The 72,089-nt window shown below is 46.1% G+C and overlaps 4 protein-coding genes across 4 annotated transcripts; all 4 read right to left on the bottom strand.

Annotated features, from left to right (window-relative positions):
* Positions 1 to 7,446: 7,446 nt before the first annotated feature.
* Positions 7,447 to 9,355, bottom strand: LOC145653871 (heat shock 70 kDa protein-like). The gene has a single exon (XM_081708483.1). The coding sequence runs from the start codon at positions 9,353 to 9,355 to the stop codon at positions 7,589 to 7,591; it is 1,767 nt and encodes a 588-aa protein (XP_081564609.1). The 3' UTR covers positions 7,447 to 7,588.
* Positions 9,356 to 23,401: 14,046 nt separating this feature from the next.
* On the bottom strand, positions 23,402 to 39,670 carry LOC145653870 (heat shock 70 kDa protein-like). Its single transcript, XM_081708480.1, has 2 exons — positions 39,647 to 39,670; positions 23,402 to 25,208 (listed from the first exon to the last, which is right to left on the bottom strand). The coding sequence occupies exons 1-2, from the start codon at positions 39,668 to 39,670 to the stop codon at positions 23,544 to 23,546; spliced, it is 1,689 nt and encodes a 562-aa protein (XP_081564606.1). The 3' UTR covers positions 23,402 to 23,543.
* A 716-nt stretch (positions 39,671 to 40,386) lies between these two features.
* LOC145653868 (heat shock 70 kDa protein-like) lies at positions 40,387 to 42,295 on the bottom strand. Its single transcript, XM_081708478.1, has one exon. The coding sequence runs from the start codon at positions 42,293 to 42,295 to the stop codon at positions 40,529 to 40,531; it is 1,767 nt and encodes a 588-aa protein (XP_081564604.1). The 3' UTR covers positions 40,387 to 40,528.
* Positions 42,296 to 58,539: 16,244 nt separating this feature from the next.
* LOC145653867 (heat shock 70 kDa protein-like) lies at positions 58,540 to 60,448 on the bottom strand. Its single transcript, XM_081708472.1, has one exon. The coding sequence runs from the start codon at positions 60,446 to 60,448 to the stop codon at positions 58,682 to 58,684; it is 1,767 nt and encodes a 588-aa protein (XP_081564598.1). The 3' UTR covers positions 58,540 to 58,681.
* Positions 60,449 to 72,089: the final 11,641 nt, after the last annotated feature.

The raw sequence follows: 72,089 nt of genomic DNA, 5'->3' as shown, positions 1-72,089 counted from the left end.
GAAGGCGGGTGAGGCAGGCAGGCATGCATGCATGCATGGAGGGAGGGAGGGAGGCTGGGGAGGCAAGCAGGCAGGCAGGCAGGAAGTAAGTAAGGAAGGCCGAGGAGGCAGGGCAAGAGGGAGGGACGCAAGCAAGCAGGGATGGAGTGAGGGAGGCTAGGGACGAAGAGAGGCCAGCAGCGAGAGAGGGAGGGAGGCTGGGGACGCAAGCAGGCAGGCAAGAAGGCAAGCAGGTAGGGAGGGAGTGAGAGAGGCTGGGGCGGGAGTGAGGCAGGCAGGCAGACAGGGTGGGAGGGAAGGCTGGGGTGGTAGGAAGAGAGGGAGGCTGGGGATACATGCAGCCAGAGAAGCAACATGTAACCTATACTCCAGCGGATGGCTGGGAATACATGCGGCCAGACAATTGGAATGGAAACCCAGACTCCAGGGAGAGGCTGTGGATACATACAGCCAGAGGATTGGAATGGAGACCCAGACTCCAGGGAGACCCTGGTGAGCATGCGGCTGGATGAGCAGCATGGAGACGCAGACTCCAGATGGAGGCTGGGGATACATATGGCCAGAGGATATGAATGGAGACCCAGACTCCTGGTGGAGGCTGGGGACATGCGGAGCTGGAGGATTTCAATAGAGACCCAGACTCCAGGGAGACAGTGTCGATACATGCGGCTGGACAAGCAGCATGGAGACCCAGACTCCGGATGGAGGCTGGGGATACATACAGCCAGAGGATTTGAATGGAGACCCAGACTCCTGGTGGAGGCTGGGGACACCTGGAGCTGGAAGATTTGAATAGAGACCCAGACTCCAGGGAGACAGTGTCAATACATGTGACTGGACAAGTAGCATGGAGACCCAGACTCCGCGCGGAGGTTCATGATACATGCTGTTCATTTGGCCACATCTAACCCCAGTCTACCTCCCTTCCTCTTTCCCCACCCTCCCTCCCTCACTGCCTGCCTGCCTTCTCCTTCACTCCCCAGCTCCCCTCCCTCCTTGCCTATCTGTCTGAATACCTGCCTCCCCATCCTTCCTCCCTCCATCCCTCCCTTCTTTCCTGTCTGCCTGCCTCCTTAGACTCCCTCCCTCATTTTCTGCCTGCCTCCCTCCCTGTCTGCCTGCCTGGCACATTGATGTGTTCGCCCTTGCCGCACGCTCACTCCCCGTTGTTGTGCAGCAAACATGAGACGGAGCTTTCAGCTTGGGGCTGACGATAAGTTTTGAAGCTGGCTGGAGCAACAGTCTGTCCATCTTCGTCTAATATGGATGAAAGTAAAGGATGTTTGACCCACTGTCAGAAAAGCATTGCTAAAAACAAGTGTTTATCTCGGCGTCGTATAATTGTGATGGATTGGACAATTTGGAACTGGTTCCCGATTCCCGTCACTTTGCTTCATGATTGAAAACGTTGATTGTGTGTTGAAAACAGATGGGGTTTTTTATATAAGTGGCTGTGAATAGATTTGCTTTTGCTATTAAAGTGTGTTCTTCCTAACATCATACCTTCTCAGATTCACTATTAATTTGAGTTGTCTCTTGTTTATAGTCTCAGACTGCTACTTATGTATCTTACACAAAATTGAATGTTTCCCATTGCAAAGCCAAGACTATTCTGACATATTAAAGGAAGCGTTATTAAAATGACTTCATTCTGGTTACCATGGTATTAAGACTGGAACGCTTTGAGAATACCAACTCCGGACAGATAAACAGAAAACCTATAGTAGAGATGATGCATAAAATGACTGCTTGATGAAAATAGATATTTACTCTCATGTGCAGGAGAAGCTGCCGCATCTCTCGCCTCCTTCAGTGTCTGCTGCTCCTCCCTCGTCTTCCTCGGCCACTTTCCCGGCGTCCCCTCATCCGCTGCCTTGTGGTGTCCCAGGTGGAAAAGGAATACTCACACTGCGATGTGGGGGGTTGGTGCCGATGTCTACTCTATACGTAAAAGGATGGATTCTGTTTCAACGAAAATCCGTGTCAGTTTAAAACCAGGGTAACATGGTAAACCACAAAGTTAGTTTTCAGCTCATGAGGCACAGCTTTGGAAATACCCGAGACAAATGCCAATAATTACCAATATCTGAGCTGCGTGATTTTATCCCCAACACTTCTTAAAATTGTATTAAGAAAATATAAGTATTTCCTTACAAGCTTGATTTCGCGTCAATTGTAACATATAATTCGATGAAGAAGTTGTTTTGGTCTATAAATCTAATCGCATTATCTTCTTAATGACAATCGGAACACGTTCGCGCTAATATTTTGTTGACACAATGACGAAATAATACACGCTTGTTTCACCAAGACCAGTCGCGATGCACGCGCCCATTTAACAGGCGTAATAATGACCGTTGCTAAGCAACCTGCGCTGCTACGTAGCAAAATTGCTACTCGTACTCACTGTGGCAAGATAGTTCGCTGTTTCCTACTAGATTACCAAGTATAGAGCAAAACAAAACCCACCGACAGTGAAATACATAAATCAATCGAATTACATAGTTCATATAAACCACACTGACCTCTAAACAAAGCAGTGTAACAACAACGGTTACCTCGGTTACCAATTTGCTCCTAAGTCTCTGAATCAGGCCTGCGTTGTTATAGCTAGACATCAGAAGAACTGCAACGATGTCTGCATCGCAGCCACCCTGCTATCGCAACGTTTAAAACTGTTCCCAAAGACGCTGCCTATGAAATCTGAACATACACCTGTTCCCGTCTAGGCGTAAATTTTACGGACGGTCCTGTGGAAAATTTAGCTTGTGACCGGTGGATAAAACCTTACACTAGCAGTTAGCCAGTCGAAAAGATCAGATACGATCAGAACGGAGTCGGGCGGTTTGCCTTTATCGTGTGCTGTGTTGCTTTACGCCCTGTAATCTCCACCTCGCTGGGTGAACGGCTTATCCGTAAATAAGGTCAAGTAGCATACCGTCTATCCACAGATAAGAATTAATGGAAGAAATTAATTAGCTAACAGTATCTATGTAAATGTATGTATACACACCAACGGTGAAAGTTCCTGCCTCAAATCGGACACGTTTCAAAGCTTTAAAACTTGTCTCGTGAAATGACCGTATTTATACCTTTTTGTAGCCACATAGTGATGTCACAACGATGTGACGTCATAATGGACCGTGCCATTAGGCCTAGCGCTTTATTAGTAGGACTCTACTAATTTCAGAAGAAAATCAGTTAATTTCACTGACCTGTTTTATCAAAAATATTTCACGAATTTTAGGATACAAATTAATTTGCTACATTTCACGGAATGTATTAAATAACACTTCACAAGCTTCATGGTAGGATAGTCACTTAGTCTCACTAGGCCTGCCATCCTAAGATAATTGCCTTTGTCTGAGTGGTAAGCACTGAACATCAGGAGACGTTGTTGGGCTTCATTCCTTCTCACTGAGAATTCGTGGATAGGCAGCCCCGTACTGACTTTAGTTTAGCCTGGAACCGTAAATAACTTCCAAAACATAACAGCGATGTTTGTAAAGCAACGTTTTTTAAAACCAGAATCAGGAATGTTCATGAAAAAGAAACCCACATCAGCAATCAAAAGGAGAAATAGTGCAGGTCATTTCCCAGTTACTTTTGTTTTCTTTTACTCTGCTCTGTAGGCTTCAGCATAAATCCTTAGGAGGCCTCTTTGACAGGCCTCTAGGCGCCTCAGTCAAAGGCCTCTAGAGGACTCAGTCCTTGGTTCAAGGATGAACAGCCCGGCCAAGTGTTTGCTACCTGCTATTGTTGTTCTTGTGCCTTGGACTGTACTCGTGTTTTTTCACTTTTGACTCATACATTTGCCCCTTTTTCCTCTGCGTTCATTCTGGTTTTGACCCTGTTTTTGCCTTTGGACCTTGATTTTTGGCCGTACCCTGTTTTGTGCTCCTTTTGTTAAAACCCCTTACCTGCATATGGATCCTTCTCACCACTCTGAGCCTCATTTATTACATTAATATAAGCTGCTTGCTTTCATTTTAGTTGCTTTGTTTGATTTGCTAAGAACATGATGCTCAGATATCACCTCACATCACTTCTCTGTATGTTTTCTTAGACCTATTTAATTTCTGGCTTTTTTTGAACTATTTGTTTAGCATTGTCATTGTAGTGTTGAGTCTCCCAATACATGTAGGCTATCTTACTAATACTAAGTTCCTCACTGCACCTAACACTTTCCTAATGATGATGAGACTAGAAAGAACTGAAATGGTCTTAGAATCATTAAGTCACATAGCCTATGTTTTGCTGTATACTAAAACATTTCTACTGACAATGAAGTATAATAGTTATTGTAACAGATCTTAGTGTAATAGTGTAACATTGGGTGCTAAGAGTTGTTTGTTGTTTGCATTATTCAAACAACTTGGCACACAAACATCTGGTGCATGCAAATGTCACCAACTGCTAGATGATTCCAGAAAGCACTAGAGAACAGTCTAATATACTGAGTGCTGTTCAAGAATCTGGAATGGCCGATGAACAGTTAATGGTTATAAAATGTTATAAACCCACTGATGAACAATTAATACTTATAAAATGTTATAAACCCACTGATGAACAATTAATGGTTATACATGTTATGTGTTCTGCAGATCAACAAAAAATGTCAAATGCTAATCAGAAATGCCTAGCACAACAAATTTCTATTATGAGAGAGACCAAAAGAGCATGTGGGCTCCCAGGAGACATAGTTCCTGTCTGAAAAGAGAATGAAGCCAATCTTCATGGACCCGGGGCCAGCTCTTTAAAGGGAAGTCATCACCCCCCTTTTCCACAGTCTGCACCTGTGGACACAAACCCATGGGCACCCATGTGCTGGTACATGTAACAGCAAATGAAATCTAGAAATAACAACAAAATGTCTTACCCAAAAGAAGCCCCCAATGAAATATTTTTTGTTTAGGCATGCAGAATGTTCAGTGTAACCTATACCTGGTTTCTCTGACATAGGTTCCTTTTCCATCTTTTGTATGGTAAAGCATCAGTATCTCATCACTATTCACTGATCAAGCTCATCACTGCTGTCCTCCTCTTCATCTTCATCGGTGCCACCCCAACAGTCTCTCCTACTCAGAGCTCAAAGTAGGCCGGTACTCACTGGTACGCAGGACCGGCACGTCTACATTTTATTATTTGGCTTTTTTTTCTTTTTTTTGCGTAACAGCACTTCTCTAGCTGATGCTCATGTGTTCCTGTTCTCTCTACAATTCTATTACAGGACAAGTAACATTAATGCTGGACAAGAAACGGAACCTTAATGCTAGTCTACGTGATGTTAATGAGAAATAATGATGTTGGCTTGGCTCCAAAAGGGCACATACAGTCAGGCACTGACACAACAGAGCTTCAACCAGAACTAGTATTAAATATATGCGGGGACCTGGCCACCACCCTGGGCCAGCCAACCCACCCAGGCTCAGGCAAGGACCCAACCCAAACAAGGCCATTACTTTTTGGCTGTCTCTTCTTTTGTGTATCTCCACAGACTGCACACCAGTGTTGTTTATCTACAGTTCCCATATCATCCCAGCCATTCAACAGATGATGCAATTGCTCCAACTCTTCCTCTGACCCTTATCCATCTGAACAAAAAGACACATACGTTAGAATGCTGTTCTGACTGGGAAATCCCCATCAGTCTGGATCAGGATCAATGTCTCCAGCACCACTACACTGAACACTGTTACCCGTAGTGTTGTGTGCTCAGTCCACTGTTGTTCACTTTGCTGACCCAAAACTGCAGCGATGCACAGCTTGAACCACGTCATCAAGTTCACTGATGACAAGACTGTGGGGGGGTCTCATCAGCGGGATGATGAGTCAGCATACAGAGAGGAAGTGCAGTGGCAAAGTCAAGAAACTGTCTCTGAATGTGGAAAAAACTAAAGAGATGGTGGATGACTTTAGGAAAGTACATGGTGATCAATCTCCAGTCAATATCAATATCCAGTCAATATCAATATCAGCTCCTTTGTGGAAATCATCACAAGCACCAAGTTCATTGGTGTCCACCTAGCAGAGAACCTCACCTGGACCCTCAAAACCAGCTCCATAGCCAAGAAAACCCAGCAGTAATTCCTACTTCTAGCTCATCCCCCTACCACTATCCTCACCATGTTCTACAATAGAGCGCATCCTGAGCAGCTGCTTCACTACCTGGTTTGGGAATTGCTCTGTCTCAGATGGCAAAACCCCGAGGAGAATAGAATGAACAGCCGAAAAGGTCCTCAGGGTCTCTCTCCCCACGGTCCTGGAAGAACATTATTTATATTTGTATGTTTATAGCTACTAAGACAATAAAAAGCGTCTTGACCTCTCTTTTGACCTCTTGATCTTTGTTTACCAGACTAGATCTTAAGTTATGGGCCACCCATTGTATTTCTTCTGTAACCAGGCCCCACCTTTGATCTTTATGCCCTTCTGAAGATCTGTCATTTTGCTGACTTCGAGTTGGCTTTATCTTGGTTTGAAGTTTCCGATTTCAAGGGGCACAGAGGAAGTGGCCTGTTGCTTGTATACTGTATCCTAGGATCTTGAGCATAACTATAGCAGTGGTATATACCAGTTTGTTGGTTTCAGTTATACAGGTTGTTGGTATTGTGCTTATTGCTGCATTTACATCTGCAAGCATACTGTCTGATGGTAGCTTACCACCAAGTTAGGTGAGCCTCAAGCAGTGGATGACAGTAGTTACCTTGGTCATGATCATCATCTGCATGGCCACAGTTGGACCACACAATGTCCACATTACAGTTTGGCTCTGGTGGATTCCAGGTGCAGTCTGCACTTTCTGTCTCAGATGCAATACGTGTTCTGTTTGGGCATCTTTACATTATTATTATACTTTACATACAAAATATAACAGAATCCAGTATTATTTATTATCTTTTATATACGGTGAATATAAAGTTTTTCCTTCTTTTTATATTGTATATTGTACAGCAGAAACCACACATACACATGCACCCCTGTAACTATAGTGATTAGTAAATCATGCCTTCTAGCACTGATGAAACAAAAAAGGGGTCAATTATGAAAAAAAAAAAAGGTATATAATTTAATGTGATGTGAGCTTCACATATAGTGCTGCTGAGTATTTGTAGGACTAACACACCATTTCAGTTTAATTACATTTATTTAATTAGATTTCAGGAGCTCAAAAAGCTAAAAATGTTTTTTATGTTTCCTTAGTTTTTCTTCTTAATATATTTATTTTCATAAGAAAGATTACATTATGGACTGTCAAGACCACAAATTTAAGCCATTTTGTCCAGATCATTTTATTAACAATAAATATCAAAATATATTTAGATGAATATTTACAACACCGTAATATTTACCTTTTTGTAAAATGTTTCACTGGAAAAACATTGTAATGACAAATCTCACATATTGATAGTGTTACAAGGTTCTAAACGTTATTAATGCACTAGCAATGACAAAAGATGCTATTGTCCACATCAGCTAATTCTCCACATGCTGTGAAGCACAACTGAACAATACAGGCAACAACATTTTCTTCAGGAGAAACTAATTCAAAAAGAGCACTCTGAGTCCATACAAGAAGTTCACGTCCCTAATCGACCTCTTCAATAGTGGGCCCCTGGGTGCCGGCCCCTGAGCGGGCACGGGCCTGAGCTCCACAGCTTCCAGCTGGCATCCCTCCATGGTACAGTTTGGCGATGATGGGGTTGCACACCTTCTCCAGCTCCTTCAACTGATGTACGTACTCCTCCTTTACAACCAGCTGGTTGTTCTCCAGCCACATGATGGCTTGGTTGCACCTCTCAATGACTTTCTTCTTGTCATCCTCACTGATGTTGTTCTTCAAGTTCTCATCTTCCACACTGTTCTTCATGTTAAAGGCATAGGACTCCAGAGTGTTCTTAGCAGCAATCTTCTCTCTCTGCAGGTCATCCTCTGCCTTATGTTTGTCTGCAACCTGCACCATCCTCTCAATCTCCTCCTTGCTCAGCCTGCCCTTATCGTTGGTGATGGTGATCTTGTTCACTTTGCCAGTGCTTTTGTCCACTGCCGACACATTCAAAATGCCATTGGCGTCAATGTCAAAGGTCACCTCAATCTGAGGGACTCCTCGAGGTGCAGGTGGGAGGCCCGTCAGCTGAAACTTCCCCAGCAGGTTGTTGTCTTTTGTCATGGCTCTTTCACCTTCGTAAACCTGGATCAGAACACCGGGCTGGTTGTCTGCATATGTGCTGAAGATCTGGGTCTGCTTGGTGGGGATGGTGGTGTTGCCATTGATGAGAGCGGTCATGACTCCACCTGCGGTCTCCATGCCCAGAGACAGCGGGGCCACATTCAGCAGCAACAGGTCCTGGACATTTCCAGATGTGTCGCCCATTAAGATGGCAGCCTGAACTGCGGCACCGGAAGCCACTGCCTCATCTGGATTGATGCTTTTGTTCAACTCTTTGCCGTTGAAGAAAGGCTGCAAAAGTTTCTGGATTTTGGGGATTCTCGTAGCACCTCCAACCAAGACAATGTCATGGATCTGGGATTTGTCCATTTTGGCATCTCTAAGGGCTTTCTCCACAGGATTCAGTGTTCCCCTAAACAGGTCAGAGCACAGCTCCTCAAAACGTGCTCTGGTAACAGAAGTGTAGAAGTCAATGCCCTCATACAGGGAGTCGATCTCGATGCTTGCCTGAGAGCTGGAGGACAGGGTTCTCTTGGCCCTCTCACAGGCTGTGCGCAATCTCCTCAGTGCACGCTTGTTCTGGCTGATGTCCTTCTTGCACTTCCTCTTAAACTCCTCCACAAAATGGTTGACCAGGCAGTTGTCAAAGTCCTCCCCACCCAGGTGTGTGTCTCCTGCTGTTGCTTTCACCTCAAAGATGCCATCTTCAATAGTCAGGATGGACACATCGAACGTACCCCCTCCTAAGTCAAAGATCAGCACATTGCGCTCTCCCTGCTTGCCTTTGTCCAGGCCGTAGGCGATCGCTGCAGCTGTGGGCTCATTGATTATCCTTAGGACGTTCAGCCCAGCAATCGCACCAGCAAATTTGGTTGCTTGCCTCTGAGAGTCATTGAAGTAGGCAGGTACAGTAATAACAGCGTTGGTTACCTTCTGACCCAGGTAGGCCTCTGCAGTTTCCTTCATTTTCACCAGGACCATGGAGGAGATCTCTTCAGGGTAAAAGGACTTCTTCTCTCCTTTGTACTCAACTTGCCCTGTTAAAGCCGTTGGTTTACTCCTCCTCGCTCGTGCGTTAGTTACCTGTCCGTGAACGCTGTGTCTTCCACGAGCTGCCGCTCGCGCTTTATATTCAAGCAGGTAACGCCCCCGTTCACCTCGCGACAGTTCTAGAGGTTTCTCCATTGCGCGAGCTCACCAACCGCGAGTCAGCCAGCGACGCCGCCAGTCCAACTGTAGACTACTGATGTCTCTGAGACCGAATTAGTCCGTAGAAATGAAACAAAGATCCAGGATGGTCTGAAAGGGGACAATACCAACAAATAACCAAACAAGTTGGAAAATGGGACATAAATGGGAAAGCGGAACCACATAGGCTATGTAAATGACTATAAATAAATGTTTTACTTTATCATAAAATTACTTCAGTCATTCCGGGCCAACGTAACGTTTCCTATTTCCCCACATTTAAGGACTGCTGTATATGTTATATTGTTCAATAAATCTGTATACAAAAGGTATTCATTAAACGTGTTTTTACTTAGATTAGTTTCAGTAGGACATTCGAGTAAAAGCAACAGAAAAAACGTGGTCCGTCCAGAACTTTCCCCCGCTGTGGTCTTGCGTCAGTGGTGGGCGTGGCCGCATCAGCTTGCTTTATTCTAATTGGTCTGATTCGCACGAGCGTTGGAGAAACAAAGAGAAATGTCAGGAAGTGAAGGGAGAGCGGTGTGGCCGGGAAGTTCATAAAATCAGAGGATTAATAAAACTGCGAGAGGGAACATGTGGATGCAGTGATCGAATACTCTGGGTCATTAGAGAGGGAAACACATTCACATGGCAAGCAGGAGACAAAACCAAAACAAAGACACGTGGCCATGGCAACGCGAAGGGTTGGTCTTCAGCCCGCCCTTCGCCATGGCCTGCCACTCCCTACGCTGAAGATGGAAATCACTGGACTGTATAAATTCTTATTGATAAATATTTATTATTCAGTACAGACACTACCTGAGATTTTCAGATCATTCCAAGGGGTTCCTACTTTTGCTAGGCCACATGCGCTTGAATACCTGACATACGGAACTGTTATGAGTTGCTCATAACAGAAAGAGGAAGAATGAAAAGCAATTTTGCTTTTTGATTTTAAAGAAGCGAAACTATCCCTTAGCTTATTTTGACTCAGTAATATGCCATAATTACATATGTGAATTCGTCAAAGACTAATTATTTGGGTTTCTATGTGCTTATATAGTTGATATGCTCTGTACTTGTGAGGTAGACGGTGGGCAGTTTATCTCGTATGCTGATCCCGCTCTCGTTTTGGAACGGGAACAAGGCCCCTGAACGTCACTAACTTTGTGGACCTGGTGAGGAAAACAAATACTAATTGTGACTTTTTTCATTCCCAATTTTTGGGGAAAAAAGACCTAAAACACTGGCATACACCTACATGATCTTACCTGACCTCACTAACGAAACCTTTTCTCCTAAGGGGATTTGGCACGAAATGACCCAAAGTTACCTGCCTCAGATGTTGAAGGCTGCTCATTGTCCTCCTCGGGACTGCTTAGATATACATCTTCCGTCTCATGGAGCATGCCAGCATCTTACATATCTATGGCGTTAACCTTTACTGAATTCCTCAAAGAAATCAGAATTTCACATTAAGTAGCTTAGCTATTTCTTACCTATAACTAGGTTAGCTAGTTAGCAGTAGCTAGATATCAACACCGTCAGACGTGTCAGTTATCGGTTTTACAGCATTTGTCATGAACATATCAGAGAGTGTTGATGCTGATCCTGATACCGTTAGTGAGGGTAAGTAGCTAACATTAGCTATGTTTGGTAAGTTGATGTTTAGCCAAACAGTAGCAAGCTAGCTAACTGAACTGTCTGGTACGTGTCATGAGATTGATGATGTGTCCTTAGGTAGCAGATCTTGACACCGGTTGAGGAATCAAAGCCGATTTTGTTTAGTGTGTTCCACTAGTCAGATAACTAGCTAGCTAACTAAATGGATGAGGAAAGCAGTAATTTGTGTGAGGGCGTGTTGTTGGTTATGTGAACATTACTGATTATATTTGTGTAAACTCAACCCTTTACCTCTCTCTCTCTCTCTGTGTGTGTGTGTGTGTGTGGGCTACTGGGACTGTGTAATAACTTTGCCTACGTGGTTATGCTGAGTGCTGCCCAAGACATTTTAAAACAACAGGAATCTCAGAACACAACAGTGCGTGCAAATTATAGGTCTGTATATGCTTGTCTGCCTGTATTACAGTGTGCCTAGTTGCCTGCAGAAAAATGATCTTGTCACACAATTACAATAAATAATTTAATTTGCCAGAATAAAATTAATAAATGGCATCTAAAATTTCTCATACTGAATGCCTACCTCAGTGTGGCTATCTGTACAGGAAATGCACTGAAGCACTTTTGTAAGCTGTTCTGGAAAAGAGCCATCTGATAAATGCCATAAATGCTGATGAAGTTGCCTGGTAGCAGAGGGTACATGCTGAGTTGGCTGAGTGTGTTGCCCTGTGTATTTTGTAGACTCCAGCACCAGGTCTGCAGCAAACAAAGAGTGGAAACAGCAGCAACTCGAGTCGCTATGACTGCAACCCTGTGTCAACTGCAGTAAGTCTCTCGCATGCACAGAAACGAATGATGCATCCTGTATGTGTCCCATACCCTGATAGTTTTATCAACACACTGTCATTACATGTGCTAGTTATTTTCTTTTTTTGAACTGTGCCATGATGCAAGTTAATTGGCTTATTGTAAAGATGTGTTGGTATGCTTACAGACCTATTATTGTGTCTGTTCTGTCATATGCTATAATTCTTCTCTCTGTCTTCAGGCGGTCCTTCTGGCTGACATCATACCCACTCTACTAATCAAGCTAACAGCACTGTGTTTCTTACAAAAATGGTTTATGGGTACTGGCTACAAATATGTAGTATGAAAGGTCACAGTTTGAATTAGGAACACAAGTCTGACTGCCTAACATCAGTACCAGGGTGTAGATTTTCAGGGCCAAAAATGGGCCAAAAAAGATTTAACTAACTCTGAAAAGTCAAAAATTGCAAAAAGTGTTTCAGAGGGATGTAGCACTCTTAAAATTGCTAAGCTGTTGGGGCGTGATCACAGAACCCTCAAAGGTTTTGTTGCAAATAGTCAACAGGGTCGCAAGAAACGTGTTGAGAAAAAAAGACGGAAATTAACTGCCAAAGATTTGAGAAGAATCAAAAGTGCAGCGACCAGGAACCAATTATCCTCCAGTGCTGTCATATTCCAGAACTGCAACCTATCTGGAGTGCCCAGAAGTACAAGGTGTTCAGTACTCAGAGATATGGCCAAAGTAAGGAAGGCTGAAACCTGACCACCACTGAACAAGACATATAAGGTGAAATGTTCTTGTCATCACTGACAACCAGTTCTTGTCATCACTGACACATTTAAGAAGGCTAAATTAAAAGTCGTGGTGTTGTTCCAAATGCATAACTGCTTCCATACAGCAGAAACCACACATGCACATGCACCCCTGTAACTAGTCATTAGTAAATCATGACTCTTGTAGCACTGAAGAAGCATAAAGGCGGTCAATTAATTAAAAAAACAAACAAACAAACAAAAAAAAACATATATTTAATATGACGTGAGCTTCACATATACTGCTGCTGAGTATATGTGAAGAGAGGCAGGATTGGCGGGTGGGGATTGCCGGGTGGGGCTTGTCATAAATGATTTTGAGCTGTTTCATTCTAAATAGTTTAGAAGAGTGCAGATCTGCAAACTCCATCAGTTTGGGCATCTGAAAATTACATGGACCATAAATATTTTTTATATTGTAAATCTGTGTAGTTTTATCCATCTTGCAACTTTTATTTCACTGTTTATATTGTACTCAATTTGATCAGGTTTTATGTTCTATGATTTTATTATCCACTGCATTACCATTATGTTTGTACTGTTTTTTATCTTGTGTGTACTATTTTGTTCTGAAGTTTTGAAAAGCCCTATACAACTAAAGTTTACTTATTATTATTATTATTAGTAGTAGTAGTAGTACTAGTAGTAGTAGTAGTACAATCAAACGGTTTAGTTTAATGGTTTAGTTGGCTTTATTGAAGCTTCATGTTTTAATTCAGGCCACATGATCATAGTGATCTGAGTGTAGTCCTCTTCCTCCTCTTCATCTGTGATGGGCACAGTGATGCCAATCTGTCCATCCTCATCTAATATGGATGAAAGTAGAGGATGGTTGCACAGTGTCCATTTTCATTTAGTCAAAGAAATAACCTGATAAGCCTGCCTGCATGGCATTAATGTTACTCTAATGCAGCATATTTACCTGGGGAACAGGACATCCTGCGTGACTGAGCTCAGCGATGGCAGGCTTGGGAGTTCCGCATGCAGGCAGGCAAGGAGGGAGAGAGGCTGGGGAGACAGGCAGGCAGGCAAGGAGGAAGGCTGGGGAGGCAGACAGACAGGCATGCAGGGAAAGAGGGAGGGAGGTAGGAATGGAGGGAGGAAGGCTGCAGAGGCAGGCAGGCATGCAAGCGGGGAGGGAGGGAGGGAGGGAGGGAAGCTGGGGAGGCAGGTAGGCAGGAACTGAGGGAGGCCGAGGAGGCACAGAGGGAGGCTAAAGAGGCATACAGGCAAGCAAGCAGGGGGGGGGAGTGAGGGAGGAAGGGAGGCCATCAGGGAGAGAGGGAGGGAAGCTGGGGAGGGAGGAAGGCTGGGAGGCAAGCATGTAGGGAGGGAGTGAGAGAGGCTGGGGTGGGAGTGCGGCAGGCAGGGAGGCCAGCAGGGAGAGAGGGAGGGAGACTGGGAAGCTGGCAGGGATAGAGGGAGGAAGGCTAGGGAGGCAGGGGAGGAAGGGAGGCCAGCAGGCAGGCAAGAAGGCAAGCAGGTAGGGAGGGAGTGAGAGAGGCTGGGGTGGGAGTGCGGCAGGCAGGCAGACAGGGTGGGAGGGAAGGCTGGGGTGGTAGGAAGAGAAGGATGCTGGGGATACATGCAGCCAGACAAGCAACATGTGACCCGTACTCCAGGGGAAGGCTGGGAATACATGCGGCTGGACAATTAGAATGGAGACCCAGACTCCGGGTGGAGGCCGGGTATAACCAGAGCTGGACGATTTGAATAGAGACCCAGACTCCAGGGAGAGACTGGGGATACATGCAGCTGGACAAGCAGCATGGAGTCCCAGACTCTGGGTGGAGGCTGGGGATACATACGGCCAGAAGGTTTGAATGGAGACCCAGACTCCAAGGAGACCCTGGGGATGCATGCGGCTGGATGAGCAGCATGGAGACCCATATTCCAGATGGAGGCTGGGGATACATACAGCCAGAGGATTTGAATTGAGACCCAGACTCCTGGTGGAGGCTGGGGACACCCGGAGCTGGAAGATTTGAATAGAGACCCAGACTCCAGGGAGACAGTGTCAATACATGCAACTGGACAAGCAGCATGGAGACTCAGACTCCGGATGGAGCCTGGGGATACATACGGCCAGAGTATTTGAATAGACACACAGACTCTGGGGAGACTCTGTGGATACATGTGGCTGGACGAGCAGCATGGAGACCCAGACTCCGCGCGGAGGTTCATGATACATGCTGTTCATTTGGCCAAATCTAACCCCAGTCTTCCTCCCTTGCTCTTTCCCTACCCTCCCTCCCTCACTGCCTGCCTTTCTCCTTCACTCCCCAGCTCCCCTCCCTCCTTGCCTATCTGTCTGCATGCCTGCCTCCCCATACTTCCTCCCTCCCTCCCTTCCTGTCTCCTGCCTCCTTCCCTCCCTTTCTTTCTCTCTGCCTGCCTCCCTCCCTGCCTGCCTGACACAGTGAAGCATTCACCCTTGCCACGCTCACTCTCCATCGTTACGCAGAAAACATGAGACGAAGCTTTCAGCTGGGGGCTGACGATGAGTCTTGAAGCTGGCTGGAGCAACAGTCTGTCCATCCTTGTCTAAAATGGATGAAAGTAGAGGATGTTTGCACAATGTTTATTTTCATTTAGTCAGAGAAATAACTTGATAAGCCTGCCTACATTGTGTTAATGTTACTCTAATGCAGCATATTTACCTGGGGAACGGGACGTCCTGCGTGACTGAGCTCAGCGATGGCAGGCTTGGGAGGTCCGCATGCAGGCAGGCAAGGAGGGAGAGAGGCTGGGGAGGCAGGTAGGGATAGAGGGAGTGGGGCTGGGGAGGCAGACAGATAGGCAGGCAGGGAAAGAGGGAGGAAAGTTGGAATGGAGGGAGGAAGGCTGCAGAGGCAGGCAGGCATGCAAGCAGGCAGGTAGGCTGGAACTGAGGGAGGCCGAGGAGGCAGAGAGGGAGGCTAAAGAGGCATACAGGCAAGCAAGCAGGGGAGGAGTGAGGGAGGCAGGGGAGGAAGGGAGGCCATCAGAGAGAGAAGGAGGGAGGCTGGGGAGGCAAACAGGTAGGGAGGGAGGGAGAGAGGCTGGGGTGGGAGTGCGGCAAGCAGGGAGGACAGTAGGGAGAGAGGGAGGGAGGCTGAGGAGGGAGCAAGGGAGGCTGGGAAGCTGGCAGGGAAAGAGGGAGGAAGGCTGGGGAGGAAAGCAGGCAAGTAGGCAGGAACTGAGGGAGGCCGAGGAGGCAGAGAGGGAGGCTGGAGAGGCATACAGGCAAGCAAGCAGGGAGGGAGTGAGGGAGGCAGGGGAGGAAGGGAGGCCATCAGGGAGAGAAGGAGGGAGGCTGGGGAGGCAAGCAGGTAGGGAGGGAGTTAGAGAGGCTGGGGTGGGAGTGCGGCAAGCAGGGAGGCCAGTAGGGAGAGACGGAGGGAGGCTGAGGAGGGAGGGAGGGAGGCTGGGAAGCTGGCGTGGAAAGAGGGAGGAAGGCTGGGGAGGCAAGCAGGCAGGTAGGCAGGAACTGAGGGAGGCCGAGGAGGCAGAGAGGGAGGCTGGAGAGACATACAGGCAAGCAAGCAGGGAGGGAGTGAGGGAGGCAGGGGAGGAAGGGAGGCCAGCAGGCAGGCAAGAAGGCAAGCAGCTAGGGAGGGAGTGAGAGAGGCTGGGGTGGGAGTGCGGCAGGCAGGCAGACAGGGTGGGAGGGAAGGCTGGGGTGGTAGGAAGAGAAGGATGCTGGGGATACATGCAGCCAGACAAGCAACATGTGACCCGTACTCCAGGGGAAGGCTGGGAATACATGCGGCTGGACAATTAGAATGGAGACCCAGACTCCAGGGAGAGGCTGTGGATACATACAGCCAGAGGATTGGAATGGAGACCCAGACTCCAGGGAGACCCTGGTGAGCATGCGGCTGGATGAGCAGCATGGAGACGCAGACTCCAGATGGAGGCTGGGGATACATATGGCCAGAGGATATGAATGGAGACCCAGACTCCTGGTGGAGGCTGGGGACATGCGGAGCTGGAGGATTTCAATAGAGACCCAGACTCCAGGGAGACAGTGTCGATACATGCGGCTGGACAAGCAGCATGGAGACCCAGACTCCGGATGGAGGCTGGGGATACATACAGCCAGAGGATTTGAATGGAGACCCAGACTCCTGGTGGAGGCTGGGGACACCTGGAGCTGGAAGATTTGAATAGAGACCCAGACTCCAGGGAGACAGTGTCAATACATGTGACTGGACAAGTAGCATGGAGACCCAGACTCCGCGCGGAGGTTCATGATACATGCTGTTCATTTGGCCACATCTAACCCCAGTCTACCTCCCTTCCTCTTTCCCCACCCTCCCTCCCTCACTGCCTGCCTGCCTTTCTCCTTCACTCCCCAGCTCCCCTCCCTCCTTGCCTATCTGTCTGAATACCTGCCTCCCCATCCTTCCTCCCTCCATCCCTCCCTTCTTTCCTGTCTGCCTGCCTCCTTAGACTCCCTCCCTCATTTTCTGCCTGCCTCCCTCCCTGTCTGCCTGCCTGGCACATTGATGTGTTCGCCCTTGCCGCACGCTCACTCCCCGTTGTTGTGCAGCAAACATGAGACGGAGCTTTCAGCTTGGGGCTGACGATAAGTTTTGAAGCTGGCTGGAGCAACAGTCTGTCCATCTTCGTCTAATATGGATGAAAGTAAAGGATGTTTGACCCACTGTCAGAAAAGCATTGCTAAAAACAAGTGTTTATCTCGGCGTCGTATAATTGTGATGGATTGGACAATTTGGAACTGGTTCCCGATTCCCGTCACTTTGCTTCATGATTGAAAACGTTGATTGTGTGTTGAAAACAGATGGGGTTTTTTATATAAGTGGCTGTGAATAGATTTGCTTTTGCTATTAAAGTGTGTTCTTCCTAACATCATACCTTCTCAGATTCACTATTAATTTGAGTTGTCTCTTGTTTATAGTCTCAGACTGCTACTTATGTATCTTACACAAAATTGAATGTTTCCCATTGCAAAGCCAAGACTATTCTGACATATTAAAGGAAGCGTTATTAAAATGACTTCATTCTGGTTACCATGGTATTAAGACTGGAACGCTTTGAGAATACCAACTCCGGACAGATAAACAGAAAACCTATAGTAGAGATGATGCATAAAATGACTGCTTGATGAAAATAGATATTTACTCTCATGTGCAGGAGAAGCTGCCGCATCTCTCGCCTCCTTCAGTGTCTGCTGCTCCTCCCTCGTCTTCCTCGGCCACTTTCCCGGCGTCCCCTCATCCGCTGCCTTGTGGTGTCCCAGGTGGAAAAGGAATACTCACACTGCGATGTGGGGGGTTGGTGCCGATGTCTACTCTATACGTAAAAGGATGGATTCTGTTTCAACGAAAATCCGTGTCAGTTTAAAACCAGGGTAACATGGTAAACCACAAAGTTAGTTTTCAGCTCATGAGGCACAGCTTTGGAAATACCCGAGACAAATGCCAATAATTACCAATATCTGAGCTGCGTGATTTTATCCCCAACACTTCTTAAAATTGTATTAAGAAAATATAAGTATTTCCTTACAAGCTTGATTTCGCGTCAATTGTAACATATAATTCGATGAAGAAGTTGTTTTGGTCTATAAATCTAATCGCATTATCTTCTTAATGACAATCGGAACACGTTCGCGCTAATATTTTGTTGACACAATGACGAAATAATACACGCTTGTTTCACCAAGACCAGTCGCGATGCACGCGCCCATTTAACAGGCGTAATAATGACCGTTGCTAAGCAACCTGCGCTGCTACGTAGCAAAATTGCTACTCGTACTCACTGTGGCAAGATAGTTCGCTGTTTCCTACTAGATTACCAAGTATAGAGCAAAACAAAACCCACCGACAGTGAAATACATAAATCAATCGAATTACATAGTTCATATAAACCACACTGACCTCTAAACAAAGCAGTGTAACAACAACGGTTACCTCGGTTACCAATTTGCTCCTAAGTCTCTGAATCAGGCCTGCGTTGTTATAGCTAGACATCAGAAGAACTGCAACGATGTCTGCATCGCAGCCACCCTGCTATCGCAACGTTTAAAACTGTTCCCAAAGACGCTGCCTATGAAATCTGAACATACACCTGTTCCCGTCTAGGCGTAAATTTTACGGCCGGTCCTGTGGAAAATTTAGCTTGTGACCGGTGGATAAAACCTTACACTAGCAGTTAGCCAGTCGAAAAGATCAGATACGATCAGAACGGAGTCGGGCGGTTTGCCTTTATCGTGTGCTGTGTTGCTTTACGCCCTGTAATCTCCACCTCGCTGGGTGAACGGCTTATCCGTAAATAAGGTCAAGTAGCATACCGTCTATCCACAGATAAGAATTAATGGAAGAAATTAATTAGCTAACAGTATCTATGTAAATGTATGTATACACACCAACGGTGAAAGTTCCTGCCTCAAATCGGACACGTTTCAAAGCTTTAAAACTTGTCTCGTGAAATGACCGTATTTATACCTTTTTGTAGCCACATAGTGATGTCACAACGATGTGACGTCATAATGGACCGTGCCATTAGGCCTAGCGCTTTATTAGTAGGACTCTACTAATTTCAGAAGAAAATCAGTTAATTTCACTGACCTGTTTTATCAAAAATATTTCACGAATTTTAGGATACAAATTAATTTGCTACATTTCACGGAATGTATTAAATAACACTTCACAAGCTTCATGGTAGGATAGTCACTTAGTCTCACTAGGCCTGCCATCCTAAGATAATTGCCTTTGTCTGAGTGGTAAGCACTGAACATCAGGAGACGTTGTTGGGCTTCATTCCTTCTCACTGAGAATTCGTGGATAGGCAGCCCCGTACTGACTTTAGTTTAGCCTGGAACCGTAAATAACTTCCAAAACATAACAGCGATGTTTGTAAAGCAACGTTTTTTAAAACCAGAATCAGGAATGTTCATGAAAAAGAAACCCACATCAGCAATCAAAAGGAGAAATAGTGCAGGTCATTTCCCAGTTACTTTTGTTTTCTTTTACTCTGCTCTGTAGGCTTCAGCATAAATCCTTAGGAGGCCTCTTTGACAGGCCTCTAGGCGCCTCAGTCAAAGGCCTCTAGAGGACTCAGTCCTTGGTTCAAGGATGAACAGCCCGGCCAAGTGTTTGCTACCTGCTATTGTTGTTCTTGTGCCTTGGACTGTACTCGTGTTTTTTCACTTTTGACTCATACATTTGCCCCTTTTTCCTCTGCGTTCATTCTGGTTTTGACCCTGTTTTTGCCTTTGGACCTTGATTTTTGGCCGTACCCTGTTTTGTGCTCCTTTTGTTAAAACCCCTTACCTGCATATGGATCCTTCTCACCACTCTGAGCCTCATTTATTACATTAATATAAGCTGCTTGCTTTCATTTTAGTTGCTTTGTTTGATTTGCTAAGAACATGATGCTCAGATATCACCTCACATCACTTCTCTGTATGTTTTCTTAGACCTATTTAATTTCTGGCTTTTTTTGAACTATTTGTTTAGCATTGTCATTGTAGTGTTGAGTCTCCCAATACATGTAGGCTATCTTACTAATACTAAGTTCCTCACTGCACCTAACACTTTCCTAATGATGATGAGACTAGAAAGAACTGAAATGGTCTTAGAATCATTAAGTCACATAGCCTATGTTTTGCTGTATACTAAAACATTTCTACTGACAATGAAGTATAATAGTTATTGTAACAGATCTTAGTGTAATAGTGTAACATTGGGTGCTAAGAGTTGTTTGTTGTTTGCATTATTCAAACAACTTGGCACACAAACATCTGGTGCATGCAAATGTCACCAACTGCTAGATGATTCCAGAAAGCACTAGAGAACAGTCTAATATACTGAGTGCTGTTCAAGAATCTGGAATGGCCGATGAACAGTTAATGGTTATAAAATGTTATAAACCCACTGATGAACAATTAATACTTATAAAATGTTATAAACCCACTGATGAACAATTAATGGTTATACATGTTATGTGTTCTGCAGATCAACAAAAAATGTCAAATGCTAATCAGAAATGCCTAGCACAACAAATTTCTATTATGAGAGAGACCAAAAGAGCATGTGGGCTCCCAGGAGACATAGTTCCTGTCTGAAAAGAGAATGAAGCCAATCTTCATGGACCCGGGGCCAGCTCTTTAAAGGGAAGTCATCACCCCCCTTTTCCACAGTCTGCACCTGTGGACACAAACCCATGGGCACCCATGTGCTGGTACATGTAACAGCAAATGAAATCTAGAAATAACAACAAAATGTCTTACCCAAAAGAAGCCCCCAATGAAATATTTTTTGTTTAGGCATGCAGAATGTTCAGTGTAACCTATACCTGGTTTCTCTGACATAGGTTCCTTTTCCATCTTTTGTATGGTAAAGCATCAGTATCTCATCACTATTCACTGATCAAGCTCATCACTGCTGTCCTCCTCTTCATCTTCATCGGTGCCACCCCAACAGTCTCTCCTACTCAGAGCTCAAAGTAGGCCGGTACTCACTGGTACGCAGGACCGGCACGTCTACATTTTATTATTTGGCTTTTTTTTCTTTTTTTTGCGTAACAGCACTTCTCTAGCTGATGCTCATGTGTTCCTGTTCTCTCTACAATTCTATTACAGGACAAGTAACATTAATGCTGGACAAGAAACGGAACCTTAATGCTAGTCTACGTGATGTTAATGAGAAATAATGATGTTGGCTTGGCTCCAAAAGGGCACATACAGTCAGGCACTGACACAACAGAGCTTCAACCAGAACTAGTATTAAATATATGCGGGGACCTGGCCACCACCCTGGGCCAGCCAACCCACCCAGGCTCAGGCAAGGACCCAACCCAAACAAGGCCATTACTTTTTGGCTGTCTCTTCTTTTGTGTATCTCCACAGACTGCACACCAGTGTTGTTTATCTACAGTTCCCATATCATCCCAGCCATTCAACAGATGATGCAATTGCTCCAACTCTTCCTCTGACCCTTATCCATCTGAACAAAAAGACACATACGTTAGAATGCTGTTCTGACTGGGAAATCCCCATCAGTCTGGATCAGGATCAATGTCTCCAGCACCACTACACTGAACACTGTTACCCATAGTGTTGTGTGCTCAGTCCACTGTTGTTCACTTTGCTGACCCAAAACTGCAGAGATGCACAGCTTGAACCACGTCATCAAGTTCACTGATGACAGGCCTGTGGGGGGTCTCATCAGCGGGATGATGAGTCAGCATACAGAGAGGAAGTGCAGTGGCAAAGTCAAGAAACTGTCTCTGAATGTGGAAAAAACTAAAGAGATGGTGGATGACTTTAGGAAAGTACATGGTGATCAATCTCCAGTCAATATCAATATCCAGTCAATATCAATATCAGCTCCTTTGTGGAAATCATCACAAGCACCAAGTTCATTGGTGTCCACCTAGCAGAGAACCTCACCTGGACCCTCAAAACCAGCTCCATAGCCAAGAAAACCCAGCAGTAATTCCTACTTCTAGCTCATCCCCCTACCACTATCCTCACCATGTTCTACAATAGAGCGCATCCTGAGCAGCTGCTTCACTACCTGGTTTGGGAATTGCTCTGTCTCAGATGGCAAAACCCCGAGGAGAATAGAATGAACAGCCGAAAAGGTCCTCAGGGTCTCTCTCCCCACGGTCCTGGAAGAACATTATTTATATTTGTATGTTTATAGCTACTAAGACAATAAAAAGCGTCTTGACCTCTCTTTTGACCTCTTGATCTTTGTTTACCAGACTAGATCTTAAGTTATGGGCCACCCATTGTATTTCTTCTGTAACCAGGCCCCACCTTTGATCTTTATGCCCTTCTGAAGATCTGTCATTTTGCTGACTTCGAGTTGGCTTTATCTTGGTTTGAAGTTTCCGATTTCAAGGGGCACAGAGGAAGTGGCCTGTTGCTTGTATACTGTATCCTAGGATCTTGAGCATAACTATAGCAGTGGTATATACCAGTTTGTTGGTTTCAGTTATACAGGTTGTTGGTATTGTGCTTATTGCTGCATTTACATCTGCAAGCATACTGTCTGATGGTAGCTTACCACCAAGTTAGGTGAGCCTCAAGCAGTGGATGACAGTAGTTACCTTCTTCATGATCATCATCTGCATGGCCACAGTTGGACCACACAATGTCCACATTACAGTTTGGCTCTGGTGGATTCCAGGTGCAGTCTGCACTTTCTGTCTCAGATGCAATACGTGTTCTGTTTGGGCATCTTTACATTATTATTATACTTTACATACAAAATATAACAGAATCCAGTATTATTTATTATCTTTTATATACGGTGAATATAAAGTTTTTCCTTCTTTTTATATTGTATATTGTACAGCAGAAACCACACATACACATGCACCCCTGTAACTATAGTGATTAGTAAATCATGCCTTCTAGCACTGATGAAACATAAAAGGGGTCAATTATGAAAAAAAAAAAAAGGTATATAATTTAATGTGATGTGAGCTTCACATATAGTGCTGCTGAGTATTTGTAGGACTAACACACCATTTCAGTTTAATTACATTTATTTAATTAGATTTCAGGAGCTCAAAAAGCTAAAAATGTTTTTTATGTTTCCTTAGTTTTTCTTCTTAATATATTTATTTTCATAAGAAAGATTACATTATGGACTGTCAAGACCACAAATTTAAGCCATTTTGTCCAGATCATTTTATTAACAATAAATATCAAAATATATTTAGATGAATATTTACAACACCGTAATATTTACCTTTTTGTAAAATGTTTCACTGGAAAAACATTGTAATGACAAATCTCACATATTGATAGTGTTACAAGGTTCTAAACGTTATTAATGCACTAGCAATGACAAAAGATGCTATTGTCCACATCAGCTAATTCTCCACATGCTGTGAAGCACAACTGAACAATACAGGCAACAACATTTTCTTCAGGAGAAACTAATTCAAAAAGAGCACTCTGAGTCCATACAAGAAGTTCACGTCCCTAATCGACCTCTTCAATAGTGGGCCCCTGGGTGCCGGCCCCTGAGCGGGCACGGGCCTGAGCTCCACAGCTTCCAGCTGGCATCCCTCCATGGTACAGTTTGGCGATGATGGGGTTGCACACCTTCTCCAGCTCCTTCAACTGATGTACGTACTCCTCCTTTTCAGCCAGCTGGTTGTTCTCCAGCCACATGATGGCTTGGTTGCACCTCTCAATGACTTTCTTCTTGTCATCCTCACTGATGTTGTTCTTCAAGTTCTCATCTTCCACACTGTTCTTCATGTTAAAGGCATAGGACTCCAGAGTGTTCTTAGCAGCAATCTTCTCTCTCTGCAGGTCATCCTCTGCCTTATGTTTGTCTGCAACCTGCACCATCCTCTCAATCTCCTCCTTGCTCAGCCTGCCCTTATCGTTGGTGATGGTGATCTTGTTCACTTTGCCAGTGCTTTTGTCCACTGCCGACACATTCAAAATGCCATTGGCGTCAATGTCAAAGGTCACCTCAATCTGAGGGACTCCTCGAGGTGCAGGTGGGAGGCCCGTCAGCTGAAACTTCCCCAGCAGGTTGTTGTCTTTTGTCATGGCTCTTTCACCTTCGTAAACCTGGATCAGAACACCGGGCTGGTTGTCTGCATATGTGCTGAAGATCTGGGTCTGCTTGGTGGGGATGGTGGTGTTGCCATTGATGAGAGCGGTCATGACTCCACCTGCGGTCTCCATGCCCAGAGACAGCGGGGCCACATTCAGCAGCAACAGGTCCTGGACATTTCCAGATGTGTCGCCCATTAAGATGGCAGCCTGAACTGCGGCACCGGAAGCCACTGCCTCATCTGGATTGATGCTTTTGTTCAACTCTTTGCCGTTGAAGAAAGGCTGCAAAAGTTTCTGGATTTTGGGGATTCTCGTAGCACCTCCAACCAAGACAATGTCATGGATCTGGGATTTGTCCATTTTGGCATCTCTAAGGGCTTTCTCCACAGGATTCAGTGTTCCCCTGAACAGGTCAGAGCACAGCTCCTCAAAACGTGCTCTGGTAACAGAAGTGTAGAAGTCAATGCCCTCATACAGGGAGTCGATCTCGATGCTTGCCTGAGAGCTGGAGGACAGGGTTCTCTTGGCCCTCTCACAGGCTGTGCGCAATCTCCTCAGTGCACGCTTGTTCTGGCTGATGTCCTTCTTGCACTTCCTCTTAAACTCCTCCACAAAATGGTTGACCAGGCAGTTGTCAAAGTCCTCCCCACCCAGGTGTGTGTCTCCTGCTGTTGCTTTCACCTCAAAGATGCCATCTTCAATAGTCAGGATGGACACATCGAACGTACCCCCTCCTAAGTCAAAGATCAGCACATTGCGCTCTCCCTGCTTGCCTTTGTCCAGGCCGTAGGCGATCGCTGCAGCTGTGGGCTCATTGATTATCCTTAGGACGTTCAGCCCAGCAATCGCACCAGCAAATTTGGTTGCTTGCCTCTGAGAGTCATTGAAGTAGGCAGGTACAGTAATAACAGCGTTGGTTACCTTCTGACCCAGGTAGGCCTCTGCAGTTTCCTTCATTTTCACCAGGACCATGGAGGAGATCTCTTCAGGGTAAAAGGACTTCTTCTCTCCTTTGTACTCAACTTGCCCTGATAAAGCCGTTGGTTTACTCCTCCTCGCTCGTGCGTTAGTTACCTGTCCGTGAACGCTGTGTCTTCCACGAGCTGCCGCTCGCGCTTTATATTCAAGCAGGTAACGCCCCCCTTCACCTCACGACAGTTCTAGAGGTTTCTCCATTGCGCGAGCTCACCAACCGCGAGTCAGCCAGCGACGCCGCCAGTCCAACTGTAGACTACTGATGTCTCTGAGACCGAATTAGTCCGTAGAAATGAAACAAAGATCCAGGATGGTCTGAAAGGGGACAATACCAACAAATAACCAAACAAGTTGGAAAATGGGACATAAATGGGAAAGCGGAACCACATAGGCTATGTAAATGACTATAAATAAATGTTTTACTTTATCATAAAATTACTTCAGTCATTCCGGGCCAACGTAACGTTTCCTATTTCCCCACATTTAAGGACTGCTGTATATGTTATATTGTTCAATAAATCTGTATACAAAAGGTATTCATTAAACGTGTTTTTACTTAGATTAGTTTCAGTAGGACATTCGAGTAAAAGCAACAGAAAAAACGTGGTCCGTCCAGAACTTTCCCCCGCTGTGGTCTTGCGTCAGTGGTGGGCGTGGCCGCATCAGCTTGCTTTATTCTAATTGGTCTGATTCGCACGAGCGTTGGAGAAACAACGAGAAATGTCAGGAAGTGAAGGGAGAGCGGTGTGGCCGGGAAGTTCATAAAATCAGAGGATTAATAAAACTGCGAGAGGGAACATGTGGATGCAGTGATCGAATACTCTGGGTCATTAGAGAGGGAAACACATTCACATGGCAAGCAGGAGACAAAACCAAAACAAAGACACGTGGCCATGGCAACGCGAAGGGTTGGTCTTCAGCCCGCCCTTCGCCATGGCCTGCCACTCCCTACGCTGAAGATGGAAATCACTGGACTGTATAAATTCTTATTGATAAATATTTATTATTCAGTACAGACACTACCTGAGATTTTCAGATCATTCCAAGGGGTTCCTACTTTTGCTAGGCCACATGCGCTTGAATACCTGACATACGGAACTGTTATGAGTTGCTCATAACAGAAAGAGGAAGAATGAAAAGCAATTTTGCTTTTTGATTTTAAAGAAGCGAAACTATCCCTTAGCTTATTTTGACTCAGTAATATGCCATAATTACATATGTGAATTCGTCAAAGACGAATTATTTGGGTTTCTATGTGCTTATATAGTTGATATGCTCTGTATTTGTGAGGTAGACGGTGGGCAGTTTATCTCGTATGCTGATCCCGCTCTCGTTTTGGAACGGGAACAAGGCCCCTGAACGTCACTAACTTTGTGGACCTGGTGAGGAAAACAAATACTAATTGTGACTTTTTTCATTCCCAATTTTTGGGGAAAAAAGACCTAAAACACTGGCATACACCTACATGATCTTACCTGACCTCACTAACGAAACCTTTTCTCCTAAGGGGATTTGGCACGAAATGACCCAAAGTTACCTGCCTCAGATGTTGAAGGCTGCTCATTGTCCTCCTCGGGACTGCTTAGATATACATCTTCCGTCTCATGGAGCATGCCAGCATCTTACATATCTATGGCGTTAACCTTTACTGAATTCCTCAAAGAAATCAGAATTTCACATTAAGTAGCTTAGCTATTTCTTACCTATAACTAGGTTAGCTAGTTAGCAGTAGCTAGATATCAACACCGTCAGACGTGTCAGTTATCGGTTTTACAGCATTTGTCATGAACATATCAGAGAGTGTTGATGCTGATCCTGATACCGTTAGTGAGGGTAAGTAGCTAACATTAGCTATGTTTGGTAAGTTGATGTTTAGCCAAACAGTAGCAAGCTAGCTAACTGAACTGTCTGGTACGTGTCATGAGATTGATGATGTGTCCTTAGGTAGGGGGGGGGGGGGGGGGGGGGCTACTGGGACTGTGTAATAACTTTGCCTACGTGGTTATGCTGAGTGCTGCCCAAGACATTTTAAAACAACAGGAATCTCAGAACACAACAGTGCGTGCAAATTATAGGTCTGTATATGCTTGTCTGCCTGTATTACAGTGTGCCTAGTTGCCTGCAGAAAAATGATCTTGTCACACAATTACAATAAATAATTTAATTTGCCAGAATAAAATTAATAAATGGCATCTAAAATTTCTCATACTGAATGCCTACCTCAGTGTGGCTATCTGTACAGGAAATGCACTGAAGCACTTTTGTAAGCTGTTCTGGAAAAGAGCCATCTGATAAATGCCATAAATGCTGATGAAGTTGCCTGGTAGCAGAGGGTACATGCTGAGTTGGCTGAGTGTGTTGCCCTGTGTATTTTGTAGACTCCAGCACCAGGTCTGCAGCAAACAAAGAGTGGAAACAGCAGCAACTCGAGTCGCTATGACTGCAACCCTGTGTCAACTGCAGTAAGTCTCTCGCATGCACAGAAACGAATGATGCATCCTGTATGTGTCCCATACCCTGATAGTTTTATCAACACACTGTCATTACATGTGCTAGTTATTTTCTTTTTTTGAACTGTGCCATGATGCAAGTTAATTGGCTTATTGTAAAGATGTGTTGGTATGCTTACAGACCTATTATTGTGTCTGTTCTGTCATATGCTATAATTCTTCTCTCTGTCTTCAGGCGGTCCTTCTGGCTGACATCATACCCACTCTACTAATCAAGCTAACAGCACTGTGTTTCTTACAAAAATGGTTTATGGGTACTGGCTACAAATATGTAGTATGAAAGGTCACAGTTTGAATTAGGAACACAAGTCTGACTGCCTAACATCAGTACCAGGGTGTAGATTTTCAGGGCCAAAAATGGGCCAAAAAAGATTTAACTAACTCTGAAAAGTCAAAAATTGCAAAAAGTGTTTCAGAGGGATGTAGCACTCTTAAAATTGCTAAGCTGTTGGGGCGTGATCACAGAACCCTCAAAGGTTTTGTTGCAAATAGTCAACAGGGTCGCAAGAAACGTGTTGAGAAAAAAAGACGGAAATTAACTGCCAAAGATTTGAGAAGAATCAAAAGTGCAGCGACCAGGAACCAATTATCCTCCAGTGCTGTCATATTCCAGAACTGCAACCTATCTGGAGTGCCCAGAAGTACAAGGTGTTCAGTACTCAGAGATATGGCCAAAGTAAGGAAGGCTGAAACCTGACCACCACTGAACAAGACATATAAGGTGAAATGTTCTTGTCATCACTGACAACCAGTTCTTGTCATCACTGACACATTTAAGAAGGCTAAATTAAAAGTCGTGGTGTTGTTCCAAATGCATAACTGCTTCCATACAGCAGAAACCACACATGCACATGCACCCCTGTAACTAGTCATTAGTAAATCATGACTCTTGTAGCACTGAAGAAGCATAAAGGCGGTCAATTAATTAAAAAAACAAACGAACAAAAAAAAAAACCATATATTTAATATGACGTGAGCTTCACATATACTGCTGCTGAGTATATGTGAAGAGAGGCAGGATTGGCGGGTGGGGATTGCCGGGTGGGGCTTGTCATAAATGATTTTGAGCTGTTTCATTCTAAATAGTTTAGAAGAGTGCAGATCTGCAAACTCCATCACAGTTTGGGCATCTGAAAATTACATGGACCATAAATATTTTTTATATTGTAAATCTGTGTAGTTTTATCCATCTTGCAACTTTTATTTCACTGTTTATATTGTACACTCAATTTGATCAGGTTTTATGTTCTATGATTTTATTATCCAGTGCATTACCATTATGTTTGTACTGTTTTTTATCTTGTGTGTACTATTTTGTTCTGAAGTTTTGAAAAGCCCTATACAACTAAAGTTTACTTATTATTATTATTATTAATAGTAGTAGTAGTACTAGTAGTAGTAGTAGTACAATCAAACGGTTTAGTTTAATGGTTTAGTTGGCTTTATTGAAGCTTCATGTTTTAATTCAGGCCACATGATCATAGTGATCTGAGTGTAGTCCTCTTCCTCCTCTTCATCTGTGATGGGCACAGTGATGCCAATCTGTCCATCCTCATCTAATATGGATGAAAGTAGAGGATGGTTGCACAGCGTCCATTTTCATTTAGTCAAAGAAATAACCTGATAAGCCTGCCTGCATGGCATTAATGTTACTCTAATGCAGCATATTTACCTGGGGAACAGGACATCCTGCGTGACTGAGCTCAGCGATGGCAGGCTTGGGAGTTCCGCATGCAGGCAGGCAAGGAGGGAGAGAGGCTGGGGAGACAGGCAGGCAGGCAAGGAGGAAGGCTGGGGAGGCAGACAGACAGGCATGCAGGGAAAGAGGGAGGGAGGTAGGAATGGAGGGAGGAAGGCTGCAGAGGCAGGCAGGCATGCAAGCGGGGAGGGAGGGAGGGAGGGAGGGAAGCTGGGGAGGCAGGTAGGCAGGAACTGAGGGAGGCCGAGGAGGCACAGAGGGAGGCTAAAGAGGCATACAGGCAAGCAAGCAGGGGGGGGAGTGAGGGAGGCAGGGGAGGAAGGGAGGCCATCAGGGAGAGAGGGAGGGAAGCTGGGGAGGGAGGAAGGCTGGGAGGCAAGCATGTAGGGAGGGAGTGAGAGAGGCTGGGGTGGGAGTGCGGCAGGCAGGGAGGCCAGCAGGGAGAGAGGGAGGGAGACTGGGAAGCTGGCAGGGATAGAGGGAGGAAGGCTAGGGAGGCAGGGGAGGAAGGGAGGCCAGCAGGCAGGCAAGAAGGCAAGCAGGTAGGGAGGGAGTGAGAGAGGCTGGGGTGGGAGTGCGGCAGGCAGGCAGACAGGGTGGGAGGGAAGGCTGGGGTGGTAGGAAGAGAAGGATGCTGGGGATACATGCAGCCAGACAAGCAACATGTGACCCGTACTCCAGGGGAAGGCTGGGAATACATGCGGCTGGACAATTAGAATGGAGACCCAGACTCCGGGTGGAGGCCGGGTATAACCAGAGCTGGACGATTTGAATAGAGACCCAGACTCCAGGGAGAGACTGGGGATACATGCAGCTGGACAAGCAGCATGGAGTCCCAGACTCTGGGTGGAGGCTGGGGATACATACGGCCAGAATGTTTGAATGGAGACCCAGACTCCAAGGAGACCCTGGGGATGCATGCGGCTGGATGAGCAGCATGGAGACCCAGATTCCAGATGGAGGCTGGGGATACATACAGCCAGAGGATTTGAATTGAGACCCAGACTCCTGGTGGAGGCTGGGGACACCCGGAGCTGGAAGATTTGAATAGAGACCCAGACTCCAGGGAGACAGTGTCAATACATGCGACTGGACAAGCAGCATGGAGACACCGACTCCGCATGGAGCCTGGGGATACATACGGCCAGAGTATTTGAATAGACACACAGACTCTGGGGAGACTCTGTGGATACATGTGGCTGGACGAGCAGCATGGAGACCCAGACTCCGCGCGGAGGTTCATGATACATGCTGTTCATTTGGCCAAATCTAACCCCAGTCTTCCTCCCTTGCTCTTTCCCTACCCTCCCTCCCTCACTGCCTGCCTTTCTCCTTCACTCCCCAGCTCCCCTCCCTCCTTGCCTATCTGTCTGCATGCCTGCCTCCCCATACTTCCTCCCTCCCTCCCTTCCTGTCTCCTGCCTCCTTCCCTCCCTTTCTTTCTCTCTGCCTGCCTCCCTCCCTGCCTGCCTGACACAGTGAAGCATTCACCCTTGCCACGCTCACTCTCCATCGTTACGCAGAAAACATGAGACGAAGCTTTCAGCTGGGGGCTGACGATGAGTCTTGAAGCTGGCTGGAGCAACAGTCTGTCCATCCTTGTCTAAAATGGATGAAAGTAGAGGATGTTTGCACAATGTTTATTTTCATTTAGTCAGAGAAATAACTTGATAAGCCTGCCTACATTGTGTTAATGTTACTCTAATGCAGCATATTTACCTGGGGAACGGGACATCCTGCGTGACTGAGCTCAGCGATGGCAGGCTTGGGAGGTCCGCATGCAGGCAGGCAAGGAGGGAGAGAGGCTGGGGAGGCAGGTAGGGATAGAGGGAGTGGGGCTGGGGAGGCAGACAGATAGGCAGGCAGGGAAAGAGGGAGGAAAGTTGGAATGGAGGGAGGAAGGCTGCAGAGGCAGGCAGGCATGCAAGCAGGCAGGTAGGCTGGAACTGAGGGAGGCCGAGGAGGCAGAGAGGGAGGCTAAAGAGGCATACAGTCAAGCAAGCAGGGGAGGAGTGAGGGAGGCAGGGGAGGAAGGGAGGCCATCAGAGAGAGAAGGAGGGAGGCTGGGGAGGCAAACAGGTAGGGAGGGAGGGAGAGAGGCTGGGGTGGGAGTGCGGCAAGCAGGGAGGACAGTAGGGAGAGAGGGAGGGAGGCTGAGGAGGGAGCAAGGGAGGCTGGGAAGCTGGCAGGGAAAGAGGGAGGAAGGCTGGGGAGGAAAGCAGGCAAGTAGGCAGGAACTGAGGGAGGCCGAGGAGGCAGAGAGGGAGGCTGGAGAGGCATACAGGCAAGCAAGCAGGGAGGGAGTGAGGGAGGCAGGGGAGGAAGGGAGGCCATCAGGGAGAGAAGGAGGGAGGCTGGGGAGGCAAGCAGGTAGGGAGGGAGTTAGAGAGGCTGGGGTGGGAGTGCGGCAGGCAGGCAGACAGGGTGGGAGGGAAGGCTGGGGTGGCAGGAAGAGAAGGATGCTGGGGATACATGCAGCCAGACAAGCAACATGTGACCCGTACTCCAGGGGAAGGCAGGGAATACATGCGGCTGGACAATTAGAATGGAGACCCAGACTCCGGGTGGAGGCCGGGTATAACCAGAGCTGGACGATTTGAATAGAGACCCAGACTCCAGGGAGAGACTGGGGATACATGCAGCTGGACAAGCAGCATGGAGTCCCAGACTCTGGGTGGAGGCTGGGGATACATACGGCCAGAATGTTTGAATGGAGACCCAGACTCCAAGGAGACCCTGGGGATGCATGCGGCTGGATGAGCAGCATGGAGACCCAGATTCCAGATGGAGGCTGGGGATATATACAGCCAGAGGATTTGAATTGAGACCCAGACTCCTGGTGGAGGCTGGGGACACCCGGAGCTGGAAGATTTGAATAGAGACCCAGACTCCAGGGAGACAGTGTCAATACATGCAACTGGACAAGCAGCATGGAGACTCAGACTCCGGATGGAGCCTGGGGATACATACGGCCAGAGTATTTGAATAGACACCCAGACTCTGGGGAGCCTATGTGGATACATGCGGCCAGACGAGCAGCATGGAGACCCAGACTCCGCGCGGAGGTTCATGATACATGCTGTTCAGCTGGCCACATCTAACCCCAGTCTACCTCCCTTCCTCTTTCCCCACCCTCCCTCCCTCACTGCCTGCCTGCCTTTCTCCTTCACTCCCCAGCTCCCCTCCCTCCTTGCCTATCTGTCTGCATGCCTGCCTCCCCATCCTTCCTCCCTCCCTCCCTCCGTTCCTCCCTGCCTGCCTGACACAGCGAAGCATTCACCCTTGCCACGCTCACTCTCCATCGTTCTGCAGAAAACATGAGACGGAGCTTTCAGCTGGGGGCTGACGATGAGTCTTGAAGCTGGCTGGAGCAACAGTCTGTCCATCCTTGTCTAATATGGATGAAAGTAGAGGATGTTTGCACGGTGTTCATTTTCGTTTAGTCAGAGAAATAAGTTGATAAGCCTGCCTACATTGTGTTAATGTTACTCTAATGCAGCATATTTACCTGGGGAACGGGACGTCCTGCTTGACTGAGCTCAGCGATGGCAGGGTTTGGAGGTCCGTAACCAGGCAGGCAAGGAGGGAGAGAGGCTGGGCAGACAGGCAGGCAGGGAAGGAGGAAGGCGGGTGAGGCAGGCAGGCATGCATGCATGCATGGAGGGAGGGAGGGAGGCTGGGGAGGCAAGCAGGCAGGCAGGCAGGAAGTAAGTAAGGAAGGCCGAGGAGGCAGGGCAAGAGGGAGGGACGCAAGCAAGCAGGGATGGAGTGAGGGAGGCTAGGGACGAAGAGAGGCCAGCAGCGAGAGAGGGAGGGAGGCTGGGGACGCAAGCAGGCAGGCAAGAAGGCAAGCAGGTAGGGAGGGAGTGAGAGAGGCTGGGGCGGGAGTGAGGCAGGCAGGCAGACAGGGTGGGAGGGAAGGCTGGGGTGGTAGGAAGAGAGGGAGGCTGGGGATACATGCAGCCAGAGAAGCAACATGTGACCTATACTCCAGCGGATGGCTGGGAATACATGCGGCCAGACAATTGGAATGGAAACCCAGACTCCAGGGAGAGGCTGTGGATACAAACAGCCAGAGGATTGGAATGGAGACCCAGACTCCAGGGAGACCCTGGTGAGCATGCGGCTGGATGAGCAGCATGGAGACGCAGACTCCAGATGGAGGCTGGGGATACATATGGCCAGAGGATATGAATGGAGACCCAGACTCCTGGTGGAGGCTGGGGACATGCGGAGCTGGAGGATTTCAATAGAGACCCAGACTCCAGGGAGACAGTGTCGATACATGCGGCTGGACAAGCAGCATGGAGACCCAGACTCCGGATGGAGGCTGGGGATACATACAGCCAGAGGATTTGAATGGAGACCCAGACTCCTGGTGGAGGCTGGGGACACCTGGAGCTGGAAGATTTGAATAGAGACCCAGACTCCAGGGAGACAGTGTCAATACATGTGACTGGACAAGTAGCATGGAGACCCAGACTCCGCGCGGAGGTTCATGATACATGCTGTTCATTTGGCCACATCTAACCCCAGTCTACCTCCCTTCCTCTTTCCCCACCCTCCCTCCCTCACTGCCTGCCTGCCTTTCTCCTTCACTCCCCAGCTCCCCTCCCTCCTTGCCTATCTGTCTGAATACCTGCCTCCCCATCCTTCCTCCATCCATCCCTCCCTTCTTTCCTGTCTGCCTGCCTCCTTAGACTCCCTCCCTCATTTTCTGCCTGCCTCCCTCCCTGTCTGCCTGCCTGGCACATTGATGTGTTCGCCCTTGCCGCACGCTCACTCCCCGTTGTTGTGCAGCAAACATGAGACGGAGCTTTCAGCTTGGGGCTGACGATAAGTTTTGAAGCTGGCTGGAGCAACAGTCTGTCCATCTTCGTCTAATATGGATGAAAGTAAAGGATGTTTGACCCACTGTCAGAAAAGCATTGCTAAAAACAAGTGTTTATCTCGGCGTCGTATAATTGTGATGGATTGGACAATTTGGAACTGGTTCCCGATTCCCGTCACTTTGCTTCATGATTGAAAACGTTGATTGTGTGTTGAAAACAGATGGGGTTTTTTATATAAGTGGCTGTGAATAGATTTGCTTTTGCTATTAAAGTGTGTTCTTCCTAACATCATACCTTCTCAGATTCACTATTAATTTGAGTTGTCTCTTGTTTATAGTCTCAGACTGCTACTTATGTATCTTACACAAAATTGAATGTTTCCCATTGCAAAGCCAAGACTATTCTGACATATTAAAGGAAGCGTTATTAAAATGACTTCATTCTGGTTACCATGGTATTAAGACTGGAACGCTTTGAGAATACCAACTCCGGACAGATAAACAGAAAACCTATAGTAGAGATGATGCATAAAATGACTGCTTGATGAAAATAGATATTTACTCTCATGTGCAGGAGAAGCTGCCGCATCTCTCGCCTCCTTCAGTGTCTGCTGCTCCTCCCTCGTCTTCCTCGGCCACTTTCCCGGCGTCCCCTCATCCGCTGCCTTGTGGTGTCCCAGGTGGAAAAGGAATACTCACACTGCGATGTGAGGGGTTGGTGCCGATGTCTACTCTATACGTAAAAGGATGGATTCTGTTTCAACGAAAATCCGTGTCAGTTTAAAACCAGGGTAACATGGTAAACCACAAAGTTAGTTTTCAGCTCATGAGGCACAGCTTTGGAAATACCCGAGACAAATGCCAATAATTACCAATATCTGAGCTGCGTGATTTTATCCCCAACACTTCTTAAAATTGTATTAAGAAAATATAACTATTTCCTTACAAGCTTGATTTCGCGTCAATTGTAACATATAATTCGATGAAGAAGTTGTTTTGGTCTATAAATCTAATCGCATTATCTTCTTAATGACAATCGGAACACGTTCGCGCTAATATTTTGTTGACACAATGACGAAATAATACACGCTTGTTTCACCAAGACCAGTCGCGATGCACGCGCCCATTTAACAGGCGTAATAATGACCGTTGCTAAGCAACCTGCGCTGCTACGTAGCAAAATTGCTACTCGTACTCACTGTGGCAAGATAGTTCGCTGTTTCCTACTAGATTACCAAGTATAGAGCAAAACAAAACCCACCGACAGTGAAATACATAAATCAATCGAATTACATAGTTCATATAAACCACACTGACCTCTAAACAAAGCAGTGTAACAACAACGGTTACTTCGGTTACCAATTTGCTCCTAAGTCTCTGAATCAGGCCTGCGTTGTTATAGCTAGACATCAGAAGAACTGCAACGATGTCTGCATCGCAGCCACCCTGCTATTGCAACGTTTAAAACTGTTCCCAAAGACGCTGCCTATGAAATCTGAACATACACCTGTTCCCGTCTAGGCGTAAATTTTACGGACGGTCCTGTGGAAAATTTAGCTTGTGACCGGTGGATAAAACCTTACACTAGCAGTTAGCCAGTCGAAAAGATCAGATACGATCAGAACGGAGTCGGGCGGTTTGCCTTTATCGTGTGCTGTGTTGCTTTACGCCCTGTAATCTCCACCTCGCTGGGTGAACGGCTTATCCGTAAATAAGGTCAAGTAGCATACCGTCTATCCACAGATAAGAATTAATGGAAGAAATTAATTAGCTAACAGTATCTATGTAAATGTATGTATACACACCAACGGTGAAAGTTCCTGCCTCAAATCGGACACGTTTCAAAGCTTTAAAACTTGTCTCGTGAAATGACCGTATTTATACCTTTTTGTAGCCACATAGTGATGTCACAACGATGTGACGTCATAATGGACCGTGCCATTAGGCCTAGCGCTTTATTAGTAGGACTCTACTAATTTCAGAAGAAAATCAGTTAATTTCACTGACCTGTTTTATCAAAAATATTTCACGAATTTTAGGATACAAATTAATTTGCTACATTTCACGGAATGTATTAAATAACACTTCACAAGCTTCATGGTAGGATAGTCACTTAGTCTCACTAGGCCTGCCATCCTAAGATAATTGCCTTTGTCTGAGTGGTAAGCACTGAACATCAGGAGACGTTGTTGGGCTTCATTCCTTCTCACTGAGAATTCGTGGATAGGCAGCCCCGTACTGACTTTAGTTTAGCCTGGAACCGTAAATAACTTCCAAAACATAACAGCGATGTTTGTAAAGCAACGTTTTTTAAAACCAGAATCAGGAATGTTCATGAAAAAGAAACCCACATCAGCAATCAAAAGGAGAAATAGTGCAGGTCATTTCCCAGTTACTTTTGTTTTCTTTTACTCTGCTCTGTAGGCTTCAGCATAAATCCTTAGGAGGCCTCTTTGACAGGCCTCTAGGCGCCTCAGTCAAAGGCCTCTAGAGGACTCAGTCCTTGGTTCAAGGATGAACAGCCCGGCCAAGTGTTTGCTACCTGCTATTGTTGTTCTTGTGCCTTGGACTGTACTCGTGTTTTTTCACTTTTGACTCATACATTTGCCCCTTTTTCCTCTGCGTTCATTCTGGTTTTGACCCTGTTTTTGCCTTTGGACCTTGATTTTTGGCCGTACCCTGTTTTGTGCTCCTTTTGTTAAAACCCCTTACCTGCATATGGATCCTTCTCACCACTCTGAGCCTCATTTATTACATTAATATAAGCTGCTTGCTTTCATTTTAGTTGCTTTGTTTGATTTGCTAAGAACATGATGCTCAGATATCACCTCACATCACTTCTCTGTATGTTTTCTTAGACCTATTTAATTTCTGGCTTTTTTTGAACTATTTGTTTAGCATTGTCATTGTAGTGTTGAGTCTCCCAATACATGTAGGCTATCTTACTAATACTAAGTTCCTCACTGCACCTAACACTTTCCTAATGATGATGAGACTAGAAAGAACTGAAATGGTCTTAGAATCATTAAGTCACATAGCCTATGTTTTGCTGTATACTAAAACATTTCTACTGACAATGAAGTATAATAGTTATTGTAACAGATCTTAGTGTAATAGTGTAACATTGGGTGCTAAGAGTTGTTTGTTGTTTGCATTATTCAAACAACTTGGCACACAAACATCTGGTGCATGCAAATGTCACCAACTGCTAGATGATTCCAGAAAGCACTAGAGAACAGTCTAATATACTGAGTGCTGTTCAAGAATCTGGAATGGCCGATGAACAGTTAATGGTTATAAAATGTTATAAACCCACTGATGAACAATTAATACTTATAAAATGTTATAAACCCACTGATGAACAATTAATGGTTATACATGTTATGTGTTCTGCAGATCAACAAAAAATGTCAAATGCTAATCAGAAATGCCTAGCACAACAAATTTCTATTATGAGAGAGACCAAAAGAGCATGTGGGCTCCCAGGAGACATAGTTCCTGTCTGAAAAGAGAATGAAGCCAATCTTCATGGACCCGGGGCCAGCTCTTTAAAGGGAAGTCATCACCCCCCTTTTCCACAGTCTGCACCTGTGGACACAAACCCATGGGCACCCATGTGCTGGTACATGTAACAGCAAATGAAATCTAGAAATAACAACAAAATGTCTTACCCAAAAGAAGCCCCCAATGAAATATTTTTTGTTTAGGCATGCAGAATGTTCAGTGTAACCTATACCTGGTTTCTCTGACATAGGTTCCTTTTCCATCTTTTGTATGGTAAAGCATCAGTATCTCATCACTATTCACTGATCAAGCTCATCACTGCTGTCCTCCTCTTCATCTTCATCGGTGCCACCCCAACAGTCTCTCCTACTCAGAGCTCAAAGTAGGCCGGTACTCACTGGTACGCAGGACCGGCACGTCTACATTTTATTATTTGGCTTTTTTTTCTTTTTTTTGCGTAACAGCACTTCTCTAGCTGATGCTCATGTGTTCCTGTTCTCTCTACAATTCTATTACAGGACAAGTAACATTAATGCTGGACAAGAAACGGAACCTTAATGCTAGTCTACGTGATGTTAATGAGAAATAATGATGTTGGCTTGGCTCCAAAAGGGCACATACAGTCAGGCACTGACACAACAGAGCTTCAACCAGAACTAGTATTAAATATATGCGGGGACCTGGCCACCACCCTGGGCCAGCCAACCCACCCAGGCTCAGGCAAGGACCCAACCCAAACAAGGCCATTACTTTTTGGCTGTCTCTTCTTTTGTGTATCTCCACAGACTGCACACCAGTGTTGTTTATCTACAGTTCCCATATCATCCCAGCCATTCAACAGATGATGCAATTGCTCCAACTCTTCCTCTGACCCTTATCCATCTGAACAAAAAGACACATACGTTAGAATGCTGTTCTGACTGGGAAATCCCCATCAGTCTGGATCAGGATCAATGTCTCCAGCACCACTACACTGAACACTGTTACCCATAGTGTTGTGTGCTCAGTCCACTGTTGTTCACTTTGCTGACCCAAAACTGCAGAGATGCACAGCTTGAACCACGTCATCAAGTTCACTGATGACAGGCCTGTGGGGGGTCTCATCAGCGGGATGATGAGTCAGCATACAGAGAGGAAGTGCAGTGGCAAAGTCAAGAAACTGTCTCTGAATGTGGAAAAAACTAAAGAGATGGTGGATGACTTTAGGAAAGTACATGGTGATCAATCTCCAGTCAATATCAATATCCAGTCAATATCAATATCAGCTCCTTTGTGGAAATCATCACAAGCACCAAGTTCATTGGTGTCCACCTAGCAGAGAACCTCACCTGGACCCTCAAAACCAGCTCCATAGCCAAGAAAACCCAGCAGTAATTCCTACTTCTAGCTCATCCCCCTACCACTATCCTCACCATGTTCTACAATAGAGCGCATCCTGAGCAGCTGCTTCACTACCTGGTTTGGGAATTGCTCTGTCTCAGATGGCAAAACCCCGAGGAGAATAGAATGAACAGCCGAAAAGGTCCTCAGGGTCTCTCTCCCCACGGTCCTGGAAGAACATTATTTATATTTGTATGTTTATAGCTACTAAGACAATAAAAAGCGTCTTGACCTCTCTTTTGACCTCTTGATCTTTGTTTACCAGACTAGATCTTAAGTTATGGGCCACCCATTGTATTTCTTCTGTAACCAGGCCCCACCTTTGATCTTTATGCCCTTCTGAAGATCTGTCATTTTGCTGACTTCGAGTTGGCTTTATCTTGGTTTGAAGTTTCCGATTTCAAGGGGCACAGAGGAAGTGGCCTGTTGCTTGTATACTGTATCCTAGGATCTTGAGCATAACTATAGCAGTGGTATATACCAGTTTGTTGGTTTCAGTTATACAGGTTGTTGGTATTGTGCTTATTGCTGCATTTACATCTGCAAGCATACTGTCTGATGGTAGCTTACCACCAAGTTAGGTGAGCCTCAAGCAGTGGATGACAGTAGTTACCTTGGTCATGATCATCATCTGCATGGCCACAGTTGGACCACACAATGTCCACATTACAGTTTGGCTCTGGTGGATTCCAGGTGCAGTCTGCACTTTCTGTCTCAGATGCAATACGTGTTCTGTTTGGGCATCTTTACATTATTATTATACTTTACATACAAAATATAACAGAATCCAGTATTATTTATTATCTTTTATATACGGTGAATATAAAGTTTTTCCTTCTTTTTATATTGTATATTGTACAGCAGAAACCACACATACACATGCACCCCTGTAACTATAGTGATTAGTAAATCATGCCTTCTAGCACTGATGAAACAAAAAAGGGGTCAATTATGAAAAAAAAAAAAGGTATATAATTTAATGTGATGTGAGCTTCACATATAGTGCTGCTGAGTATTTGTAGGACTAACACACCATTTCAGTTTAATTACATTTATTTAATTAGATTTCAGGAGCTCAAAAAGCTAAAAATGTTTTTTATGTTTCCTTAGTTTTTCTTCTTAATATATTTATTTTCATAAGAAAGATTACATTATGGACTGTCAAGACCACAAATTTAAGCCATTTTGTCCAGATCATTTTATTAACAATAAATATCAAAATATATTTAGATGAATATTTACAACACCGTAATATTTACCTTTTTGTAAAATGTTTCACTGGAAAAACATTGTAATGACAAATCTCACATATTGATAGTGTTACAAGGTTCTAAACGTTATTAATGCACTAGCAATGACAAAAGATGCTATTGTCCACATCAGCTAATTCTCCACATGCTGTGAAGCACAACTGAACAATACAGGCAACAACATTTTCTTCAGGAGAAACTAATTCAAAAAGAGCACTCTGAGTCCATACAAGAAGTTCACGTCCCTAATCGACCTCTTCAATAGTGGGCCCCTGGGTGCCGGCCCCTGAGCGGGCACGGGCCTGAGCTCCACAGCTTCCAGCTGGCATCCCTCCATGGTACAGTTTGGCGATGATGGGGTTGCACACCTTCTCCAGCTCCTTCAACTGATGTACGTACTCCTCCTTTACAACCAGCTGGTTGTTCTCCAGCCACATGATGGCTTGGTTGCACCTCTCAATGACTTTCTTCTTGTCATCCTCACTGATGTTGTTCTTCAAGTTCTCATCTTCCACACTGTTCTTCATGTTAAAGGCATAGGACTCCAGAGTGTTCTTAGCAGCAATCTTCTCTCTCTGCAGGTCATCCTCTGCCTTATATTTGTCTGCAACCTGCACCATCCTCTCAATCTCCTCCTTGCTCAGCCTGCCCTTATCGTTGGTGATGGTGATCTTGTTCACTTTGCCAGTGCTTTTGTCCACTGCCGACACATTCAAAATGCCATTGGCGTCAATGTCAAAGGTCACCTCAATCTGAGGGACTCCTCGAGGTGCAGGTGGGAGGCCCGTCAGCTGAAACTTCCCCAGCAGGTTGTTGTCTTTTGTCATGGCTCTTTCACCTTCGTAAACCTGGATCAGAACACCGGGCTGGTTGTCTGCATATGTGCTGAAGATCTGGGTCTGCTTGGTGGGGATGGTGGTGTTGCCATTGATGAGAGCGGTCATGACTCCACCTGCGGTCTCCATGCCCAGAGACAGCGGGGCCACATTCAGCAGCAACAGGTCCTGGACATTTCCAGATGTGTCGCCCATTAAGATGGCAGCCTGAACTGCGGCACCGGAAGCCACTGCCTCATCTGGATTGATGCTTTTGTTCAACTCTTTGCCGTTGAAGAAAGGCTGCAAAAGTTTCTGGATTTTGGGGATTCTCGTAGCACCTCCAACCAAGACAATGTCATGGATCTGGGATTTGTCCATTTTGGCATCTCTAAGGGCTTTCTCCACAGGATTCAGTGTTCCCCTGAACAGGTCAGAGCACAGCTCCTCAAAACGTGCTCTGGTAACAGAAGTGTAGAAGTCAATGCCCTCATACAGGGAGTCGATCTCGATGCTTGCCTGAGAGCTGGAGGACAGGGTTCTCTTGGCCCTCTCACAGGCTGTGCGCAATCTCCTCAGTGCACGCTTGTTCTGGCTGATGTCCTTCTTGCACTTCCTCTTAAACTCCTCCACAAAATGGTTGACCAGGCAGTTGTCAAAGTCCTCCCCACCCAGGTGTGTGTCTCCTGCTGTTGCTTTCACCTCAAAGATGCCATCTTCAATAGTCAGGATGGACACATCGAACGTACCCCCTCCTAAGTCAAAGATCAGCACATTGCGCTCTCCCTGCTTGCCTTTGTCCAGGCCGTAGGCGATCGCTGCAGCTGTGGGCTCATTGATTATCCTTAGGACGTTCAGCCCAGCAATCGCACCAGCAAATTTGGTTGCTTGCCTCTGAGAGTCATTGAAGTAGGCAGGTACAGTAATAACAGCGTTGGTTACCTTCTGACCCAGGTAGGCCTCTGCAGTTTCCTTCATTTTCACCAGGACCATGGAGGAGATCTCTTCAGGGTAAAAGGACTTCTTCTCTCCTTTGTACTCAACTTGCCCTGTTAAAGCCGTTGGTTTACTCCTCCTCGCTCGTGCGTTAGTTACCTGTCCGTGAACGCTGTGTCTTCCACGAGCTGCCGCTCGCGCTTTATATTCAAGCAGGTAACGCCCCCGTTCACCTCGCGACAGTTCTAGAGGTTTCTCCATTGCGCGAGCTCACCAACCGCGAGTCAGCCAGCGACGCCGCCAGTCCAACTGTAGACTACTGATGTCTCTGAGACCGAATTAGTCCGTAGAAATGAAACAAAGATCCAGGATGGTCTGAAAGGGGACAATACCAACAAATAACCAAACAAGTTGGAAAATGGGACATAAATGGGAAAGCGGAACCACATAGGCTATGTAAATGACTATAAATAAATGTTTTACTTTATCATAAAATTACTTCAGTCATTCCGGGCCAACGTAACGTTTCCTATTTCCCCACATTTAAGGACTGCTGTATATGTTATATTGTTCAATAAATCTGTATACAAAAGGTATTCATTAAACGTGTTTTTACTTAGATTAGTTTCAGTAGGACATTCGAGTAAAAGCAACAGAAAAAACGTGGTCCGTCCAGAACTTTCCCCCGCTGTGGTCTTGCGTCAGTGGTGGGCGTGGCCGCATCAGCTTGCTTTATTCTAATTGGTCTGATTCGCACGAGCGTTGGAGAAACAAAGAGAAATGTCAGGAAGTGAAGGGAGAGCGGTGTGGCCGGGAAGTTCATAAAATCAGAGGATTAATAAAACTGCGAGAGGGAACATGTGGATGCAGTGATCGAATACTCTGGGTCATTAGAGAGGGAAACACATTCACATGGCAAGCAGGAGACAAAACCAAAACAAAGACACGTGGCCATGGCAACGCGAAGGGTTGGTCTTCAGCCCGCCCTTCGCCATGGCCTGCCACTCCCTACGCTGAAGATGGAAATCACTGGACTGTATAAATTCTTATTGATAAATATTTATTATTCAGTACAGACACTACCTGAGATTTTCAGATCATTCCAAGGGGTTCCTACTTTTGCTAGGCCACATGCGCTTGAATACCTGACATACGGAACTGTTATGAGTTGCTCATAACAGAAAGAGGAAGAATGAAAAGCAATTTTGCTTTTTGATTTTAAAGAAGCGAAACTATCCCTTAGCTTATTTTGACTCAGTAATATGCCATAATTACATATGTGAATTCGTCAAAGACGAATTATTTGGGTTTCTATGTGCTTATATAGTTGATATGCTCTGTACTTGTGAGGTAGACGGTGGGCAGTTTATCTCGTATGCTGATCCCGCTCTCGTTTTGGAACGGGAACAAGGCCCCTGAACGTCACTAACTTTGTGGACCTGGTGAGGAAAACAAATACTAATTGTGACTTTTTTCATTCCCAATTTTTGGGGAAAAAAGACCTAAAACACTGGCATACACCTACATGATCTTACCTGACCTCACTAACGAAACCTTTTCTCCTAAGGGGATTTGGCACGAAATGACCCAAAGTTACCTGCCTCAGATGTTGAAGGCTGCTCATTGTCCTCCTCGGGACTGCTTAGATATACATCTTCCGTCTCATGGAGCATGCCAGCATCTTACATATCTATGGCGTTAACCTTTACTGAATTCCTCAAAGAAATCAGAATTTCACATTAAGTAGCTTAGCTATTTCTTACCTATAACTAGGTTAGCTAGTTAGCAGTAGCTAGATATCAACACCGTCAGACGTGTCAGTTATCGGTTTTACAGCATTTGTCATGAACATATCAGAGAGTGTTGATGCTGATCCTGATACCGTTAGTGAGGGTAAGTAGCTAACATTAGCTATGTTTGGTAAGTTGATGTTTAGCCAAACAGTAGCAAGCTAGCTAACTGAACTGTCTGGTACGTGTCATGAGATTGATGATGTGTCCTTAGGTAGCAGATCTTGACACCGGTTGAGGAATCAAAGCCGATTTTGTTTAGTGTGTTCCACTAGTCAGATAACTAGCTAGCTAACTAAATGGATGAGGAAAGCAGTAATTTGTGTGAGGGAGTGTTGTTGGTTATGTGAACATTACTGATTATATTTGAGTAAACTCAACCCTTTACCTCTCTCTCTCTCTCTCTCTCTCTCTCTCTCTCTCTCTGTGTGTGTGTGTGTGTGTGTGTGTGTGTGTGTGTGTGTGTGTGTGTGTGTGTGGGCTACTGGGACTGTGTAATAACTTTGCCTACGTGGTTATGCTGAGTGCTGCCCAAGACATTTTAAAACAACAGGAATCTCAGAACACAACAGTGCGTGCAAATTATAGGTCTGTATATGCTTGTCTGCCTGTATTACAGTGTGCCTAGTTGCCTGCAGAAAAATGATCTTGTCACACAATTACAATAAATAATTTAATTTGCCAGAATAAAATTAATAAATGGCATCTAAAATTTCTCATACTGAATGCCTACCTCAGTGTGGCTATCTGTACAGGAAATGCACTGAAGCACTTTTGTAAGCTGTTCTGGAAAAGAGCCATCTGATAAATGCCATAAATGCTGATGAAGTTGCCTGGTAGCAGAGGGTACATGCTGAGTTGGCTGAGTGTGTTGCCCTGTGTATTTTGTAGACTCCAGCACCAGGTCTGCAGCAAACAAAGAGTGGAAACAGCAGCAACTCGAGTCGCTATGACTGCAACCCTGTGTCAACTGCAGTAAGTCTCTCGCATGCACAGAAACGAATGATGCATCCTGTATGTGTCCCATACCCTGATAGTTTTATCAACACACTGTCATTACATGTGCTAGTTATTTTCTTTTTTTGAACTGTGCCATGATGCAAGTTAATTGGCTTATTGTAAAGATGTGTTGGTATGCTTACAGACCTATTATTGTGTCTGTTCTGTCATATGCTATAATTCTTCTCTCTGTCTTCAGGCGGTCCTTCTGGCTGACATCATACCCACTCTACTAATCAAGCTAACAGCACTGTGTTTCTTACAAAAATGGTTTATGGGTACTGGCTACAAATATGTAGTATGAAAGGTCACAGTTTGAATTAGGAACACAAGTCTGACTGCCTAACATCAGTACCAGGGTGTAGATTTTCAGGGCCAAAAATGGGCCAAAAAAGATTTAACTGACTCTGAAAAGTCAAAAATTGCAAAAAGTGTTTCAGAGGGATGTAGCACTCTTAAAATTGCTAAGCTGTTGGGGCGTGATCACAGAACCCTCAAAGGTTTTGTTGCAAATAGTCAACAGGGTCGCAAGAAACGTGTTGAGAAAAAAAGACGGAAATTAACTGCCAAAGATTTGAGAAGAATCAAAAGTGCAGCGACCAGGAACCAATTATCCTCCAGTGCTGTCATATTCCAGAACTGCAACCTATCTGGAGTGCCCAGAAGTACAAGGTGTTCAGTACTCAGAGATATGGCCAAAGTAAGGAAGGCTGAAACCTGACCACCACTGAACAAGACATATAAGGTGAAATGTTCTTGTCATCACTGACAACCAGTTCTTGTCATCACTGACACATTTAAGAAGGCTAAATTAAAAGTCGTGGTGTTGTTCCAAATGCATAACTGCTTCCATACAGCAGAAACCACACATGCACATGCACCCCTGTAACTAGTCATTAGTAAATCATGACTCTTGTAGCACTGAAGAAGCATAAAGGCGGTCAATTAATTAAAAAAACAAACAAACAAACAAAAAAAAACATATATTTAATATGACGTGAGCTTCACATATACTGCTGCTGAGTATATGTGAAGAGAGGCAGGATTGGCGGGTGGGGATTGCCGGGTGGGGCTTGTCATAAATGATTTTGAGCTGTTTCATTCTAAATAGTTTAGAAGAGTGCAGATCTGCAAACTCCATCAGTTTGGGCATCTGAAAATTACATGGACCATAAATATTTTTTATATTGTAAATCTGTGTAGTTTTATCCATCTTGCAACTTTTATTTCACTGTTTATATTGTACTCAATTTGATCAGGTTTTATGTTCTATGATTTTATTATCCACTGCATTACCATTATGTTTGTACTGTTTTTTATCTTGTGTGTACTATTTTGTTCTGAAGTTTTGAAAAGCCCTATACAACTAAAGTTTACTTATTATTATTATTATTAGTAGTAGTAGTAGTACTAGTAGTAGTAGTAGTACAATCAAACGGTTTAGTTTAATGGTTTAGTTGGCTTTATTGAAGCTTCATGTTTTAATTCAGGCCACATGATCATAGTGATCTGAGTGTAGTCCTCTTCCTCCTCTTCATCTGTGATGGGCACAGTGATGCCAATCTGTCCATCCTCATCTAATATGGATGAAAGTAGAGGATGGTTGCACAGTGTCCATTTTCATTTAGTCAAAGAAATAACCTGATAAGCCTGCCTGCATGGCATTAATGTTACTCTAATGCAGCATATTTACCTGGGGAACAGGACATCCTGCGTGACTGAGCTCAGCGATGGCAGGCTTGGGAGTTCCGCATGCAGGCAGGCAAGGAGGGAGAGAGGCTGGGGAGACAGGCAGGCAGGCAAGGAGGAAGGCTGGGGAGGCAGACAGACAGGCATGCAGGGAAAGAGGGAGGGAGGTAGGAATGGAGGGAGGAAGGCTGCAGAGGCAGGCAGGCATGCAAGCGGGTAGGGAGGGAGGGAGGGAGGGAAGCTGGGGAGGCAGGTAGGCAGGAACTGAGGGAGGCCGAGGAGGCACAGAGGGAGGCTAAAGAGGCATACAGGCAAGCAAGCAGGGGGGGGGAGTGAGGGAGGCAGGGGAGGAAGGGAGGCCATCAGGGAGAGAGGGAGGGAAGCTGGGGAGGGAGGAAGGCTGGGAGGCAAGCATGTAGGGAGGGAGTGAGAGAGGCTGGGGTGGGAGTGCGGCAGGCAGGGAGGCCAGCAGGGAGAGAGGGAGGGAGACTGGGAAGCTGGCAGGGATAGAGGGAGGAAGGCTAGGGAGGCAGGGGAGGAAGGGAGGCCAGCAGGCAGGCAAGAAGGCAAGCAGGTAGGGAGGGAGTGAGAGAGGCTGGGGTGGGAGTGCGGCAGGCAGGCAGACAGGGTGGGAGGGAAGGCTGGGGTGGTAGGAAGAGAAGGATGCTGGGGATACATGCAGCCAGACAAGCAACATGTGACCCGTACTCCAGGGGAAGGCTGGGAATACATGCGGCTGGACAATTAGAATGGAGACCCAGACTCCGGGTGGAGGCCGGGTATAACCAGAGCTGGACGATTTGAATAGAGACCCAGACTCCAGGGAGAGACTGGGGATACATGCAGCTGGACAAGCAGCATGGAGTCCCAGACTCTGGGTGGAGGCTGGGGATACATACGGCCAGAAGGTTTGAATGGAGACCCAGACTCCAAGGAGACCCTGGGGATGCATGCGGCTGGATGAGCAGCATGGAGACCCATATTCCAGATGGAGGCTGGGGATACATACAGCCAGAGGATTTGAATTGAGACCCAGACTCCTGGTGGAGGCTGGGGACACCCGGAGCTGGAAGATTTGAATAGAGACCCAGACTCCAGGGAGACAGTGTCAATACATGCAACTGGACAAGCAGCATGGAGACTCAGACTCCGGATGGAGCCTGGGGATACATACGGCCAGAGTATTTGAATAGACACACAGACTCTGGGGAGACTCTGTGGATACATGTGGCTGGACGAGCAGCATGGAGACCCAGACTCCGCGCGGAGGTTCATGATACATGCTGTTCATTTGGCCAAATCTAACCCCAGTCTTCCTCCCTTGCTCTTTCCCTACCCTCCCTCCCTCACTGCCTGCCTTTCTCCTTCACTCCCCAGCTCCCCTCCCTCCTTGCCTATCTGTCTGCATGCCTGCCTCCCCATACTTCCTCCCTCCCTCCCTTCCTGTCTCCTGCCTCCTTCCCTCCCTTTCTTTCTCTCTGCCTGCCTCCCTCCCTGCCTGCCTGACACAGTGAAGCATTCACCCTTGCCACGCTCACTCTCCATCGTTACGCAGAAAACATGAGACGAAGCTTTCAGCTGGGGGCTGACGATGAGTCTTGAAGCTGGCTGGAGCAACAGTCTGTCCATCCTTGTCTAAAATGGATGAAAGTAGAGGATGTTTGCACAATGTTTATTTTCATTTAGTCAGAGAAATAACTTGATAAGCCTGCCTACATTGTGTTAATGTTACTCTAATGCAGCATATTTACCTGGGGAACGGGACGTCCTGCGTGACTGAGCTCAGCGATGGCAGGCTTGGGAGGTCCGCATGCAGGCAGGCAAGGAGGGAGAGAGGCTGGGGAGGCAGGTAGGGATAGAGGGAGTGGGGCTGGGGAGGCAGACAGATAGGCAGGCAGGGAAAGAGGGAGGAAAGTTGGAATGGAGGGAGGAAGGCTGCAGAGGCAGGCAGGCATGCAAGCAGGCAGGTAGGCTGGAACTGAGGGAGGCCGAGGAGGCAGAGAGGGAGGCTAAAGAGGCATACAGGCAAGCAAGCAGGGGAGGAGTGAGGGAGGCAGGGGAGGAAGGGAGGCCATCAGAGAGAGAAGGAGGGAGGCTGGGGAGGCAAACAGGTAGGGAGGGAGGGAGAGAGGCTGGGGTGGGAGTGCGGCAAGCAGGGAGGACAGTAGGGAGAGAGGGAGGGAGGCTGAGGAGGGAGCAAGGGAGGCTGGGAAGCTGGCAGGGAAAGAGGGAGGAAGGCTGTGGAGGAAAGCAGGCAAGTAGGCAGGAACTGAGGGAGGCCGAGGAGGCAGAGAGGGAGGCTGGAGAGACATACAGGCAAGCAAGCAGGGAGGGAGTGAGGGAGGCAGGGGAGGAAGGGAGGCCAGCAGGCAGGCAAGAAGGCAAGCAGCTAGGGAGGGAGTGAGAGAGGCTGGGGTGGGAGTGCGGCAGGCAGGCAGACAGGGTGGGAGGGAAGGCTGGGGTGGTAGGAAGAGAAGGATGCTGGGGATACATGCAGCCAGACAAGCAACATGTGACCCGTACTCCAGGGGAAGGCAGGGAATACATGCGGCTGGACAATTAGAATGGAGACCCAGACTCTGGGTGGAGGCCGGGTATAACCAGAGCTGGACGATTTGAATAGAGACCCAGACTCCAGGGAGAGACTGGGGATACATGCAGCTGGACAAGCAGCATGGAGTCCCAGACTCTGGGTGGAGGCTGGGGATACATACGGCCAGAATGTTTGAATGGAGACCCAGACTCCAAGGAGACCCTGGGGATGCATGCGGCTGGATGAGCAGCATGGAGACCCAGATTCCAGATGGAGGCTGGGGATATATACAGCCAGAGGATTTGAATTGAGACCCAGACTCCTGGTGGAGGCTGGGGACACCCGGAGCTGGAAGATTTGAATAGAGACCCAGACTCCAGGGAGACAGTGTCAATACATGCAACTGGACAAGCAGCATGGAGACTCAGACTCCGGATGGAGCCTGGGGATACATACGGCCAGAGTATTTGAATAGACACCCAGACTCTGGGGAGCCTATGTGGATACATGCAGCCAGACGAGCAACATGTGACCCGTACTCCAGGGGAAGGCAGGGAATACATGCGGCTGGACAATTAGAATGGAGACCCAGACTCCGGGTGGAGGCCGGGTTTAACCAGAGCTGGACGATTTGAATAGAGACCCAGACTCCAGGGAGAGACTGGGGATACATGCAGCTGGACAAGCAGCATGGAGTCCCAGACTCTGGGTGGAGGCTGGGGATACATACGGCCAGAATGTTTGAATGGAGACCCAGACTCCAAGGAGACCCTGGGGATGCATGCGGCTGGATGAGCAGCATGGAGACCCAGATTCCAGATGGAGGCTGGGGATATATACAGCCAGAGGATTTGAATTGAGACCCAGACTCCTGGTGGAGGCTGGGGACACCCGGAGCTGGAAGATTTGAATAGAGACCCAGACTCCAGGGAGACAGTGTCAATACATGCAACTGGACAAGCAGCATGGAGACTCAGACTCCGGATGGAGCCTGGGGATACATACGGCCAGAGTATTTGAATAGACACCCAGACTCTGGGGAGCCTATGTGGATACATGCGGCCAGACGAGCAGCATGGAGACCCAGACTCCGCGCGGAGGTTCATGATACATGCTGTTCAGCTGGCCACATCTAACCCCAGTCTACCTCCCTTCCTCTTTCCCCACCCTCCCTCCCTCACTGCCTGCCTGCCTTTCTCCTTCACTCCCCAGCTCCCCTCCCTCCTTGCCTATCTGTCTGCATGCCTGCCTCCCCATCCTTCCTCCCTCCCTCCCTCCGTTCCTCCCTGCCTGCCTGACACAGCGAAGCATTCACCCTTGCCACGCTCACTCTCCATCGTTCTGCAGAAAACATGAGACGGAGCTTTCAGCTGGGGGCTGACGATGAGTCTTGAAGCTGGCTGGAGCAACAGTCTGTCCATCCTTGTCTAATATGGATGAAAGTAGAGGATGTTTGCACGGTGTTCATTTTCGTTTAGTCAGAGAAATAAGTTGATAAGCCTGCCTACATTGTGTTAATGTTACTCTAATGCAGCATATTTACCTGGGGAACGGGACGTCCTGCTTGACTGAGCTCAGCGATGGCAGGGTTTGGAGGTCCGTAACCAGGCAGGCAAGGAGGGAGAGAGGCTGGGCAGACAGGCAGGCAGGGAAGGAGGAAGGCGGGTGAGGCAGGCAGGCATGCATGCATGCATGGAGGGAGGGAGGGAGGCTGGGGAGGCAAGCAGGCAGGCAGGCAGGAAGTAAGTAAGGAAGGCCGAGGAGGCAGGGCAAGAGGGAGGGACGCAAGCAAGCAGGGATGGAGTGAGGGAGGCTAGGGACGAAGAGAGGCCAGCAGCGAGAGAGGGAGGGAGGCTGGGGACGCAAGCAGGCAGGCAAGAAGGCAAGCAGGTAGGGAGGGAGTGAGAGAGGCTGGGGCGGGAGTGAGGCAGGCAGGCAGACAGGGTGGGAGGGAAGGCTGGGGTGGTAGGAAGAGAGGGAGGCTGGGGATACATGCAGCCAGAGAAGCAACATGTGACCTATACTCCAGCGGATGGCTGGGAATACATGCGGCCAGACAATTGGAATGGAAACCCAGACTCCAGGGAGAGGCTGTGGATACATACAGCCAGAGGATTGGAATGGAGACCCAGACTCCAGGGAGACCCTGGTGAGCATGCGGCTGGATGAGCAGCATGGAGACGCAGACTCCAGATGGAGGCTGGGGATACATATGGCCAGAGGATATGAATGGAGACCCAGACTCCTGGTGGAGGCTGGGGACATGCGGAGCTGGAGGATTTCAATAGAGACCCAGACTCCAGGGAGACAGTGTCGATACATGCGGCTGGACAAGCAGCATGGAGACCCAGACTCCGGATGGAGGCTGGGGATACATACAGCCAGAGGATTTGAATGGAGACCCAGACTCCGGATGGAGGCTGGGGACACCTGGAGCTGGAAGATTTGAATAGAGACCCAGACTCCAGGGAGACAGTGTCAATACATGTGACTGGACAAGTAGCATGGAGACCCAGACTCCGCGCGGAGGTTCATGATACATGCTGTTCATTTGGCCACATCTAACCCCAGTCTACCTCCCTTCCTCTTTCCCCACCCTCCCTCCCTCACTGCCTGCCTGCCTGCCTTTCTCCTTCACTCCCCAGCTCCCCTCCCTCCTTGCCTATCTGTCTGAATACCTGCCTCCCCATCCTTCCTCCCTCCATCCCTCCCTTCTTTCCTGTCTGCCTGCCTCCTTAGACTCCCTCCCTCATTTTCTGCCTGCCTCCCTCCCTGTCTGCCTGCCTGGCACATTGATGTGTTCGCCCTTGCCGCACGCTCACTCCCCGTTGTTGTGCAGCAAACATGAGACGGAGCTTTCAGCTTGGGGCTGACGATAAGTTTTGAAGCTGGCTGGAGCAACAGTCTGTCCATCTTCGTCTAATATGGATGAAAGTAAAGGATGTTTGACCCACTGTCAGAAAAGCATTGCTAAAAACAAGTGTTTATCTCGGCGTCGTATAATTGTGATGGATTGGACAATTTGGAACTGGTTCCCGATTCCCGTCACTTTGCTTCATGATTGAAAACGTTGATTGTGTGTTGAAAACAGATGGGGTTTTTTATATAAGTGGCTGTGAATAGATTTGCTTTTGCTATTAAAGTGTGTTCTTCCTAACATCATACCTTCTCAGATTCACTATTAATTTGAGTTGTCTCTTGTTTATAGTCTCAGACTGCTACTTATGTATCTTACACAAAATTGAATGTTTCCCATTGCAAAGCCAAGACTATTCTGACATATTAAAGGAAGCGTTATTAAAATGACTTCATTCTGGTTACCATGGTATTAAGACTGGAACGCTTTGAGAATACCAACTCCGGACAGATAAACAGAAAACCTATAGTAGAGATGATGCATAAAATGACTGCTTGATGAAAATAGATATTTACTCTCATGTGCAGGAGAAGCTGCCGCATCTCTCGCCTCCTTCAGTGTCTGCTGCTCCTCCCTCGTCTTCCTCGGCCACTTTCCCGGCGTCCCCTCATCCGCTGCCTTGTGGTGTCCCAGGTGGAAAAGGAATACTCACACTGCGATGTGGGGGGTTGGTGCCGATGTCTACTCTATACGTAAAAGGATGGATTCTGTTTCAACGAAAATCCGTGTCAGTTTAAAACCAGGGTAACATGGTAAACCACAAAGTTAGTTTTCAGCTCATGAGGCACAGCTTTGGAAATACCCGAGACAAATGCCAATAATTACCAATATCTGAGCTGCGTGATTTTATCCCCAACACTTCTTAAAATTGTATTAAGAAAATATAAGTATTTCCTTACAAGCTTGATTTCGCGTCAATTGTAACATATAATTCGATGAAGAAGTTGTTTTGGTCTATAAATCTAATCGCATTATCTTCTTAATGACAATCGGAACACGTTCGCGCTAATATTTTGTTGACACAATGACGAAATAATACACGCTTGTTTCACCAAGACCAGTCGCGATGCACGCGCCCATTTAACAGGCGTAATAATGACCGTTGCTAAGCAACCTGCGCTGCTACGTAGCAAAATTGCTACTCGTACTCACTGTGGCAAGATAGTTCGCTGTTTCCTACTAGATTACCAAGTATAGAGCAAAACAAAACCCACCGACAGTGAAATACATAAATCAATCGAATTACATAGTTCATATAAACCACACTGACCTCTAAACAAAGCAGTGTAACAACAACGGTTACCTCGGTTACCAATTTGCTCCTAAGTCTCTGAATCAGGCCTGCGTTGTTATAGCTAGACATCAGAAGAACTGCAACGATGTCTGCATCGCAGCCACCCTGCTATCGCAACGTTTAAAACTGTTCCCAAAGACGCTGCCTATGAAATCTGAACATACACCTGTTCCCGTCTAGGCGTAAATTTTACGGACGGTCCTGTGGAAAATTTAGCTTGTGACCGGTGGATAAAACCTTACACTAGCAGTTAGCCAGTCGAAAAGATCAGATACGATCAGAACGGAGTCGGGCGGTTTGCCTTTATCGTGTGCTGTGTTGCTTTACGCCCTGTAATCTCCACCTCGCTGGGTGAACGGCTTATCCGTAAATAAGGTCAAGTAGCATACCGTCTATCCACAGATAAGAATTAATGGAAGAAATTAATTAGCTAACAGTATCTATGTAAATGTATGTATACACACCAACGGTGAAAGTTCCTGCCTCAAATCGGACACGTTTCAAAGCTTTAAAACTTGTCTCGTGAAATGACCGTATTTATACCTTTTTGTAGCCACATAGTGATGTCACAACGATGTGACGTCATAATGGACCGTGCCATTAGGCCTAGCGCTTTATTAGTAGGACTCTACTAATTTCAGAAGAAAATCAGTTAATTTCACTGACCTGTTTTATCAAAAATATTTCACGAATTTTAGGATACAAATTAATTTGCTACATTTCACGGAATGTATTAAATAACACTTCACAAGCTTCATGGTAGGATAGTCACTTAGTCTCACTAGGCCTGCCATCCTAAGATAATTGCCTTTGTCTGAGTGGTAAGCACTGAACATCAGGAGACGTTGTTGGGCTTCATTCCTTCTCACTGAGAATTCGTGGATAGGCAGCCCCGTACTGACTTTAGTTTAGCCTGGAACCGTAAATAACTTCCAAAACATAACAGCGATGTTTGTAAAGCAACGTTTTTTAAAACCAGAATCAGGAATGTTCATGAAAAAGAAACCCACATCAGCAATCAAAAGGAGAAATAGTGCAGGTCATTTCCCAGTTACTTTTGTTTTCTTTTACTCTGCTCTGTAGGCTTCAGCATAAATCCTTAGGAGGCCTCTTTGACAGGCCTCTAGGCGCCTCAGTCAAAGGCCTCTAGAGGACTCAGTCCTTGGTTCAAGGATGAACAGCCCGGCCAAGTGTTTGCTACCTGCTATTGTTGTTCTTGTGCCTTGGACTGTACTCGTGTTTTTTCACTTTTGACTCATACATTTGCCCCTTTTTCCTCTGCGTTCATTCTGGTTTTGACCCTGTTTTTGCCTTTGGACCTTGATTTTTGGCCGTACCCTGTTTTGTGCTCCTTTTGTTAAAACCCCTTACCTGCATATGGATCCTTCTCACCACTCTGAGCCTCATTTATTACATTAATATAAGCTGCTTGCTTTCATTTTAGTTGCTTTGTTTGATTTGCTAAGAACATGATGCTCAGATATCACCTCACATCACTTCTCTGTATGTTTTCTTAGACCTATTTAATTTCTGGCTTTTTTTGAACTATTTGTTTAGCATTGTCATTGTAGTGTTGAGTCTCCCAATACATGTAGGCTATCTTACTAATACTAAGTTCCTCACTGCACCTAACACTTTCCTAATGATGATGAGACTAGAAAGAACTGAAATGGTCTTAGAATCATTAAGTCACATAGCCTATGTTTTGCTGTATACTAAAACATTTCTACTGACAATGAAGTATAATAGTTATTGTAACAGATCTTAGTGTAATAGTGTAACATTGGGTGCTAAGAGTTGTTTGTTGTTTGCATTATTCAAACAACTTGGCACACAAACATCTGGTGCATGCAAATGTCACCAACTGCTAGATGATTCCAGAAAGCACTAGAGAACAGTCTAATATACTGAGTGCTGTTCAAGAATCTGGAATGGCCGATGAACAGTTAATGGTTATAAAATGTTATAAACCCACTGATGAACAATTAATACTTATAAAATGTTATAAACCCACTGATGAACAATTAATGGTTATACATGTTATGTGTTCTGCAGATCAACAAAAAATGTCAAATGCTAATCAGAAATGCCTAGCACAACAAATTTCTATTATGAGAGAGACCAAAAGAGCATGTGGGCTCCCAGGAGACATAGTTCCTGTCTGAAAAGAGAATGAAGCCAATCTTCATGGACCCGGGGCCAGCTCTTTAAAGGGAAGTCATCACCCCCCTTTTCCACAGTCTGCACCTGTGGACACAAACCCATGGGCACCCATGTGCTGGTACATGTAACAGCAAATGAAATCTAGAAATAACAACAAAATGTCTTACCCAAAAGAAGCCCCCAATGAAATATTTTTTGTTTAGGCATGCAGAATGTTCAGTGTAACCTATACCTGGTTTCTCTGACATAGGTTCCTTTTCCATCTTTTGTATGGTAAAGCATCAGTATCTCATCACTATTCACTGATCAAGCTCATCACTGCTGTCCTCCTCTTCATCTTCATCGGTGCCACCCCAACAGTCTCTCCTACTCAGAGCTCAAAGTAGGCCGGTACTCACTGGTACGCAGGACCGGCACGTCTACATTTTATTATTTGGCTTTTTTTTCTTTTTTTTGCGTAACAGCACTTCTCTAGCTGATGCTCTTGTGTTCCTGTTCTCTCTACAATTCTATTACAGGACAAGTAACATTAATGCTGGACAAGAAACGGAACCTTAATGCTAGTCTACGTGATGTTAATGAGAAATAATGATGTTGGCTTGGCTCCAAAAGGGCACATACAGTCAGGCACTGACACAACAGAGCTTCAACCAGAACTAGTATTAAATATATGCGGGGACCTGGCCACCACCCTGGGCCAGCCAACCCACCCAGGCTCAGGCAAGGACCCAACCCAAACAAGGCCATTACTTTTTGGCTGTCTCTTCTTTTGTGTATCTCCACAGACTGCACACCAGTGTTGTTTATCTACAGTTCCCATATCATCCCAGCCATTCAACAGATGATGCAATTGCTCCAACTCTTCCTCTGACCCTTATCCATCTGAACAAAAAGACACATACGTTAGAATGCTGTTCTGACTGGGAAATCCCCATCAGTCTGGATCAGGATCAATGTCTCCAGCACCACTACACTGAACACTGTTACCCATAGTGTTGTGTGCTCAGTCCACTGTTGTTCACTTTGCTGACCCAAAACTGCAGAGATGCACAGCTTGAACCACGTCATCAAGTTCACTGATGACAGGCCTGTGGGGGGTCTCATCAGCGGGATGATGAGTCAGCATACAGAGAGGAAGTGCAGTGGCAAAGTCAAGAAACTGTCTCTGAATGTGGAAAAAACTAAAGAGATGGTGGATGACTTTAGGAAAGTACATGGTGATCAATCTCCAGTCAATATCAATATCCAGTCAATATCAATATCAGCTCCTTTGTGGAAATCATCACAAGCACCAAGTTCATTGGTGTCCACCTAGCAGAGAACCTCACCTGGACCCTCAAAACCAGCTCCATAGCCAAGAAAACCCAGCAGTAATTCCTACTTCTAGCTCATCCCCCTACCACTATCCTCACCATGTTCTACAATAGAGCGCATCCTGAGCAGCTGCTTCACTACCTGGTTTGGGAATTGCTCTGTCTCAGATGGCAAAACCCCGAGGAGAATAGAATGAACAGCCGAAAAGGTCCTCAGGGTCTCTCTCCCCTCCATCATGGACATTTACAACACACGCTGATTTCTCAATGCTACCAGCATTATAGATGAGCCCACACATCACTCACACAAACTCTGTTAGTCTCAGAATAGGTACAAAACATGTGGGTGTTTTCAGCCATACTGTGCAACAGTTTCTTCCCCCCTGCCATCAGAATTCTCAACTCCCAGAGACTTACAACAAATATTGGATTCCGTTTAACAATACTGTGTTCTGAAATGAGTGTATTGGCTGTTACCTCAGTGACTGCTGTATGCTGTACGCATATCTATTAAAATGCCATAGTATTGTGCACTGGTTGCTGTTGCCTATATGTTAACATTGGTATTGTATTTCATATGTATTGTTTACACTTATGTTCTCCTTTTGTACTGCACCACGGTCCTGGAAGAACATTATTTATATTTGTATGTTTATAGCTACTAAGACAATAAAAAGCGTCTTGACCTCTCTTTTGACCTCTTGATCTTTGTTTACCAGACTAGATCTTAAGTTATGGGCCACCCATTGTATTTCTTCTGTAACCAGGCCCCACCTTTGATCTTTATGCCCTTCTGAAGATCTGTCATTTTGCTGACTTCGAGTTGGCTTTATCTTGGTTTGAAGTTTCCGATTTCAAGGGGCACAGAGGAAGTGGCCTGTTGCTTGTATACTGTATCCTAGGATCTTGAGCATAACTATAGCAGTGGTATATACCAGTTTGTTGGTTTCAGTTATACAGGTTGTTGGTATTGTGCTTATTGCTGCATTTACATCTGCAAGCATACTGTCTGATGGTAGCTTACCACCAAGTTAGGTGAGCCTCAAGCAGTGGATGACAGTAGTTACCTTCTTCATGATCATCATCTGCATGGCCACAGTTGGACCACACAATGTCCACATTACAGTTTGGCTCTGGTGGATTCCAGGTGCAGTCTGCACTTTCTGTCTCAGATGCAATACGTGTTCTGTTTGGGCATCTTTACATTATTATTATACTTTACATACAAAATATAACAGAATCCAGTATTATTTATTATCTTTTATATACGGTGAATATAAAGTTTTTCCTTCTTTTTATATTGTATATTGTACAGCAGAAACCACACATACACATGCACCCCTGTAACTATAGTGATTAGTAAATTATGCCTTCTAGCACTGATGAAACATAAAAGGGGTCAATTATGAAAAAAAAAAAAGGTATATAATTTAATGTGATGTGAGCTTCACATATAGTGCTGCTGAGTATTTGTAGGACTAACACACCATTTCAGTTTAATTACATTTATTTAATTAGATTTCATGAGCTCAAAAAGCTAAAAATGTTTTTTATGTTTCCTTAGTTTTTCTTCTTAATATATTTATTTTCATAAGAAAGATTACATTATGGACTGTCAAGACCACAAATTTAAGCCATTTTGTCCAGATCATTTTATTAACAATAAATATCAAAATATATTTAGATGAATATTTACAACACCGTAATATTTACCTTTTTGTAAAATGTTTCACTGGAAAAACATTGTAATGACAAATCTCACATATTGATAGTGTTACAAGGTTCTAAACGTTATTAATGCACTAGCAATGACAAAAGATGCTATTGTCCACATCAGCTAATTCTCCACATGCTGTGAAGCACAACTGAACAATACAGGCAACAACATTTTCTTCAGGAGAAACTAATTCAAAAAGAGCACTCTGAGTCCATACAAGAAGTTCACGTCCCTAATCGACCTCTTCAATAGTGGGCCCCTGGGTGCCGGCCCCTGAGCGGGCACGGGCCTGAGCTCCACAGCTTCCAGCTGGCATCCCTCCATGGTACAGTTTGGCGATGATGGGGTTGCACACCTTCTCCAGCTCCTTCAACTGATGTACGTACTCCTCCTTTTCAGCCAGCTGGTTGTTCTCCAGCCACATGATGGCTTGGTTGCACCTCTCAATGACTTTCTTCTTGTCATCCTCACTGATGTTGTTCTTCAAGTTCTCATCTTCCACACTGTTCTTCATGTTAAAGGCATAGGACTCCAGAGTGTTCTTAGCAGCAATCTTCTCTCTCTGCAGGTCATCCTCTGCCTTATATTTGTCTGCAACCTGCACCATCCTCTCAATCTCCTCCTTGCTCAGCCTGCCCTTATCGTTGGTGATGGTGATCTTGTTCACTTTGCCAGTGCTTTTGTCCACTGCCGACACATTCAAAATGCCATTGGCGTCAATGTCAAAGGTCACCTCAATCTGAGGGACTCCTCGAGGTGCAGGTGGGAGGCCCGTCAGCTGAAACTTCCCCAGCAGGTTGTTGTCTTTTGTCATGGCTCTTTCACCTTCGTAAACCTGGATCAGAACACCGGGCTGGTTGTCTGCATATGTGCTGAAGATCTGGGTCTGCTTGGTGGGGATGGTGGTGTTGCCATTGATGAGAGCGGTCATGACTCCACCTGCGGTCTCCATGCCCAGAGACAGCGGGGCCACATTCAGCAGCAACAGGTCCTGGACATTTCCAGATGTGTCGCCCATTAAGATGGCAGCCTGAACTGCGGCACCGGAAGCCACTGCCTCATCTGGATTGATGCTTTTGTTCAACTCTTTGCCGTTGAAGAAAGGCTGCAAAAGTTTCTGGATTTTGGGGATTCTCGTAGCACCTCCAACCAAGACAATGTCATGGATCTGGGATTTGTCCATTTTGGCATCTCTAAGGGCTTTCTCCACAGGATTCAGTGTTCCCCTGAACAGGTCAGAGCACAGCTCCTCAAAACGTGCTCTGGTAACAGAAGTGTAGAAGTCAATGCCCTCATACAGGGAGTCGATCTCGATGCTTGCCTGAGAGCTGGAGGACAGGGTTCTCTTGGCCCTCTCACAGGCTGTGCGCAATCTCCTCAGTGCACGCTTGTTCTGGCTGATGTCCTTCTTGCACTTCCTCTTAAACTCCTCCACAAAATGGTTGACCAGGCAGTTGTCAAAGTCCTCCCCACCCAGGTGTGTGTCTCCTGCTGTTGCTTTCACCTCAAAGATGCCATCTTCAATAGTCAGGATGGACACATCGAACGTACCCCCTCCTAAGTCAAAGATCAGCACATTGCGCTCTCCCTGCTTGCCTTTGTCCAGGCCGTAGGCGATCGCTGCAGCTGTGGGCTCATTGATTATCCTTAGGACGTTCAGCCCAGCAATCGCACCAGCAAATTTGGTTGCTTGCCTCTGAGAGTCATTGAAGTAGGCAGGTACAGTAATAACAGCGTTGGTTACCTTCTGACCCAGGTAGGCCTCTGCAGTTTCCTTCATTTTCACCAGGACCATGGAGGAGATCTCTTCAGGGTAAAAGGACTTCTTCTCTCCTTTGTACTCAACTTGCCCTGTTAAAGCCGTTGGTTTACTCCTCCTCGCTCGTGCGTTAGTTACCTGTCCGTGAACGCTGTGTCTTCCACGAGCTGCCGCTCGCGCTTTATATTCAAGCAGGTAACGCCCCCGTTCACCTCGCGACAGTTCTAGAGGTTTCTCCATTGCGCGAGCTCACCAACCGCGAGTCAGCCAGCGACGCCGCCAGTCCAACTGTAGACTACTGATGTCTCTGAGACCGAATTAGTCCGTAGAAATGAAACAAAGATCCAGGATGGTCTGAAAGGGGACAATACCAACAAATAACCAAACAAGTTGGAAAATGGGACATAAATGGGAAAGCGGAACCACATAGGCTATGTAAATGACTATAAATAAATGTTTTACTTTATCATAAAATTACTTCAGTCATTCCGGGCCAACGTAACGTTTCCTATTTCCCCACATTTAAGGACTGCTGTATATGTTATATTGTTCAATAAATCTGTATACAAAAGGTATTCATTAAACGTGTTTTTACTTAGATTAGTTTCAGTAGGACATTCGAGTAAAAGCAACAGAAAAAACGTGGTCCGTCCAGAACTTTCCCCCGCTGTGGTCTTGCGTCAGTGGTGGGCGTGGCCGCATCAGCTTGCTTTATTCTAATTGGTCTGATTCGCACGAGCGTTGGAGAAACAAAGAGAAATGTCAGGAAGTGAAGGGAGAGCGGTGTGGCCGGGAAGTTCATAAAATCAGAGGATTAATAAAACTGCGAGAGGGAACATGTGGATGCAGTGATCGAATACTCTGGGTCATTAGAGAGGGAAACACATTCACATGGCAAGCAGGAGACAAAACCAAAACAAAGACACGTGGCCATGGCAACGTGAAGGGTTGGTCTTCAGCCCGCCCTTCGCCATGGCCTGCCACTCCCTACGCTGAAGATGGAAATCACTGGACTGTATAAATTCTTATTGATAAATATTTATTATTCAGTACAGACACTACCTGAGATTTTCAGATCATTCCAAGGGGTTCCTACTTTTGCTAGGCCACATGCGCTTGAATACCTGACATACGGAACTGTTATGAGTTGCTCATAACAGAAAGAGGAAGAATGAAAAGCAATTTTGCTTTTTGATTTTAAAGAAGCGAAACTATCCCTTAGCTTATTTTGACTCAGTAATATGCCATAATTACATATGTGAATTCGTCAAAGACTAATTATTTGGGTTTCTATGTGCTTATATAGTTGATATGCTCTGTACTTGTGAGGTAGACGGTGGGCAGTTTATCTCGTATGCTGATCCCGCTCTCGTTTTGGAACGGGAACAAGGCCCCTGAACGTCACTAACTTTGTGGACCTGGTGAGGAAAACAAATACTAATTGTGACTTTTTTCATTCCCAATTTTTGGGGAAAAAAGACCTAAAACACTGGCATACACCTACATGATCTTACCTGACCTCACTAACGAAACCTTTTCTCCTAAGGGGATTTGGCACGAAATGACCCAAAGTTACCTGCCTCAGATGTTGAAGGCTGCTCATTGTCCTCCTCGGGACTGCTTAGATATACATCTTCCGTCTCATGGAGCATGCCAGCATCTTACATATCTATGGCGTTAACCTTTACTGAATTCCTCAAAGAAATCAGAATTTCACATTAAGTAGCTTAGCTATTTCTTACCTATAACTAGGTTAGCTAGTTAGCAGTAGCTAGATATCAACACCGTCAGACGTGTCAGTTATCGGTTTTACAGCATTTGTCATGAACATATCAGAGAGTGTTGATGCTGATCCTGATACCGTTAGTGAGGGTAAGTAGCTAACATTAGCTATGTTTGGTAAGTTGATGTTTAGCCAAACAGTAGCAAGCTAGCTAACTGAACTGTCTGGTACGTGTCATGAGATTGATGATGTGTCCTTAGGTAGGGGGGGGGGGGGGGGGCTACTGGGACTGTGTAATAACTTTGCCTACGTGGTTATGCTGAGTGCTGCCCAAGACATTTTAAAACAACAGGAATCTCAGAACACAACAGTGCGTGCAAATTATAGGTCTGTATATGCTTGTCTGCCTGTATTACAGTGTGCCTAGTTGCCTGCAGAAAAATTATCTTGTCACACAATTACAATAAATAATTTAATTTGCCAGAATAAAATTAATAAATGGCATCTAAAATTTCTCATACTGAATGCCTACCTCAGTGTGGCTATCTGTACAGGAAATGCACTGAAGCACTTTTGTAAGCTGTTCTGGAAAAGAGCCATCTGATAAATGCCATAAATGCTGATGAAGTTGCCTGGTAGCAGAGGGTACATGCTGAGTTGGCTGAGTGTGTTGCCCTGTGTATTTTGTAGACTCCAGCACCAGGTCTGCAGCAAACAAAGAGTGGAAACAGCAGCAACTCGAGTCGCTATGACTGCAACCCTGTGTCAACTGCAGTAAGTCTCTCGCATGCACAGAAACGAATGATGCATCCTGTATGTGTCCCATACCCTGATAGTTTTATCAACACACTGTCATTACATGTGCTAGTTATTTTCTTTTTTTGAACTGTGCCATGATGCAAGTTAATTGGCTTATTGTAAAGATGTGTTGGTATGCTTACAGACCTATTATTGTGTCTGTTCTGTCATATGCTATAATTCTTCTCTCTGTCTTCAGGCGGTCCTTCTGGCTGACATCATACCCACTCTACTAATCAAGCTAACAGCACTGTGTTTCTTACAAAAATGGTTTATGGGTACTGGCTACAAATATGTAGTATGAAAGGTCACAGTTTGAATTAGGAACACAAGTCTGACTGCCTAACATCAGTACCAGGGTGTAGATTTTCAGGGCCAAAAATGGGCCAAAAAAGATTTAACTAACTCTGAAAAGTCAAAAATTGCAAAAAGTGTTTCAGAGGGATGTAGCACTCTTAAAATTGCTAAGCTGTTGGGGCGTGATCACAGAACCCTCAAAGGTTTTGTTGCAAATAGTCAACAGGGTCGCAAGAAACGTGTTGAGAAAAAAAGACGGAAATTAACTGCCAAAGATTTGAGAAGAATCAAAAGTGCAGCGACCAGGAACCAATTATCCTCCAGTGCTGTCATATTCCAGAACTGCAACCTATCTGGAGTGCCCAGAAGTACAAGGTGTTCAGTACTCAGAGATATGGCCAAAGTAAGGAAGGCTGAAACCTGACCACCACTGAACAAGACATATAAGGTGAAATGTTCTTGTCATCACTGACAACCAGTTCTTGTCATCACTGACACATTTAAGAAGGCTAAATTAAAAGTCGTGGTGTTGTTCCAAATGCATAACTGCTTCCATACAGCAGAAACCACACATGCACATGCACCCCTGTAACTAGTCATTAGTAAATCATGACTCTTGTAGCACTGAAGAAGCATAAAGGCGGTCAATTAATTAAAAAAACAAACGAACAAAAAAAAAACCCATATATTTAATATGACGTGAGCTTCACATATACTGCTGCTGAGTATATGTGAAGAGAGGCAGGATTGGCGGGTGGGGATTGCCGGGTGGGGCTTGTCATAAATGATTTTGAGCTGTTTCATTCTAAATAGTTTAGAAGAGTGCAGATCTGCAAACTCCATCACAGTTTGGGCATCTGAAAATTACATGGACCATAAATATTTTTTATATTGTAAATCTGTGTAGTTTTATCCATCTTGCAACTTTTATTTCACTGTTTATATTGTACACTCAATTTGATCAGGTTTTATGTTCTATGATTTTATTATCCAGTGCATTACCATTATGTTTGTACTGTTTTTTATCTTGTGTGTACTATTTTGTTCTGAAGTTTTGAAAAGCCCTATACAACTAAAGTTTACTTATTATTATTATTATTATTAATAGTAGTAGTAGTACTAGTAGTAGTAGTAGTACAATCAAACGGTTTAGTTTAATGGTTTAGTTGGCTTTATTGAAGCTTCATGTTTTAATTCAGGCCACATGATCATAGTGATCTGAGTGTAGTCCTCTTCCTCCTCTTCATCTGTGATGGGCACAGTGATGCCAATCTGTCCATCCTCATCTAATATGGATGAAAGTAGAGGATGTTTGCACGGTGTTCATTTTCGTTTAGTCAGAGAAATAAGTTGATAAGCCTGCCTACATTGTGTTAATGTTACTCTAATGCAGCATATTTACCTGGGGAACGGGACGTCCTGCGTGACTGAGCTCAGCGATGGCAGGCTTGGGAGGTCCGCATGCAGGCAGGCAAGGAGGGAGAGAGGCTGGGGAGGCAGGTAGGGATAGAGGGAGTGGGGCTGGGGAGGCAGACAGATAGGCAGGCAGGGAAAGAGGGAGGAAAGTTGGAATGGAGGGAGGAAGGCTGCAGAGGCAGGCAGGCATGCAAGCAGGCAGGTAGGCTGGAACTGAGGGAGGCCGAGGAGGCAGAGAGGGAGGCTGGAGAGGCATACAGGCAAGCAAGCAGGGAGGGAGTGAGGGAGGCAGGGGAGGAAGGGAGGCCATCAGGGAGAGAAGGAGGGAGGCTGGGGAGGCAAGCAGGTAGGGAGGGAGTTAGAGAGGCTGGGGTGGGAGTGCGGCAAGCAGGGAGGCCAATAGGGAGAGACGGAGGGAGGCTGAGGAGGGAGGGAGGGAGGCTGGGAAGCTGGCGTGGAAAGAGGGAGGAAGGCTGGGGAGGCAAGCAGGCAGTTGGCAGGAACTGAGGGAGGCCGAGGAGGCAGAGAGGGAGGCTGGAGAGACATACAGGCAAGCAAGCAGGGAGGGAGTGAGGGAGGCAGGGGAGGAAGGGAGGCCAGCAGGCAGGCAAGAAGGCAAGCAGCTAGGGAGGGAGTGAGAGAGGCTGGGGTGGGAGTGCGGCAGGCAGGCAGACAGGGTGGGAGGGAAGGCTGGGGTGGTAGGAAGAGAAGGATGCTGGGGATACATGCAGCCAGACAAGCAACATGTGACCCGTACTCCAGGGGAAGGCAGGGAATACATGCGGCTGGACAATTAGAATGGAGACCCAGACTCCGGGTGGAGGCCGGGTATAACCAGAGCTGGACGATTTGAATAGAGACCCAGACTCCAGGGAGAGACTGGGGATACATGCAGCTGGACAAGCAGCATGGAGTCCCAGACTCTGGGTGGAGGCTGGGGATACATACGGCCAGAATGTTTGAATGGAGACCCAGACTCCAAGGAGACCCTGGGGATGCATGCGGCTGGATGAGCAGCATGGAGACCCAGATTCCAGATGGAGGCTGGGGATATATACAGCCAGAGGATTTGAATTGAGACCCAGACTCCTGGTGGAGGCTGGGGACACCCGGAGCTGGAAGATTTGAATAGAGACCCAGACTCCAGGGAGACAGTGTCAATACATGCAACTGGACAAGCAGCATGGAGACTCAGACTCCGGATGGAGCCTGGGGATACATACGGCCAGAGTATTTGAATAGACACCCAGACTCTGGGGAGCCTATGTGGATACATGCAGCCAGACGAGTAACATGTGACCCGTACTCCAGGGGAAGGCAGGGAATACATGCGGCTGGACAATTAGAATGGAGACCCAGACTCCGGGTGGAGGCCGGGTATAACCAGAGCTGGACGATTTGAATAGAGACCCAGACTCCAGGGAGAGACTGGGGATACATGCAGCTGGACAAGCAGCATGGAGTCCCAGACTCTGGGTGGAGGCTGGGGATACATACGGCCAGAATGTTTGAATGGAGACCCAGACTCCAAGGAGACCCTGGGGATGCATGCGGCTGGATGAGCAGCATGGAGACCCAGATTCCAGATGGAGGCTGGGGATATATACAGCCAGAGGATTTGAATTGATACCCAGACTCCTGGTGGAGGCTGGGGACACCCGGAGCTGGAAGATTTGAATAGAGACCCAGACTCCAGGGAGACAGTGTCAATACATGCAACTGGACAAGCAGCATGGAGACTCAGACTCCGGATGGAGCCTGGGGATACATACGGCCAGAGTATTTGAATAGACACCCAGACTCTGGGGAGCCTATGTGGATACATGCGGCCAGACGAGCAGCATGGAGACCCAGACTCCGCGCGGAGGTTCATGATACATGCTGTTCATCTGGCCACATCTAACCCCAGTCTACCTCCCTTCCTCTTTCCCCACCCTCCCTCCCTCACTGCCTGCCTGCCTTTCTCCTTCACTCCCCAGCTCCCCTCCCTCCTTGCCTATCTGTCTGCATGCCTGCCTCCCCATCCTTCCTCCCTCCCTCCCTCCGTTCCTCCCTGCCTGCCTGACACAGCGAAGCATTCACCCTTGCCACGCTCACTCTCCATCGTTCTGCAGAAAACATGAGACGGAGCTTTCAGCTGGGGGCTGACGATGAGTCTTGAAGCTGGCTGGAGCAACAGTCTGTCCATCCTTGTCTAATATGGATGAAAGTAGAGGATGTTTGCACGGTGTTCATTTTCGTTTAGTCAGAGAAATAAGTTGATAAGCCTGCCTACATTGTGTTAATGTTACTCTAATGCAGCATATTTACCTGGGGAACGGGACGTCCTGCTTGACTGAGCTCAGCGATGGCAGGGTTTGGAGGTCCGTAACCAGGCAGGCAAGGAGGGAGAGAGGCTGGGCAGACAGGCAGGCAGGGAAGGAGGAAGGCGGGTGAGGCAGGCAGGCATGCATGCATGCATGGAGGGAGGGAGGGAGGCTGGGGAGGCAAGCAGGCAGGCAGGCAGGAAGTAAGTAAGGAAGGCCGAGGAGGCAGGGCAAGAGGGAGGGACGCAAGCAAGCAGGGATGGAGTGAGGGAGGCTAGGGACGAAGAGAGGCCAGCAGCGAGAGAGGGAGGGAGGCTGGGGACGCAAGCAGGCAGGCAAGAAGGCAAGCAGGTAGGGAGGGAGTGAGAGAGGCTGGGGCGGGAGTGAGGCAGGCAGGCAGACAGGGTGGGAGGGAAGGCTGGGGTGGTAGGAAGAGAGGGAGGCTGGGGATACATGCAGCCAGAGAAGCAACATGTAACCTATACTCCAGCGGATGGCTGGGAATACATGCGGCCAGACAATTGGAATGGAAACCCAGACTCCAGGGAGAGGCTGTGGATACATACAGCCAGAGGATTGGAATGGAGACCCAGACTCCAGGGAGACCCTGGTGAGCATGCGGCTGGATGAGCAGCATGGAGACGCAGACTCCAGATGGAGGCTGGGGATACATATGGCCAGAGGATATGAATGGAGACCCAGACTCCTGGTGGAGGCTGGGGACATGCGGAGCTGGAGGATTTCAATAGAGACCCAGACTCCAGGGAGACAGTGTCGATACATGCGGCTGGACAAGCAGCATGGAGACCCAGACTCCGGATGGAGGCTGGGGATACATACAGCCAGAGGATTTGAATGGAGACCCAGACTCCTGGTGGAGGCTGGGGACACCTGGAGCTGGAAGATTTGAATAGAGACCCAGACTCCAGGGAGACAGTGTCAATACATGTGACTGGACAAGTAGCATGGAGACCCAGACTCCGCGCGGAGGTTCATGATACATGCTGTTCATTTGGCCACATCTAACCCCAGTCTACCTCCCTTCCTCTTTCCCCACCCTCCCTCCCTCACTGCCTGCCTTTCTCCTTCACTCCCCAGCTCCCCTCCCTCCTTGCCTATCTGTCTGAATACCTGCCTCCCCATCCTTCCTCCCTCCATCCCTCCCTTCTTTCCTGTCTGCCTGCCTCCTTAGACTCCCTCCCTCATTTTCTGCCTGCCTCCCTCCCTGTCTGCCTGCCTGGCACATTGATGTGTTCGCCCTTGCCGCACGCTCACTCCCCGTTGTTGTGCAGCAAACATGAGACGGAGCTTTCAGCTTGGGGCTGACGATAAGTTTTGAAGCTGGCTGGAGCAACAGTCTGTCCATCTTCGTCTAATATGGATGAAAGTAAAGGATGTTTGACCCACTGTCAGAAAAGCATTGCTAAAAACAAGTGTTTATCTCGGCGTCGTATAATTGTGATGGATTGGACAATTTGGAACTGGTTCCCGATTCCCGTCACTTTGCTTCATGATTGAAAACGTTGATTGTGTGTTGAAAACAGATGGGGTTTTTTATATAAGTGGCTGTGAATAGATTTGCTTTTGCTATTAAAGTGTGTTCTTCCTAACATCATACCTTCTCAGATTCACTATTAATTTGAGTTGTCTCTTGTTTATAGTCTCAGACTGCTACTTATGTATCTTACACAAAATTGAATGTTTCCCATTGCAAAGCCAAGACTATTCTGACATATTAAAGGAAGCGTTATTAAAATGACTTCATTCTGGTTACCATGGTATTAAGACTGGAACGCTTTGAGAATACCAACTCCGGACAGATAAACAGAAAACCTATAGTAGAGATGATGCATAAAATGACTGCTTGATGAAAATAGATATTTACTCTCATGTGCAGGAGAAGCTGCCGCATCTCTCGCCTCCTTCAGTGTCTGCTGCTCCTCCCTCGTCTTCCTCGGCCACTTTCCCGGCGTCCCCTCATCCGCTGCCTTGTGGTGTCCCAGGTGGAAAAGGAATACTCACACTGCGATGTGGGGGGTTGGTGCCGATGTCTACTCTATACGTAAAAGGATGGATTCTGTTTCAACGAAAATCCGTGTCAGTTTAAAACCAGGGTAACATGGTAAACCACAAAGTTAGTTTTCAGCTCATGAGGCACAGCTTTGGAAATACCCGAGACAAATGCCAATAATTACCAATATCTGAGCTGCGTGATTTTATCCCCAACACTTCTTAAAATTGTATTAAGAAAATATAAGTATTTCCTTACAAGCTTGATTTCGCGTCAATTGTAACATATAATTCGATGAAGAAGTTGTTTTGGTCTATAAATCTAATCGCATTATCTTCTTAATGACAATCGGAACACGTTCGCGCTAATATTTTGTTGACACAATGACGAAATAATACACGCTTGTTTCACCAAGACCAGTCGCGATGCACGCGCCCATTTAACAGGCGTAATAATGACCGTTGCTAAGCAACCTGCGCTGCTACGTAGCAAAATTGCTACTCGTACTCACTGTGGCAAGATAGTTCGCTGTTTCCTACTAGATTACCAAGTATAGAGCAAAACAAAACCCACCGACAGTGAAATACATAAATCAATCGAATTACATAGTTCATATAAACCACACTGACCTCTAAACAAAGCAGTGTAACAACAACGGTTACCTCGGTTACCAATTTGCTCCTAAGTCTCTGAATCAGGCCTGCGTTGTTATAGCTAGACATCAGAAGAACTGCAACGATGTCTGCATCGCAGCCACCCTGCTATCGCAACGTTTAAAACTGTTCCCAAAGACGCTGCCTATGAAATCTGAACATACACCTGTTCCCGTCTAGGCGTAAATTTTACGGCCGGTCCTGTGGAAAATTTAGCTTGTGACCGGTGGATAAAACCTTACACTAGCAGTTAGCCAGTCGAAAAGATCAGATACGATCAGAACGGAGTCGGGCGGTTTGCCTTTATCGTGTGCTGTGTTGCTTTACGCCCTGTAATCTCCACCTCGCTGGGTGAACGGCTTATCCGTAAATAAGGTCAAGTAGCATACCGTCTATCCACAGATAAGAATTAATGGAAGAAATTAATTAGCTAACAGTATCTATGTAAATGTATGTATACACACCAACGGTGAAAGTTCCTGCCTCAAATCGGACACGTTTCAAAGCTTTAAAACTTGTCTCGTGAAATGACCGTATTTATACCTTTTTGTAGCCACATAGTGATGTCACAACGATGTGACGTCATAATGGACCGTGCCATTAGGCCTAGCGCTTTATTAGTAGGACTCTACTAATTTCAGAAGAAAATCAGTTAATTTCACTGACCTGTTTTATCAAAAATATTTCACGAATTTTAGGATACAAATTAATTTGCTACATTTCACGGAATGTATTAAATAACACTTCACAAGCTTCATGGTAGGATAGTCACTTAGTCTCACTAGGCCTGCCATCCTAAGATAATTGCCTTTGTCTGAGTGGTAAGCACTGAACATCAGGAGACGTTGTTGGGCTTCATTCCTTCTCACTGAGAATTCGTGGATAGGCAGCCCCGTACTGACTTTAGTTTAGCCTGGAACCGTAAATAACTTCCAAAACATAACAGCGATGTTTGTAAAGCAACGTTTTTTAAAACCAGAATCAGGAATGTTCATGAAAAAGAAACCCACATCAGCAATCAAAAGGAGAAATAGTGCAGGTCATTTCCCAGTTACTTTTGTTTTCTTTTACTCTGCTCTGTAGGCTTCAGCATAAATCCTTAGGAGGCCTCTTTGACAGGCCTCTAGGCGCCTCAGTCAAAGGCCTCTAGAGGACTCAGTCCTTGGTTCAAGGATGAACAGCCCGGCCAAGTGTTTGCTACCTGCTATTGTTGTTCTTGTGCCTTGGACTGTACTCGTGTTTTTTCACTTTTGACTCATACATTTGCCCCTTTTTCCTCTGCGTTCATTCTGGTTTTGACCCTGTTTTTGCCTTTGGACCTTGATTTTTGGCCGTACCCTGTTTTGTGCTCCTTTTGTTAAAACCCCTTACCTGCATATGGATCCTTCTCACCACTCTGAGCCTCATTTATTACATTAATATAAGCTGCTTGCTTTCATTTTAGTTGCTTTGTTTGATTTGCTAAGAACATGATGCTCAGATATCACCTCACATCACTTCTCTGTATGTTTTCTTAGACCTATTTAATTTCTGGCTTTTTTTGAACTATTTGTTTAGCATTGTCATTGTAGTGTTGAGTCTCCCAATACATGTAGGCTATCTTACTAATACTAAGTTCCTCACTGCACCTAACACTTTCCTAATGATGATGAGACTAGAAAGAACTGAAATGGTCTTAGAATCATTAAGTCACATAGCCTATGTTTTGCTGTATACTAAAACATTTCTACTGACAATGAAGTATAATAGTTATTGTAACAGATCTTAGTGTAATAGTGTAACATTGGGTGCTAAGAGTTGTTTGTTGTTTGCATTATTCAAACAACTTGGCACACAAACATCTGGTGCATGCAAATGTCACCAACTGCTAGATGATTCCAGAAAGCACTAGAGAACAGTCTAATATACTGAGTGCTGTTCAAGAATCTGGAATGGCCGATGAACAGTTAATGGTTATAAAATGTTATAAACCCACTGATGAACAATTAATACTTATAAAATGTTATAAACCCACTGATGAACAATTAATGGTTATACATGTTATGTGTTCTGCAGATCAACAAAAAATGTCAAATGCTAATCAGAAATGCCTAGCACAACAAATTTCTATTATGAGAGAGACCAAAAGAGCATGTGGGCTCCCAGGAGACATAGTTCCTGTCTGAAAAGAGAATGAAGCCAATCTTCATGGACCCGGGGCCAGCTCTTTAAAGGGAAGTCATCACCCCCCTTTTCCACAGTCTGCACCTGTGGACACAAACCCATGGGCACCCATGTGCTGGTACATGTAACAGCAAATGAAATCTAGAAATAACAACAAAATGTCTTACCCAAAAGAAGCCCCCAATGAAATATTTTTTGTTTAGGCATGCAGAATGTTCAGTGTAACCTATACCTGGTTTCTCTGACATAGGTTCCTTTTCCATCTTTTGTATGGTAAAGCATCAGTATCTCATCACTATTCACTGATCAAGCTCATCACTGCTGTCCTCCTCTTCATCTTCATCGGTGCCACCCCAACAGTCTCTCCTACTCAGAGCTCAAAGTAGGCCGGTACTCACTGGTACGCAGGACCGGCACGTCTACATTTTATTATTTGGCTTTTTTTTCTTTTTTTTGCGTAACAGCACTTCTCTAGCTGATGCTCATGTGTTCCTGTTCTCTCTACAATTCTATT

Source organism: Electrophorus electricus, chromosome 3 (assembly GCF_041902795.1).
Source record: "Electrophorus electricus isolate QZ-2024a chromosome 3, ASM4190279v1, whole genome shotgun sequence".
NCBI lineage: Eukaryota > Metazoa > Chordata > Actinopteri > Gymnotiformes > Gymnotidae > Electrophorus > Electrophorus electricus.
This window is presented reverse-complemented; position numbering and strand designations above follow the sequence as displayed.

Coding starts and splice junctions, on each gene's coding strand:
- LOC145653871 (XM_081708483.1), bottom strand. CDS start 9,355: ATGGAGAAACCTCTAGAACTGTCGCGAGGTGAACGGGGGCGTTACCTG.
- LOC145653870 (XM_081708480.1), bottom strand. CDS start 39,670: ATGCAGATGATGATCATGACCAAG. Junction 25,209..39,646: donor AGATGATGATCATGACCAAG/GTAACTACTGTC, acceptor GTTCACGGACAG/GTAACTAACGCACGAGCGAG.
- LOC145653868 (XM_081708478.1), bottom strand. CDS start 42,295: ATGGAGAAACCTCTAGAACTGTCGCGAGGTGAACGGGGGCGTTACCTG.
- LOC145653867 (XM_081708472.1), bottom strand. CDS start 60,448: ATGGAGAAACCTCTAGAACTGTCGCGAGGTGAACGGGGGCGTTACCTG.